The following is a 72,089-nucleotide window of genomic DNA, read 5'->3' as shown; positions in this document are numbered from 1 at the left end:
GTTGGAAGTCCTCGTCAGAGCAATCAGGCAAGAGAAAGAAATAAAAGGCATCCAAATTGGGAATGAAGAAGTTAAATTGTCACTCTTTGAAGATGACATGATGCTATATATAGAAAACCCTAAAGACTCCACCAAAAAGCTATTAGAAACAATCAACGAATACAGTAAAGTAGGCGGCTACAAAATCAACGCACAAAAGTCCATTGCCTTCCTATATACTAACAATGAAACCTCAGAAAAACAAATACAAAAAACAATTCCTTTTGCAATTGCAGCAAAAATAATAAAATACCTAGGAATACACTTAACCAAGGATGTGAAAGACCTATATGCTGAAAACTATAAGACATTTTTTAAAGAAATTGAAGAAGACACAAAGAAATGGAAAGACATTCCGTGCTCATGGATTGGAAGAATCAACATAGTTAAAATGGCCATATTACCCAAAGCAATATACAGATACAATGCAATCCCCATCAAAATCCCAATGGCATATTTTAAAGAAATAGAACAAAAAATCATCAGATTTGTTTGGAACCACAAAAGACCCCGAATAGCCAAAGCAATCTTAAGGAAAAAGAACAATAATGGAGGTATCACACTTCCTGACTTTGGCTTGTACTACAGGGCTACAATAATCAAAACAGCATGGTATTGGCAGAAAAACAGACACATAGACCAATGGAATAGAATTGAGAACCCAGAAATAAAACCACATAAATATGGACAGATAATTTTTGACAAAGAACCTAAAAATACACAGTGGAGCAAAGACAGCCTCTTCAATAATTGGTGCTGGGAGAACTAGATAGCCACATGCAAAAGAATGAAACTGGACTGCTATCTGTCACCATGTACCAAAATTAGTTGTAAATGAATCAAAGACTTAAGCATAAGACCTGAAACAATAAACTGCATAGAAGAAAACATAGGTACTAAACTTATTGATCTTGGGTTCAAAGAGCATTTCATGAATTTGACTCCAAAGGCAAGGGAAGTAAAAGCTAAAATAAATGAATGGGACTATATCAAACTTAAAAGCTTCTGCACAGCAAAAGAAACCATCGACAAAATAAAGAGGCAACCAACTGAATGGGAAATGAGTTTTGCAAACAGTGCCTCCGATAAAAGGCTAATATCTAAAATACGCAAGAAACTCATGCAACTCAACAATGACAAAAAAAAATCCCAGTTGAAAAATGGGCAAAGGACCTGAAGAGACATTTCTCCAAAGAGGACACACAAATGGCAAATAGACATATGAAAAAATGCTCAACATCACTAATCATCAGAGAAACGCAAATAAAAACCACAATGAGATATCACCTCACCCCAGTCAGAATGGCTATCATCAACAAGACAAATAGTAACAAGTGTTGGAGAGGCTGTGGAGAAAAAGGAACCCTCATTCATTGTTGGTGGGAATGCAGATTGGTGCAGCTGCTATGGAAGGCAGTGTGGAGGTTCCTCAAAAAATTACGAATAGAATTACTGCATGACCCGGCAATCCCTCTCCTGGGTATCTACCCAAAAAATCTGAAAACATTTATCTATGAAGACATATGTGCTCCAATGTTCATTGCAGCTTTATTTATAGTGGCCGAGACATGGGAAAAACCAAAATGTCCTTCGATAGATGAATGGATAAAGAATTTGTGGTATATATACACAATGGAATACTATTCAGCTGTAAGAAAAGATGAAATAGGACCATTTGTGACAACATGGATGGATCTTGAGATTATAATGCTAAGCGAAATAAGTCAGACAGAAAAAGCAGAGAACCACATGATTTCACTGATATGTGGTATATAAACCAAAAACAACAAAATAATGGGACGAACAAATAAGAAACAAAAACTCATAGACACAGACAATAATTTTGTGGTTACCAGAGGGTAAGTGGGGAGGGGGGTAAAAAGGATGAAATATATGGTGATGAAAGGAAAACTGACTCTGGGTGGTGAATGCACAATGTGATTTATAGATGATGTAATACAGAATTGTACACCTGAAATCTATGTAACTTTACTAGCAATTGTCACCCCAATAAACTTTAATTTTAAAAAAAAAGAAAAGAAACAATCAGCCCAAATGATTCACTTATTGATCTTTTTGGCGATCTGGTTGTTGGTCGAATTGTTGAAAAGGCACAAGAGCATGCTGTTAAAATTGAGCCTAAGCTATGGCAAAAACAATTCATTCAAGATTTAAGTGAAGAGAAGCTTTTGTTTAAAATAATTCCTCACCATGGAAAACAACCAATCAACATCAATCCAGATATTGTTGCAGAACACTTAGGAGTCATTTCTATAAAAACACAATCTCTTGAGAAAATGCAGATGGAGTGTTTAGCTAGAACTGGACATAGCATCGAAGAACTGAAAAAATTGTCAATAAGTGGGAAGAGTTATTCAACAGACTCGCCTGATTTAGGAAAGAGAAAGAAAGAAAGACGTGGCTCACTGGATAAGGCTGGACAACTGAATATAAAGATGTTAGAGGTAAGTGCAAAAGACAATGGTAAAAAGAAATGAGTAGTGAGACCTGGTTGTCCTGTGATTTCCTTCCTAAGGTTGGTCTGTGGGAATACATTTGTAAAATATGGTCAATTTTCTCTTACCCAGCCCAGTAGAATCAGACACTCTGATTCATGCAATACAGTTTTTCTGCTTTCCCTAGGACTCACTCCATCAGCAGTGTGGCTCAGTGTAAAGGTGGCAGGCTAGTTTCCATCACCCGGTCAAAGAGAACTGTCATTTCTTATAGAACAGGAATATATGGAACTACCCTTACCAGCAAACAGGACTGATTGGAATTGTAGCCCTCATTTGGAAACTCGGAAGAAATATAATCCCCACAGTTCTTTTTCATGAATATATATTATCATAGTATTATATGGATCCAAAAGGGCCAGTTGGAATATCAACTAAACCAGCCTCTATTGGCGATTGAAATCCTCAAACTTAAGGTTCCACAGTGTATTGTTTATATTTAGCAACCAACCTTGAAATGCTCATTGTTTTATTTAGCGACAGATATTAGACTGCAAGCTCTTTAGAGTTTGTTCATTTCTTACTTCACTTACACAACACTGTCCCAGTTACTCATACTCGTACAGCCTACTCAGACTCTTACATCCTAAAGATAGAACAAGTTTCTAAACCAAGTTGTCTTCATGTTGCCATTTTTATGAAATAGCTTCTCTGAAGTCCCACATTTGGAGTCCAAATATACTTAAATGATGGGGACTTGAAACGCCAAACACTGTCTTTAGTACAATGCAATTATTGAAAAAGTAGTTCTGTTTACTGATCTTAGGACATGAAGGCATAGGGATGGTCTTGCCAGGAGATGGAGTTACATTGATCCAGCCCCATGTTCTCATTTAATATCAAAGCCCCTCAGTATAAATGAGCCTCTTGCACTGATGGTGTACACTCACACTAGGAATGTAGCCTGTAGCTTAAAACTGACCAAAGTTCTATAGAATCAAACTACCTGAAGCATAAGCATAAGAACATGTTCTCCTTAACATTGTTTTCCAACCCATTGAACTAAGTCTCAGAGATGGTGAATACATTAGTTTTTAGATTTATTTAGTTTTTATTAAAATATGTTGGAGTGACAATGATCAACAAAACTACATAGGTTTCAAGTGTACAATTCCATAATACATCATCTATATATTGCAATATGTGTTCACCACCCAGACTCAGTTCTCCTTCCATCACCATATGTTTGATCCCCCTTACCCTCATCTCCCGCCCCCTCCCCTCTTACCCTCTGGTAACCACTAAACTATTGTCTGCGTCTATGAGTTTTTGTTTCTTTGTTTGTCTTCTTCCTTTGTTGCCTTCAATTTTATATCCCACATATGAGTGCAGTCATATGGTTCTCGACTTTTTCTGTCTGACTTATTTCACTTAGCATAATGAAATATGTGAAATAAACTGGTGAATACATTAATGGGTACATTTTTGTCTCAAATACTGAGATTGTCATAGTCATGGACTCTCCCTGGACTGTAGTTTCTTGACGAGATGAAGGTCCTTTGCAGTGCTAAATTGTCCTTTTCTTGCTAGGTTCTCAAAATTATTAAGTGTTTACTTAGTAGTCTTCATTTATATGTAAGTAATTCCTTGGGCACAAGATCTATGGGTCTAAACTGTTGGACATTACTCCCAAGTCATTATCTCTTAATCATCTGCCGAAATACTTATCAGTTCTTCTTGATACTTGCTTTCTTCTCTTACATGTTTTCTTTTTTAATAGTTTACTGGGATGAAAATTGTTAGTAAAATAACATAGATTTCAGGTATACAATTCTATAACACATCATCAATGTATCACATTGTGTGTTCATCAGTCAGTTCTCTTTCCATCACCATATATTTGATTCCTTTACCCTCATCTACCACCCACCTACCCTTTACAATCTGGTAACCATTAAACTATTGTGTCTATGAATTTTTGTTTCTTCATTTGTTTGTATTGTTCTTTTGTTTTCAGTTTCATATATCACGTACCAATGAAAACATATGGTTCTCTACTTCTACTGTCTGATTTTGCTTAATATAATAATCTCAAGATTCATCCATGTTGTCTCAAATGGTATTATTTAACCTTTTCTTATGGCAGAATAGTATTCCATTGTGTATATATACCACATCTTCTTTATCCAATCACCTATGGAAGGATACTTTTGTTGTTTCCATCTCTTGGCCACCATAAATAAAGCTGCAATGAAAATCGGAGCACACATATCTTTACGGATAAATGTTTTCAGATTTTATGGGTAGATACCCAGGAGAGGGATTGCTGGGCATATGGTAATTCTATTCTTAACTTTTTGAGGAACCTTCACAATGCTTTCCATAGTAGCTGCACCAGTCTGCATTCCCACTAACTGGGTATGAGGGTTCCTTTTTCTCCACCTCTCCAACCCTTGTTATTATTTATCTTGTTGATGATAGCCACTGGGGTGAGGTGATATCTCATTGTGGATTTTATTGGCATTTCTCTGATGATTGGTGATATTGAGCATTTTTTAATATGTCTATTGGCCATCTGTATGTCCTCTTTGGAGAAATGTCTAATCAGGTCCTCTGCCCGTTTTTTAAATAGATTGTCTTTTTTGTTGTTGAGTTCTATGAGTTCCTTATATATTCAGGATATTAGTGCCTTCTCAGAAGTGTTGTTTGCAAAAATCTTCCCCATTCAGTTGGTTGCCTCTTTATTTTATTGAGCTCTGTTTAGTGAAGAGGCTGTCTTTTCTCCATTGTATGTTTTTTGCTTCTTTGTCAAAAATTATCTGTCCATATTTATGTGGGTTTATTTCTGGGTTCTCAGATGTATTCCACTGGTCTGTGTGTCTGTTTTTCTACCATACCACACTGTTTTGATTGTTTGCCTGTAGTACAAGCTGAAGTCAGGGAGTGTGATACCGCCAGTATTGTTCTTTTTTTCTTAGGATTGCTTTGGCTATTCGGAGTCTGTTTTGGTTCCATACAAATCTGATGATTTTTTCTTCTATTTCTTTAAAACATGGCATTGGGATTTTGATGAGGGTTGCATTAAATCTGTATATTGCTTTGGGTAATATGACCATTTTAACTGTGTTGATTCTTCCAATCCATGAACATGCAATGTCTTTCCATTTCTTTATGTCTTCTTCAATTTGTTTTAAAAATGTCTTATAGTTTTCAGTATATAGATATTTCACATACTTGGTTAAGTTTACTCCTAGTTATTTTAATCTTTTTGTCACAATTGCAAAAGGAATTTTTTTAATTTCTTTTTCTGAGATTTCATTGTTAGTATATAGGAATGCGTGGACTTTTGTATGTTGATTTTGTAGCCGGCAACTTCACTGTATTCATTTATTGTTTCTAATAACTTTTTGGTGGAGTCTTTAGGGTTTTCTATATATAGCACATCATGTCATCTGCAAACAGGAACTTCTTTTACTTTGAATGAAGAAGTAATTTAACTTCTTCATTCCCAGATTGGATGCCTTTTATTTATTTCTCTTGCCTGATTGTTCTGGCTAGGACTTCTTATGCTATGTTGAAATTCAGTGGTGATAGGGGACATCATGTTCCTGAATGTAGATTAAAGGGCTTCAGCTTTTCACCGTTAATTATGATATTAGCTAAGGGTATGTCACATGTGGCCTTTAGTGTGTTAAGGTGTTTTCCTTCTATACCCATTTTATTCAGTGTTTTAATCATAAATGTATGTTGTCTGTTGTCAAATGCTTTTTCTACATCTATTGATACAATCATATACTTTTTGTCCTTTAGTTTGTTCCTTTGGTGTATCACATTGATCGATTTGCATGTGTTGAACCATTCTTGTGCCCGTGGGATGAACACCACTTGGTCATGATGAATAATCTTTTTAATGCATTGTTGCATTTGATTTGCTAGAATTTTGTTTAGGAGTTTTGCATCTGTATTCATCAGATATTGGTCTGTAATTTTCTTGTTTTGTGTTATCCTTACCAGGTTTTCATAGCAGGGTAATGTTGGCCTCATAACATAAATTAGGGAGTATTGTCTCTTCTTCAATTTTTTGGAAGCGTTTGAGCAGGATTGTATTAGATCCTCTTTGAATGTTTGGTAGAATTCACTAGTGAAGCCATCTGGTCCCGGGCTTTTGCTTTTGGGAAGGTTTTGGATGACTGATTCAATTTCGTTACTGGTGATCAGTCTACTTAGATTTTCCAGTTCTTCATGATTCAGCCTAGGAAGGCTATGTGTTTCTAAGAACTTGTCCATTTCTTCTAGGTTATTGAATTTGGTGGCATGTAATCCTTCACAGTATTCTTGGATGATATTTGTATTTCTGTGGCATCTATGGTAAATTCCCCTCTTTCATTTCGGATTTTTTTTATTAATTTCAGGTGCACAAGACAAAGCAATACTTAAACGTTTATCATTTATATCCCGCACACTGTGTGATCCCCCCTCCCCCCATCCACTATCTCTCTGACATCGCACAGAGCCATGCCATTTCCACTGTCTCTATTCCTAATGCTGTACTCCGCTTCCTGTAACCATATTCATTTATGATTTTGTTTATTAGTGTCTTTTCTCTTTTTGTCTTAGTCTAGCCAAGAGTTTGTCAATTTTGTTAATCTCTTCAAAGAACCAGCTCTTTGTCATATTAATTTTTTCTAATGTCTTTTTGTTCTCTATTTCATTTAGTTCTTCTCTGATTTTACTTTTATTTCCTTCCTCTTGCTGACTTTGGGTTTCAATTGTTCTTCTTTTTCTGGTTCTTGAAAGTGTAACGTGAGGTTCTTTATCTGGGATTTTCTTGAGATAGGCCTGTAATGATATAAATTTCCCTCTTAAAACTGCTTTCGCTGCATCCAAAAAATTTTGGTAGGATGTATATTTATTCTCATTTGTTTCTATATATCATTTGATCTCTCCTCTTATTTCTTCTTGACCCAGTCGTTCTTAAAAATATGTTGTTTAATTTGCACTTATTTGTGTTTTTTCCCACTTTGTTTTAGCTGTTGATATCCAATTTCACAACCTCATGATCAGAGAATATGCTTGGTATGACATCAATCTTCTTAAATTGCTGAAGCTAGTTTTATGTCCCAATATGTAGTCTATCCTTGAGAATGTTCCGTGTACACTAGAAAAGAATGTGTAGTCTGATGTTGTAGGATGAAGTGCTCTATAAATGTCAGTTGTGTCCATTTCGTCTAATGTGTCATTTGGAGCTGATATGTCTTTATTTATTTTCTTTTTGGATAATCTATCCATAGCTGCCAATGACGTCTTTAGGACCCCTAATATAATTGTGTTTTGGTCAACTTCTCCCTTTAGTTCTGTTAGTTGTTGCTTAGTGTATTTCAGTGCTCCCTGTTTGGGGGCATAAATATTGATGACTGTTGTTTCTTCTTGTTGTACAGTCCCCTTTACCATTATAAAATGTCCATCTTTGTCTCTTGTTACCTTTTTCATCCTGAAGGCTGTTTCATCTGATATCAGTATAGATACACCTGCTTTTCTCTCAATACCATTTGCTTAGAGTGTCTATTTCCACCCTTTCACTTTGAATCTATATATGTCCTTGTAGCTAAGATGTGTTTCTTGGCGGTAACATATGGTTGGGTTTAGTTTTTTGACCCAGTCTACTACTCTGTGCCTTTTTATTGGTGAGTTCAGTCCATTTACATTTAGGGTGATTCTTGATAATGTGAGGATTTCCTATCATTCTATCTCTGGTTTTCTGGTAGGATGGTATCTCCATTGTTTCTTTTCCTTCTTGTTGTTTTCTGTTATTTCGGTGTGGTGGTATTCTATGATTTTTCCCTCTGTTTCTTCTTTTCTATGTTACATATTTCCGCTCTGGATTTTTTTTTTTTTTAGTGGTTACCATTAAGTTTATGTAAAAGAAAGTTTCATATTTAGAGTAATCCATTTTCTTCAGCATGCTTCCTTTCTCCATTCCCTTGTGCCGATTCAGACCTTTATTCTCTCCTTTCATGTTTTTGTTGTCAGAAATTTTCCTATTTATGCCATGACTTGATTTCTGCACTGCAATAGTAACTTGTCTTTCTTCTTATATTTTTTTTATTTGAGTGTTTTTTCTCTTCTTCACCCTGTATGTTATGTTTAAGTGTATAGTGTCTTATTTGGTGTAGGGGGTTGCCATTCCTGCTTCTGTCTGTCTGTTCGTAATACTACTCATGATTTTGTATTCTTTTGCCTTTTTTATTTCAGGTTGAATAGCCTCCTTCAATATTTCTTGTAGTGCAGGTCATGTATTAGAGAATTCCCTCATCTTCTGTATGTCTGGAAAGGTTTTTATTCCTCCTTCATATGTAAAAGGTATCTTTGCTGGATATATTATTCTTGGCTCATAATTTCTCTTTCAATAGTTTGAATATCTGATTCCACTCCCTTCTGGCTTGTAGAATTTCTGCTGGAAAATCTAATGGGCTTTTTCTTTGTAGGTTACCATTTTCTTTTCCTTGGCTGCCTTGAGGATTCTTTCTTTGTTGTTAATTTTTGACAGCCTCAATACAATGTGCCTTGGAGAAGGCCTGTTGGAGTTGAAGTAATTAGGTGTTCTATTTGCTTCTTGGATTCGAGGATTCAGTTCTTTCCACAAGTTTGGGAAGTTCTCATCGACTATTTGTTTGAATATACTGTCTGTTCCCTTCTCTCTTTCTTCTCTTTCTGGTATGCCCATTATTCTTATATTGCTCTTTCGGATGGAGTCAGAAAGTTCTTGTAGACTTCTTTCATTTCTTTTAAGTCTCAAGTCTCTTTCTTCTTCAATTTGTGTCATTTCCAGGTTTCTATCTTCGATGACACTGATTCTTTCCTCCATCTGGTCAACTCTACTACCTAAGCTGGCTATTTCATTCTTCATTTCTTCTATTGAATTCTTAATCTCCAGAAATTCTGTTTGGTTCTTTTTTAAAATTTTAATCTCTTTGGTAAAATGTTCATTTTGTTCTTTGATTGTGTTTCTGAGTTCATTAAACTGCCTGTCTGTGTTTTCTTGCATCTTGTTGAGGTTTTTCAGAACTGCAATCTTGAATTCTCTGTCATTTAAGTCACATATTTCCATGTTCCCACGTTCATTTTCTGGAGACACTTCATTTTCTTTCTGAGCTGCCTTGTTATCTTGGTTATTCATGGCAATTAATGAATTATTATTGCTCTTCCTAGGCATCTGCAGGAGTGGGTTCTGCAACAGCTTGATAGGAAGTGGTCTTTCTTTTGCTTTCCAGTAGGTGTTTGTAGAATGTTTTATTTTCTCTCAACTGCAGGCCTTTATTCTCTCTCATGCTGTAGTGTTATATTTTCTCTGTACTGGTCCAGCTTCTCACACAATGCACGGGGGTGGGGGTTCCCTGAAAATTGGGCTTCTCCTCTGTGATCAGGTCACCTGGGTCTCAGGGTACTGCCTCCTTAAGAGTATGTGGAGAGCTTCTGAAGTTCCAAAGCTCTACCTGTACCAGTCTCACGCCCTGTGTGTTTCAGCAGCTGTATTTACTCCTACAGGGATCCGCCCAGATAAGTGGGGACAGGGGTGGGGTGGGTTGTGAGAGGTGGCCACAGCAATGGCTGTGACCACCTGTACAGCTAGTCCTGCACCCAAGACTCCTCCCCTTTGCCAGAACTAGTTGGGCTGAAAGTCCATGGCTGGGGGCCTCAGTTCTCAGAACTGCAAATATTCTGTTCTTTTGATCTGACTCTGCTACCATTCGGCTTCTAGCACTGAAAGGGTGGGGGTGGGGTGGGTAAGGAGGGGGTTGGCTAAGCTCAGTGCCTATGCCTTCCATCCTCTGCTTGGCAGTGAGGACTTAAACCGCCGTTTTCATCCTGTTTCCCTCAGTCTTTGCTCCGAGGTCTCCACCATGAGCGTTGGGTTCAGCGGTGTTATATGCTGATACCTCAGGTGGGACTGTGGGCCATAAGGGGAGCGCCAGCAGTCCGCATTCTTCCCTGTCCAGTGACTGTGGTAGCTCTGGAATGCAGGGAGCTCACAGCTCCAAGCTCGTTCTATGTTCTGTGGCCAGTGCAGCTGGCCTCTCCACCCTTCACCCTTCCCTCCTCCCCAACCCACCCAATTTGCCCACCTTTAGATGATTTCAATTGCTTGTCTCTTAGTCTTGCCTGTCTGTTGCATAGGGAGTCCTTTGTGGAATTATAGCTGTTCAATTTGTTGTAAATTCCAGGGGAGACTTCAAGAGAAATGTCACCTCTTGCTGCCTTTTATCATTACTTTAACTACCATATTTTGCTGTGTATAATGTGCTCCTGTGTATAATGCACACCCATGTTTTTGGCCCAAACTTTCAGGGGGAAGAAGTCTTTCATTTTAATTGTTTAATTCAAGTTTATATTTGTTTACATTTAAGTACTTGTTTTTTTGTATTATAATGGAATTTTAGCATTCATTTTTAAACATACAAATTTTTTTTATATTTTTTTATTGGGGAATAGTGTGTTTGTCCAGAACCCATTAGCTCCATGTCAAGTCATTATTTTCAATCTAGTTGTAGAGGGTGCAGGTCACTGGCCCATGTGGGAATCTAACCAGTGACCATGGTGTTATGAGCACTGCACTCTAACCACTGATCCAGCAGCTCAGCTCCAAGCTCAAGCCGTTGTTTCTCACTGGTCCATGTGAGAATCGAACTGATGACCTTGGTGTTGTGAGCACTGTGCTCTAACCACTGCACCAACCGGCTGTCCCTCAGTACAAAAATTTTTATGTAACAAATAATTACAAAACACAAGAACAGTTACAAGGTACAAGAAATTTTATGTACCAGTAAAAAATTTATGATATTTATGCATCATAGAAGGCCAAGTACTCTTCCTCATTGCAAGTTCACCATAAGTTCAACAAAACTAATTATTGTATTCCAGGGTATTATTTTGCTTATGGATATCATTATTGATTTCTAGACTTACACTTTTAACTCATAAACATAAATAAAAGAATTAAAAACATTTATATAGATATGGAATTAGTACTACCCAGGTATAATGTGCATCCTTGTTTTTCCCTCACAAATTTGAGCAAAAAAGTATCCATTATACATGGCAAAATACGGTATCTCTTTATAGGCTAAATGAAGTTGGAAGAGAATAGCTAATTCAAAACAACTACTTCTGCTACTTAAGAGTAGTAAAAACAGTCTTAAGGAAAGTAAACAGGCATAGATAGCTCAGCTAAGACCCATGCTTTGGGGGAATCTGAATAGCAGTGCCATCCATCCCCAGCATGGGGATGGGGGATGCAGAAAGAGCTGTAAATCAGTTTAGGGTACCCAGACAACTCCTTGGCTATTCCTCAGTCAGGAATCCACAACCAGGGCTTCATTTGCTATTCAAGATACCAAAACTTCCCAACACACCAGACTCATGCCTATTAAATGCTCATGCACTAACATACATATGCCAAAGCCATACAGAATGACTTTCAATTATTTTTGAACCACTGTTTCCCTCCATCAGCACAGATACTCAAAATTATTTTGTTTCCATTTCCTACAGAAGTTCTTCTTTCGTTGTGTTTTGCACAAAAGATACTACTTCAAGGCAACATTTATCTGAAAATCTGGTTTGCAGTGTTACAAAGATATCTAAGATTGATAAATTAATTTAAAGGTTCTGTGGCATCATCAAAGGCTACAGAAATGGGGAAAGTCATTTATGTAACTGTAACTGTCTTTTCCTTGATCTGTCTTTAACATTGCAAAATGGAAAGTGACATTTGACTAGGGAGGTGAGGAGAAATGAAGATTTACTCTCTGAAGCTCCCTTTGGAAAATATGTTCAAAGGATTAGGGTATTGAAGGGTAAGGTGTGAACATTCAAAGTCCTCCACAATTTTGGCTATTATTCATCATTTTTTAAAATCCAGGTAAAAAAATTTCCAGGTCGGCAATACCTTGTATTTTTTCATTAAAATATCTGTATTTAGATTGCTCTGTAATTAGTTCCCTACTAAGAAGTTTAGAAGAACATGGTATCATATCTAAATCTGTTATAAGACATTCAAGATAAATGATGAAAACAGAATTTAATTAAAGTATTTGTGTACTTTGTATTTTTTGGCAAGTGAAAAGTAAAATTTGAAGCAAGAGAAAACCTTAGTTAGATTCTCTTCTTTGAACTGGAGTGATATTATTCTTGAATACAAAAAAACATACCTAGAAATGAGCAAATATTATGATTTTTATTCTTTTAAATATATCAGTAATATATAAGTAAATGGCATTTGAAAGATAATTGTACTAAATTGAAACTTGAAACCATATGACAATTGCCTTATTACAATAGAACCATAGGAAAACTGTTTTTAATATTCATTGTCTCTTCAATTCCAGACTGCTAGTAGGAATTCATTTCAGAGTTTAACAAAGCCTGACATCAGCAAAGTGGAGCTTTTAAAAGATGTCCAACGCAAAAAAGACCTTATCATTCGGTTAGTAACTCATGATATTGATCGAGAAGTTTCAGAAAATAAAGAAGGGAGCTTAATTTCTGATGAAGATGAAGTTGTTTTACAAGAGGTTATAAAAGAAGAATTTCCAGAAGACCTATTTGAAGATCAAGTAAAAGAAGAGGTGCAGCCCATTGCAAGTGCAGTGGCTTTTCCCAAGCCACTGATGAGCAAGAGCCATCTGAAAAAATGTTTGTCACTCAGAAAATGTTATCATCCAAAATCCACTGTAACTACAACAAATATTGAAGCATCACCAACTCAATTATTCCTATGGCTAATGTGGCTACTTCAAAATCCTCAACTCTTCCTTTTGGGAGAGAAAGACACAACTAAGTGTAAGTGGAAAATGTAACTATCAGTTAGTGGGTTTCTACAGAAAGGGTAGAGTTTTACAAATTTGGTCCTAGTAATGTACATTGGGTAGGGAGAAAAGGGCATAAACTGGATTCAGGCAGTCTTTCCCAATCTGATGATATTTACAACAAAAGGGAAATGATTAACAGATAAAGCCAGGAGCCTCAATTGAAGAAAAACAGATTGTGGAGAGAATCCTGGGTTATTTAGAAGGACAAGTAAAACAGAAATGGAAACCAGTTAGGAGAAATGTAAGCTAATTATTTAAAATGATAGATTTTTTTTTTTTATTCTGACCTGTAAATACTCATTAGACGTTTTGTGCACAGAAACTCCACGCCTGTGAGCAGGACCAAAAGATGGGCTTTAGGGGAGTAAAATGATTCATGCAAATTCAGCCTATCTGGGTTTGATTTCTGTCTTTGCCTGTTAGTAGCAATGTGACCTTTGGGCAAGTTCTTTTTTTTTTTTTTTTTTAAATTTTAATTATTTTATTATAAAAATTTATATAAAATAAACCATAAACAAGAGTTAAAAATAAAACTTAGAATTAAGACAGTAGATAAAACATTTCAAATGAAAAATAACAAAAACCTTACGAGCTTGCTTGAAATTTGTCTTTTAGATATATACTTTATTTCCTAGACTTAAAATAGTTATTTCTACTACACTTAATTAGGCTATGAAATATTAAATATTATTTTAAAAAGACAGATTCTCAAACTCAAGGATTAACAAATACTGGCAAAGTGATCACCAAAACCTTTGTGTATTTGTTAACAAAATTATAATTCCAGAATACAAAATCTACCTGAAATAATCTAACCAAACACCAAGTTACTTAAATGAGACTAAGCTTTTGAGCTGGTATAAAGAGAAAATTTAAATCTTATTTCCACACAAGCTTGTATACACAAGTTGTCAATATGCTTTTAAAAACAAAACAAACCAGCCACCATTCCTGGAAACTCTTCCTACACTACGCTGGAATTTAAAAGGACTTTGAAAAACTTCAAGGCTACATAGAAATATAAGATTTTTATTGTTGAAATCACAAATAACTTTTCTTTTGAACTTACAGAAGTTTTCAGTGTTAAGTCCAAAGCTTCCAGAGAACAGTGCTCCAATATTAATGCTTTTTTTTCCCTTTCCCTCTGTTAAAAAGGGAAGAATTCTATTGGTGGCCAACACTTAATTATAAAGAATCCATTGTCCCCAAGAAGTGCCCCCCAGAACCCAGATATTGACTTTCATAAATGAGCTCTTCACACACTGTTTTTGAAGAAAAAGTTACGCCAGACTATTGCACTTACTCTCTTTACTCATTTAAAATCAGTTTTTGGTGTGATTCAGTGACAAACTATTATTATTTGGATATCTTTGTCCAAATATGTACTGACGTCACACAAAAGCATAAATAACTGCTAGTATCTGAACCTAATCTCAATTCATACAAGAAGGAATTTACATGACTATTGTCTAAGTTAACAATAGTGGTCGATTCAAGTGAGATGTTCCATCTTGATTGACACCATTACTCCACAAATAGTCACTTTTCTGTGTTCAAATTTCACATGGCCTACATTTCACAGTAAGAACCCAGACTTGGGTAATAGGTTCTAAAGCCTAGAATCAGTCAGGACAGACTGACTTTGACAAAAGATCCTCCCATTAAAAAAAAAGTTTAAAAAAAAAAGTATCACAAATGTGTACTATCTTCCCCCTTTCTGGACAAAAATTAGTCAGAAAACATTATAGGGTATGTATATTGCATAGAACAATTCCCTCATGTAAATCAGTTCCCCAGAAGTACAGGATGATGTGATTTTTTTTAAGAAATATATTTTGGAAGAAACTTCATTAAAAATTATCTAATCCATATCTGTATTTTTTTCAGAGCCTTCCTAATACAGACGTCACCATACAATTTCTATAAAGAGTTCTAAAAGATGAGCACAAAATTGTATGTATTATCATGCAGACACTTTCAGTTTCTTTTTCTTGGCCTTCAGCACAGGAGGGAGAGAAATCTTAAAGGCGGTCTCGCAAGTAGTGCAGATAGGGCTGAAATTGCAGAATATTGACAAGCACACAGAACAGACATAGCCAATTTCAATAAGATTGCGGTGACAGAAGCAAGCAGCTCGGTAGTCAACATGAATTGGGGGTGGAAGGATTAACTGAGATCTCTGATCTTGATCAGGAAGAAAAACCCACAGCAAATACTGCAGAAGGGAGGGTATCTGAGGCACCTTCAAGTACAGTCCCCCTGTGATGTCACAAGCCTGCTGGAGGAGTCCTGAATCGGAGTCTAAAACACAGGCATCGATCAAAATATTCTGTTTCTGTGCTGCAAAGATGACATTCATGAAATTCATGTACTGCAGTGCACTGTCTTCTGCAGCCTTGATCACCAAAATCCTTGACTTCATTTCCTGATTATCTTTAACCTCCTTGTTCATTCTATGAATGTAGCAAAGAGCTTTGGCCAGGGATCCTGCCAGCAGAGTTTCTGTATGTTGACCCTTTATGTCACTCTTGGTCATGAGGTCTTTAATCTCTTCAACAATGACTTCATTTGCTGCCGTTAACAACTCATATTTTCCGTCTTTACTTCCGGAGGGATTAAATTCAGAAGGAGGGTTTCCAGGGTCCCCAAAGAGGTCTCCAAGTCTGCCATTCTTTCCAGGATATAAGAATCGACTTTCTTGAATGTGACTCGCTATCACAGCAAGTTTGTTGGAACGATTCATGAATAAGTGAGAATTTCCCAGCACCATCACTGCATCTATGCATTTTGATAAAGTAAACTGAGATTGCTTTAATGCTTGCTTTCCCCACCAAATTGGGTTGGTATCAACGATGATAACTAGAAGATTCAACTCATCTTCGTCTGAGACCATGGCTGCCCGGGTTCCTCAGCGCAGGGACAGCAGCAATCAGAAGAGCCTGGGCAAGTTCTTAATGAACATTTTTCCTTAAAAATTACTTACCCAACTTGTTTAAACATAGTAAGTTATTCAAAATATGTTGAATATTTCTCCTGCAATTAGCTCATAAACTCCACTATTACATTGACACACAGCTCCTATTCATGGTTCTGTATCCTTCCAGTGATGGTCTAGGCCTCATTGATTTCTTGAGTTGGTGCTACCCAAAAAATTGTATCACATCATGTGTTTGGAAAATACATATGATTTAGGATTTCCTGATGCTAGAACTACCTGAATTATCCATTTGCAGTGATTTCCAGGTTAATCCAGAAGCAGCAATGAACCAGAGAAAACAAAATACAGATACAATTCCGGTCAGTTCAAGAGTTCACCAGGTCAATAGCCTTGACTCAAACTCTGATCTACTTATTGGGATCAATTTATTGGGAAGACATGTAAAATTTCATGACCAAATACAGTGTGTGCGCCTGGTCAGAAATACTGGCTAGATAGATAACTAAGGAAATGTTATAGTATATTTTACTTGATTTATTGCAAACGGTCCTTTGTGTAATATCTGACTTGGACTTTTCCAGAGAGAAGAAATGGAATCGAGTACTGAACTGACACATTACTTCATGCATAGAATTATGAGTACATCCTCATACAATGAAGTGGATCTGCCTTCATTTTCTAGGTATAGTCAATTAAAGCAGTATAAGTTAGCTAAGAAAATAGAAATCTGAAATGAACATTATGTTGATGGGAAGAATGGGCCCCTCAAGTAAACCTCTAAGGAAGCCAGTGTTTAACCTGTCAAGTTCCACTCATTCCCCTACTTCCCTTCTGTGGTTACCACTTGGGCCTCCCCTTCTCATCTTCTACCCTGTTCCTACTTATCTGATCTCTTCTTCCTTCTCTCCATTTTGGGACCCACTTTCTAGTATAGTGATCTAGTTAGATTAAGTCTTTTATGTGTTAAATTCTTGAACCTAGGAGGCAGGTGCTGGGTCAACAATCCCTGCACTAATGACCCACATCAAGGGGTTACTACTTAGTTTTCTTATGTTCCTAAATACTCAAAAGTGTGGCACTCTCAGAGGAATCCTAAGAATGGAGGGGGCGATATAAACTGGAGCATTCGGGGAAGAATTCTTAAAAGCAATGGAGTTTGAATTGAGCCTTAAAGAATGGGTAAGATTTAGATAAGACCTTCCAAGTTGTGAAGACTATAAGAAAAAGGCTGGATTATACACTATTTGTAGGAGACAAGGATGAACAAAGTACACTGTAGAGTTGAAGTCTGATTAACACTTTTTCTAGAATAGCCACAACATATCTAAAATTGTCCTTATGTTTATAATAATATTCACAAACTGGGAAGGGTAGCACTTTGTATCATGGGAGAAATAGGGTATAAGGAGAAAAATCTACCTGATTGTAACTATAGTCTATTCCACCGCGCACTATGAAATTGTTTTCTTTTTTATCTTATGCCAGTTTAGGACATCTACTCTTGGCCCTCCATTGACCCTATCTACCTTCATGATTGTCTTAACATAAATAATTAGTAATTCAGGAAACTCTCAATTATTCATATCATTGTAGAAGAGAAGGGGGCACAGAAAACCAAATAAAAGTCAATGTAGCATCATTTTCCTTTGATTTGAAAACTCAGAGGCATACCATTCCAGGTTTGCTTCTATATGAATAATGACTTTGACAGAGTGTTCTTTTATTTAACCAGCATTCATTCATATATTAAATACACAGAAAATGAAATGTCTTTTATCTTTTTTTAGTAATGATAATGATTGTCCCTCAACTCCGAGCGCAAAAATAACAGAAAGTTGGATTGATTTTTTTTGTTCTTTAATTTAAATTAGATAGTATTTAAAAGAAGACTTTGTTTGTTGTACTGATAAATTTTCCTGTTGTCAAACCTGATGTCTAGTACCCACCTGACACGGTACATAGTTATTACAATATTATTGACTATGTTTATCAAGGTGATCACTTCGTAAGTTATATAAATGTCTGATCACTATGTTGTACACCTGAAACTAATGTAATACTGTATGTCATCTGTAATTTAAAAATAAACTTTAAAAAAAAACCCTTGAAGTTAACACTAAGTTTTCCAGTAGGTTGATCTACTTTGGGACAGGACAGGGTCAGTTAACTAGTTAACACAAACCAACTATTCTGCTTTCTCTGAATCACTAATAAGATTTCATTAATAATTTTGGTGTAAAGTATGTGATATGATATGAGTTTACAGTTACCATGCTCCTATGGGAAATATCCAGGAAGTAAGGGTTTTTCACATCTGTATGTGGACTACAGCCTAAGCTACTAGTTTTTAATCCTCTTTAAGAGTGTATGTTTGTTTTCTATAACTAGCTTAACACTCATAAAATATATTTAAAAGCTTTTAAAGCTAAAAAGTAAACCTAAATTTATTTGCAAACATTAAAATCTGGTTAGGGTGGACCCCACTTTATTTTTTGTGTCTATTATAACTGACTCATTAAAATATTTATGAGTTGAGTTTTTGGTCCTCTATTCTTTCAAACCTCAAAGGATCCGTGTGGTTCTAACGATGACAGAACTGGCTTAGAGATAAAATTGTCATGTTTACTGCCCTTGAAACTCAAAACACAGGACTGGAGTTCACCTTGATTATATCAAGCCTGCCACCCACTCACTCAAGAAGTTACTCAAGAAAGCTATCCTCTCCACTTGGGAGTGGAAATAATATTCATTAAAAGATGAACCATAGAATAATGGTAAGTTTGCCAGAATTCCATGAACAGGTCATAGAAGATGATACATGACAGGTGTGCTTCCTGCAGTATGGAATCATCATAGGTTGTTAGGGCCAGAAAGAAGACATCTAGTATGACTTCCTTGTTTTGGAGATAAAGAGACTGAGGTTCAGGGTAGGGAAGTGACTTGTCCAAGGTCAAGTGAATCAGAGTATAGATCCCAAGTTTCCTAAACCTGAATCCAGTGTCACTGTTTTCTTCAATATGGCACCTGTCCAGTTCATTCATTCATTCACATTCCACAAAGATTCACCGAGCACTTTCTTTGTGTTGGACACTGTTCTAAATTCTGGAGATACAGCTGTAAATAGGAGAGACAGAGTCTTTACCCTCATTCTAACTTGGGAGTGAGGGAAGACATAAATACAATAGTTCTACATAGGAATAAATACTTCCCAACTTACCTAGGGTAAAAGCCAGAGTCCTTACAATACCTTAAAAGGCCCTAGGAAGTCTGGATACCACTCATCTTATCCATGACCTCTCTGACAACCTCTCCCTGTGATCCCTCTTAATCACTCCACTCCAACCACACTGACCCTCAAACATGACAGGCATTCTCCTTTCTCAGGGTTTGCACTTGCTGAGCTGCCTAAGACTTTCTTCTTGATATCTGCATAGCTCATGCCTCACCTTCTTCAGATCTTTGCTCAAATATCACCTTCTAAGTCAAGCCTTCCCTGAGCATCCTCTTTAAAATTGCAACCACACTGCCACCCCAGCACTCACTATCCTTCCCTGCATTAATTTTCTCCCTAGCACTTATACCATCTGAAAAACTGTATATTTTTGTTCATTGCCTGTCTCATTCCCCTAGAATATTAGTTCCATAAGGGCAGGGATTTTTATCTGTTCACTCTATCCCAACTTGCCTAGGAAAGAGGCACATAGTAGGTACTCAGTAAATATTTGTGGAATTCATGAATGAATCTGAAAACAAAAAGAAGAGCCAATGTGACAGAGAGTGGCTGGCTCTACATTATTTTGGTCTAAGAGGTCCAGAAACACCAGACCTTAATTACAAGAAGGAAGCAGCCACAATAAGATCTGGAAAGAGGAGGTACTAGGTACAGGGACTAGTAAGTGCAAAGATCTGAGGATGGGATGAGCATGGTATGCTACAGGGGAAACGTCCAGTATGTGGAGCCCAGTGAAAAGGAAAGTGGTATGAGATGAGGTTAGATCATGTCTAGGGGCCAGATCATGTTAGGGCCTGTTGTTGGCCATGGACAGGCATTTGTGTTACTTTTCTGATTGCAGTAGGAATCCTGTGGAGGGTGTTTTTCTTTAATTTATTGGGGTGACAATTGTTAGTAAAATTACATAGATTTCAGGTGTACAGTTATGTATTACATCATCTATAAATCCCATTGTGTGTTCATCACCCAGAGTCAGTTCTCCTTCCATCACCATATATTCGATCCCCCTTACCCTCATCTCCCACCCCCCACCCCCCACCCCCCTTACCCTCTGGCAACCACTAAAATATTGTCTGTGTCTATGAGTTTCTGTTTCTCATTTGTTTGTCTTGTTCTTTTGTTGTTTTTGGTTTATATACCACATATCAGTGAAATCATATTGTTCTCTGCTTTTTCTGTCTGACTTATTTCTCTTAGCATTATACTCTCAAGATCCATCCATGTTGTCACAAATGGTCCTATTTCATCTTTTCTTACTGCCAAATAGTATTCCATTGTGTATATATACCACAACTTCTTTATCCATTCATCTATAGAAGGACATTTTGGTTGTTTCCATGTCTTGGCCACCGTAAACAAAGCTGCAATGAACATTGGAGCACACGTGTCTTTATGTATAAACGTTTTCAGATTTTTTGGTGTAGATACCCAGGAGAGGGACTGCTGGGTCATATGGTAATTCTATTCGTAATTTATTGAGGAACCTCCACACTGCCTTCCATAAAGGCTGCACCAGTCTGCATTCCCACCAACAGTGTATGAGGGTTCCTTTTCTCCACAGCCTCTCCAACACTTGTTACTATTTGTCTTGTTGATGATAGCCATTCTGACTGGGGTGAGGTAATACCTCATTGTGGTTTTGATTTGCATTTCTCTGCTGATTAGTGATGTTGAGCATTTTTTCATATGTCTATTTGCCATTTGTATGTCCTCTTGGAGAAATGTCTCTTCAGGTCATCTGCCCATTTTTCAATTGGGTTGTTTGTTTTTTTGTTGTTGAATTTCATGAGTTCCTTGTATATTTTGGATATTAGCCCCTTATCAGAGGCACTGTTTGCAAAAATCTTCTCCCATTCAGTTGGTGGCCTCTTTACTTTGTCTATGGTTTCTTTTGCTGTGCAGAAGTTTTTAAGTTTCATATAGTCCCAGTCGTTTATTTTAGCTTTTACTTCCATTGCCTTTGGAGTCAAATTCGTAAAATGCTCTTTGAACCCAAGGTTCATAAGCTTAGTACCTATGTTTTCTTCTATGCAGTTTATTGTTTTAGGTGTTATGCTTAAGTCTTTGATCCATTTAGAATTAATTTTGGCACATGGTGACAGATAGCAGTCCAGTTTCATTCTTTTGCATGTGGCTATCCAATTCTCTGTGGAGGGTTTTTAAGCAGATAAGTGACATAATCTAATTTATGAGTTTTTAAAAATCCCTCTGGCCACTGTTTCGTGAATGAGCTGAATAGAGTAGGGTTAAAGCATGGAGAACAGTTAGGAGGCTATTACAGTAATTCAGCCAAGAAATGACTGTGGCTTGGACTAGGAAGGTAGCAGTGGAGGCGCTAAGAATTGAAGAGATTCAGAATATATTTGGAAGTTAAAGTCATCAGGACCTGCCAATGAACTGGATGTTGGGAGTGAGAAAAATAGAAAAATCAAGGATGATTCCTACAATTTTGGCTTGGGCAACCAAATGGCTCATGGGTCACTTGGTGAGACAAGGACAAGAACAAAGTTGGGGAGAGAGGGAACAAGAATTCTGTTTGGGCTGTGTGAGACTGAGAGGCCTTCAGACATTCAAGTGGAGAGATCACATAAGCAGTTGGATGGTTGAGTCTAGAATTTAGTGGGGTGATACAAATTCTTAGTTTCACAGAACAGACGACAAAAATCTCAATTTGAAAAAATGGCGGCGTGAGGTGAGCCTCTGTAAAGCTCCCCTGGAATTTACAACTAATCGAACAACAATAACTCCACAAAGGACTCCCTGCACAGCAGACAGGCAAGACGAAGAGGCCCACTACTGAATTCACCTAAAGGTGGACAAATCGTGCGAGCGGGGGAGGAGGGAAAGGAGAAGTGCGGAGACAGAGACGCGCCGGCACAGGACGGAGACCTAGCTTAGTGCTCCGAGCTCGCTGCATCCCAGAACTACCGCAGCTGCGGGAGAGGGAAGAACTCGGACTGCTAGGGCTCCGCTTATGGACCACAGGGCTGAGGGGGCAGCATATAACACAGCTGAGCCCAACGCTGATGGCAGAGACCTCGGAGAAAAAACTGAGGGAAAAAGGCTGAAAACGTTGGTTTAAGCCCTCACTGCCGAGCAGAGAACGGAGCCTTAGGCACTGAAACTAGCCGCCCCCTCCCTATCCTCCCAGAGCTCACCCGCCCCCACCTGCCCGGTGCTAGAAGCGGAACAGTAGCAGTGTCAGATCAAAAGAACAGAATATTTGCTGTTCTGAGAACTGTGGGCCACAGACACAAATTCGCAGCCCAACTAGTTCCGGCAAAGGGGAGGGAGCTGTAGAAGCAGGACCGGCTGTGGTGGTGGTCGCTGCCATTGCTCTCGGCCACCTCTCATAACTCACCCCGCTCCTGGCCCCACCTATCTGGGCGGATCCCTGCAGGAGTAAACAGAACTGCTGAAATATACGGGCTCTGAATCTGGTGCAGGAAGAGCTTTGGAACTTCAAAAGCTCTCCGCATACCCACACGGACACTGCGCCCTGTGACCCAGGCAAACTATTAACAGAGGAGAAGCCCGTCTCCCAGAGAATCCCCCCATTGTGTGAGAAGCTGGAATAGTGCAGAGAAAACATAGCACTACCGTGTGAGAGAGAAAAAAAAGCTGCAGTCGGAGAGAAAATAAAACATTCTACCAACAAGTACTGGAAAACAAAAAGACCGCTTCCTATCAACCTGTTGCAGAAGCCACTCCTGTAGATGTCTAGGAAGAGAAATACTAAATCAGTAATTGCCATGAATAACCAAGGCAACAAGACAGCTCAGAAAGAAAGTGAAAAGTCTCCAGAAAAGGAACTTAAAGATATGGAAATATGTGACTTAAAAATCTCAATTTGATTTTGATTATCTAGAACTCTCAAATACCTGGAACTTTTTTTGCCTCTTCATTAAAACGACTTCCTAGATATATCTAGAAGGGTTGCTCTGCATTTAGCCTAGTCATTTAAAAACTTATACTTGGAATGATGGCCCTGATAAACACAAATTTAAAAAAAATCAGTTCAAATATGTCCCGTCTACAAGAGTTCCTAAGGTAAGAAAGTACATTGAGATATTTTTGAACAACTAACAACCAGCAGTAAAATTGAGGGATGGAACAATCTGGTTAAACAATCAGATAATTCAACTAATGGGATCACCCTTTTACTATTTTTCTAGAACCCTTGGCCCAAAGAGTAAATCCAGATAGAGTCCTCTCATCTTGGTCCTTATAATTACACACATATAAAATGCATATCAAATGCATACACATCATTTCATTTGGTCCTCTTGTGAGAAAGTAGTCACGTCCCCATGATACATATGAGGAAAGAGAGTTTGAGAAGTTAGAAGTAACCTGCCTGTGTTCATTGAGCCCTGAGTAGTGAAGCTAAATCTCAAATGCAGTTTTTCTGATTCCAAACAAGTCCAGTGCTCTAGCTGCCCCTCTAGCTGTGGGTCTTTTGAAACTTCTCTCTCAGTGTAATTTCTACCTCCTTAAGCCAAATTTCAATCACTGATGTCTCCTGGAACTCAGGATAATGCCTCAGCATGCTCCTGATTTTTACAAGAAGTAACTGTTTTCTAAGACCAGCACCTTCTATTCTAGCATTCCCTTAGCTGGAAGCCTCGTTCAATTTTTTTTTTTTTTTAACTATCTACAACCAGAGAACTGTAGGGGTTCTTAGAAATCACCCATAGCCAAGTTTCTCATTTTACAGATGAGCAGAGAGGCCCATAGAGTGTAGTTTGAATGGTTGTGCGAGGATGTGTATAGCTAGTTGCAGAGTCAGCCTCTCCTGACGTTCTGGCCGGTGCTCCTTCCACCACAACACACTCCCTTTTCCCCAGTTTCTGAGTAAAGAGCCAAGACCCCAGAATTCTAGGGATCTCACTTCTTGCCGTTTTTTCTGTGTGCCTAATTTCTATGATTCTTTGATGAAATTAATGAGGTTATTTTTGTGCCAAAATGTATACATGTCTCAGAAATAACTGTTTTCCACTATTGTGTTTTGATCACAGATAGTTTTGAACTGGAGAGTACAAGCAATGTTAAGGTAAATGTTTTTCACTGGCCTCTCATTGTGAGCCAGTGAAGCCCTGATAGAAATAAGGGGACTGCCTGTGTGCTGTGCTTTGAGCTCTGGGAACGATTAGTCTCTGTATATATGAATACATATGCTCTCCAGTGTCAGACACAGAAAAAGAAACCTTCACGGTTTCTTTAGTGCCAAAGTCCTTACCATAGTCTACTGGGCCCTACATGAGCTCCCCACACTATCTTCCCAGTCCCCCGTTACCCCTCTGTCACTGTTAACCCTCTGTCCACTCACTCCAGCCACACTGGCCTCCTTACCGCTCCCCTAACATGCCAAGCACACTCTCACCTCAGATGCACTTTGCACTTGCTTTCCCTCTGCCAAGAATACTCTATCCCCAATGTGTCTCGCTCTCCCATCTCCTTCCAATTTTTGTTCAAGTCACCTTCTTAACGAGGCCTTCCCTGACCACCCCATGTAAAATAGAAACACACACACACACAATCCCCCTTATCCCGCTTTATTTTTCTTCAGAGCACTTAAGTCACCATTCATTCATTCAACAATTATTTATTGAGTGCCTACTATGTGCCAGGCACTGGAGATCCTGCCCTCACCTTCTGGTTGACTATATATTCACTTGAATATAAGCTTCATGATGGCAAGGGCTTTGTTCATAACTGTATGTCCAGGACCTAACACAGGACTGAAATATAGTAGATGCCCAACAAACGTTTGTTGAAAGAACACCCTTAGTTGTTAGGGCCAAATTTAGTCTCTGTATCAGGAGATCCCTGTGACGCTTATGTACAGCCACATTTGGGAACTACTACATAGAGCAGAGGTTCTTAACCCTGGCTACAGATTAAAGTCATCTGGCAAACTTTAAAAACAACTGATGATAAGGTCCCACCCTCAGAGATTCTGATTCACTTGGTCGGGGTTGCAACCTGGGTCTTGGAAGTCCTAAAAGCTGCCCAGGTGATTTTAATGGACAGCCAAAACTGAGAACCACTGACGTAACCTACTCATGTCAGGCCATTTGGTAGCATCTGCCCCTCCTGCTTCCTTCACATCAGGAATTCTCAGCCTGGCTGCACATTAGAGTCACCAGGGCAACTTAGAAAACAGACCAATACTTGCCCCACCCTCAGGGATGGATTCCTGTTCACTTGGGGTGGGGCCCAAGCATGCCTGTTTTTAATATTTCTCCCAATGATTCTATTGCACAGCCAGTGTTGAGAACAACTTTAATTGTTCATCCCTTTAAGTAAACTATTTTGCAGTGTCTTAATCTACAAGCTGCCTCAAATACTCTTAGAAGAATAAGAGTCAAACTTTGATGATAATACTTTGCTCTCCACACCATCAATACAAAACACATTTCTCACATCTCACACGCATGTACGTTTCCCCAAAAATACGACCTAACCGGAAAATAAGCCCTAGCATGATTTTTCAGGATGACATCCCCTGAATATAAGCCCTAATGCGTCTTTTGGAACAAACCTTAATATAAGACCCGGTCTTATTTTCAGGGAAGCACGGTAGGCCTTGCTTCACTGACTTGCCACTTCCTTTCACTGCCACCAGCATGGAGTGGCTACCTTGCAGGCCTTCCACCTCCCCCAGTCTATGTTTTGCCCTTGTAGCATCATGCTGCTTCTGCATTCCAGGTGGTGCTCAAGGTCCACAGAGCAAAGCTGGTATCTGAGCCACTATCCCTGCCCTGCCACTTCCATGCTCCTGCAATCTCACACCGCCACTTGCTTGCTCCAAACCTCACAATGGTTAAGAATTACTTAAAAGGAGACTGCGGTAGTAAAATGGACATCCCTTTTCTCCCCTTCTTAGACCTCCCCTATCATTTTATTCTCTCAGAGAAGGATCTAAGACATTTTATTTATTCCAAGCTCCAGAAGAGATGGGTCAGGCATGGCTAACATGTTTTGGTGACCAGGGGACCTGAGACCTTGAAATTATCCTACAGGGCAACCCACGTCCAAGTGTGGGGCCAATCCTGGGTGTCATCATTGGCAAGAATTATGAGAAGTCACGCCTAGGATGCCACAATGGTTATGCCTTTTAAGATTTCTAGGTATTTCTAGAGTTTGCTATCCAACAAAGGTCAGAGGCTTAAGCTAGTATTTCACCTTTGTCTTGGCAGTTTGTCACCCTCTATCAACGCAAAAGTGCTCTGGCCAGCCTGCATCCTCCAAATAATGGCATTTCAGGTACAACATATTTATCATTTTATGATAAAGCTCTCAAATGTGTCATTTTGAATATAGAAGTTTTGATTATTCTCTCCTTGCAGTGAGTGGCTCCTGCCTTGCAGAGCCCCCACCCATCACCACTATAGGGTTGAAATAACATTACTATGTATATAGACTGCAATTTGCAGGTTATTGTGCAGTTGTCTCACTTGAACCTCACAGCAAAGAGGCCTCAGGTACTGCAAGTAATATTTATTAGGTATCAGCTACGTAGCAGGCATTCTGCTAGGTGATTCTCTCATATCCATCCTGTGAAGCATCATCTCCATTGTACTGTTAAGGAAACAGTGTCACTGAAGCAGAGTAGCTTACCATGCTGTGCTTCCTCTTAAATCCTTAAAGTCCTATTTTACAGAAGAGACAATGGAGGTAAATGACCCTCCTGAGATTGCACAGCCAGCAAGTGGCAGAGCCAGGGCTCAATCCTCACAGGTCTTGTGGATTTCATCCCACATTCTTTCCTCCTGCTAGGCAGGTGCTACATCTAGTTGCCACTGCATCTCAGAATTGGGCAGTGACCAACAACAGCCTGGAGAGTTCACTGGCAAGTAAAACAAAGCCCATCTAGGGTTCCAGCTGCGTCCAATCAAATAGTTAAAATCACTTTCCTCTGCACCTTTACTTTGACAGGCACACCTCACAACACCTGCATTCTGCACATTACAGGAACTCACTGAGCAGCCGTTATAAATTCAAATAACATATTTTTGCTCTGTTAAGGGCTTTTGGAGGAAGAAATGCACAAATGGCCAAACTTGCACTAAGATACTCAAAGAGAAGGACTTCCAGAAAAATGGCGGCGTGAGGTGAGCCTCTGTAAAGCTCCCCTGGAATTTACAAAGAATCGAACAACAAAAACTCCACAAAGGATTCCCTGCACAGCACACAGGCAACACGAAGAGGCCCACTACCGACTGAAATCACCTACAGGTGGGAGATTCGCACGAGTGGAGGGAGGAGGAGGAAAGGGAGAAGTGCGCGGAGACGGAGACGCGCGGGCGCAGGACGCAGACCTAGCTCAGTGCTCCGAACTCGCTGCTTCCCGGAACTACCGCAGCTGCGGGAGAGGGAAGAACTCGGACTGCTAGGGCTCCGCCAGGGCTCCACAGGGCTGAGGGGACAGCATATAACACGGCTGAACCCAACGCTCACGGCAGAGACCTCGGAGAAAAGACTGAGGGAAAAAGGCTGAAAACGGTGGTTTAAGCCCGCACTGCCGAGCAGAGAACGGAGCCTTAGGCACTGAGACTAGCCGCCCCCTCCCTCCCCTCCCAGAGCTCGCCCCGCCCCCACCTGCCCGGGGCTAAAAGCGAAACAGTAGCAGTGTCAGATCAAAACAACAGAAAATTTGCTGTTTTGAGAACTGTGGACTGCAAACACAATTTCACAGCCCAACTAGTTCCAGCAAAGGGGAAGAGAGCTGTGGAAGCAGGACGGGCTGTGGTGGTGGTTGCCGCCATTGCTCTGGGCCACCTCTCACAACTCACCCCGTCTCTGACCCCACCTATCTGGGCGGATCCCTGCAGGAGTAAACAGAACTGCTGAAACCTACGGGGTCTGAATCAGGAGCTGGAAGAGCTTTGGAACATCAAAAGCTCTCCGCATACCTACCGGGACACTGCGCCCTGTGACCTAGACGAACTATTAACAGAGGAGAAGCCCGTCTCCCAGGGAATCCCCCCATTGTGTGAGAAGTTGGAATAGTGCAGAGAAAACATAGCACTACTGTGTGGGAGAAGGAAAATAAGTTGCAGTTGGAGAAATAATAAAACATTCTACCAACAAGTACTGGCAAACAAAAGAAAGACCGCTTTCTATCAACCTATTGCAGAAGCCACTCCTGTAGATGTCTAGGAAGAGAAATAGTAAACCAGTAATCGCCATGAATAACCAAGGCAACAAGATAACTCAGAAAGAAAGTGAAAAATCTCCAGAGAAGGCACTTAAAGATACAGAAATATGTGACTTAAATGACAGAGAATTCAAGATTGCAGTTCTGAAAAAACTCAACGAGATACAAGAAAACACAGATAGGCAGTTAAATGAACTCAGAAACTCAATCAAAGAACAGCATGAGCATTTTACGAAAGAGATTGAAATCTTAAAAAAGAACCAAATAGAATTTCTGGAGATTAAGAACTCAATAGAAGAAATTAAGAATGAAATAACGAGCTTAGGTAGTAGAGTTGACCAGATGGAGGAAAGAGTCAGTGACATCGAAGATAGAAACCTGGAAATGACACAGAGAGAAGAAGAAAGAGACTTGAGACTTAAAAGAAATGAAAGAACTCTACAAGAACTTTCTGACTCCATCAGAAAGAGCAATATAAGAATAATGGGCATACCAGAAGGAGAAGAAAGAGAGAAGGGAACAGAGAATATATTCAAACAAATTGTCGATGAGAACTTCCCAAATTTGTGGACAGAACTGGACCCTCGAATCCAAGAAGCAAATAGAACACCTAGTTACCTCAATCCCAACAGACCTTCTCCAAGGCACATTGTATTGAAGCTGTCTAAAATCAACGACAAAGAAAGAATCCTCAAGGCAGCCAGGGAAAAGAAGACGGTAACTTACAAAGGAAAGCCCATTAGATTATCATCAGATTTTTCAGCAGAAACTCTACAAGCCAGGAGGGAGTGGAACCAAATATTCAAACTATTAAAAGAGAGAAATCATGAGCCAAGAATAATATATCCAGCAAAGATATCCTTTAGATATGAAGGAGGAATAAAGACCTTTCCAGACATACAGAAGCTGAGGGAATTTTCTAATACACGACCTGCACTACAAGAAATACTAAAGGAGGCTATTCGACCACCATCAACAGGGACAATTTGTGGCAACCAAAACTCAAAAAGGGGGAGAGTAAAGGCCTGAACCGGAATATGGGAATGGAGAGAGTAAGCGTGCTGAAGATAATGGAATACTCTAAATATCAAACTTTCTTTTACATAAACTTAAGGGTAACCACTCAAAAAAAATCCAGAACTGGAATATATACTGAAATAAGAGAAGAAACAGAGGGAAACATCATAGAATACCACCACACAGAAATAATAGACAACAACAAAAAGGCAAAGAAACAATGGAGACACAGCCTTACCAGAAAACTAAAGATAGAATGACAGGAAATCCTCACATATCAATAATCACCCTAAATGTAAATGGACTGAACTCACCAATAAAAAGGCACAGAGTAGCAGATTGGATCAAAAAACTAAACCCAACCATATGCTGTCTCCAAGAGACACATCTCAGCTACAAGGACAAGCATAGACTCAAAATGAAAGGGTGGAAATTGACACTCCAAGCAAATGGTACCCAGAGAAAATCAGGTGTAGCCATAATGATATCAGATGAAACAGACTTCAAGGTGAAAAAGATAACAAGAGATAAAGATGGACATTTCATAATGGTGAAGGGGACTGTACAACAAGAAGACATAACAGTCATCAATATTTATGCCCCCAATCAGGGAGCACCGAAATACACCAAGCAACTACTAACAGAACTAAAGGGAGAAATTGACCAAAACACAATTATACTAGGGGACTTAAATACATCATTGACAGCTATGGATAGATCATCCAAACAGAAAATAAATAACGAAATAGTAGCCCTAAATGACACATTAGATGAAATGGACATAATTGACATTTATAGAGCACTTCATCCTAAAACATCAGACTATACATTCTTTTCTGGTGTACACGGAACATTCTCAAGGATAGACCATATATTGGGACATAAAATCAGTCTCAACAAATTTAAGAAGATTGAAATCATACCATGCATATTCTCTGATCACAAGGCTTTGAAATTGGATATCAACTGTAAAAAGAAAGCGGGAAAAAACACAAATACATGGAGATTAAACAACATATTTTTAAAGAAGGAATGGGTCAAAGAAGAAATTAGAGGAGAGATCAAAAGATACATAGAAACAAATGACAATGAAAATACATCCTACCAAAATTTCTGGGATGCAGCGAAAGCAGTTTTAAGAGGGAAATTTATCTCATTACAGGCCTATCTCAAGAAACAAGAAAACTCCCAAATAAATAACCTCATGTTACACCTTAAAGAACTAGAAAAAGAAGAACAAGTAAAACCCAAGGTCAGCAGAAGAAAGGAAATAATAAAAATTAAAGCAGAAATAAATGAAATAGAGAACAAAAAGACAATAGAAAAAATCAATGTGACAAAGAGCTGGTTCTTTGAAAAGATTAACAAAATTGAAAAACCCTTGGCTAGACTTACTAAGATAAAAAGAGAGAAGATACTGATTAACAAAATCAGAAACGTAAAAGGGGAAGTTATCACGGACACCACAGAAATACAAAGGATCATCCAAGAATACTATGAAGGACTATATGCCACCAAATTCAACAACCTAGAAGAAATGGACAAGTTCTTAGAAACATATAGCCTTCCAAGGCTGAACCATGAAGAACTGGAAAATCTAAACAGACCGATCACCAGTAACGAAATTGAATCAGTCATCCAAAACCTTCCCAAAAGCAAAAGTCCGGGACCAGATGGCTTCACTAGTGAATTCTACCAAACCTTCAAAGAGGATCTAATACCAATTCTGCACAAACTCTTCCAAAAAATTGAAGAAGAGACAGTACTCCCTAACTCATTTTATGAGGCCAACATTACCCTGATACCAAAACCTGGCAAGGACAGCACAAAAAAAGAAAACTACAGACCAATATCTCTAATGAATACCGATGCAAAAATCCTAAATAAAATTCTAGCAAATCAAATACAACAATGCATTAAAAAGATTATTCATCACGACCAAGTGGGGTTCATCCCCGGGGCACAAGGATGGTTCAACATCCGCAAATCCATCAATGTGATACATCACATAAACAAAATAAAGGACAAAAATCATATGATTATATCAATTGATGCAGAAAAAGCATTTGACAAGATACAACATCCATTTATGATTAAAACACTTAATAAAATGGGTATAGAAGGAAAATACCTTAACATAATAAAGGCCATATATGACAAGCCCTCTGCTAATCTCATAATTAATGGAGAAAAGCTGAAGCCGTTTGCTCTACGTTCAGGAACACGACAGGGATGTCCCCTATCACCTCTGCTTTTCAACACAGTGTTGGAAGTCCTTGCCAGAGCAATCAGGCAAGAGAAAGAAATAAAAGGCATCCAAATTGGGAATGAAGAAGTTAAATTATCACTCTTTGCAGATGACATGATGCTATATATAGAAAACCCTAAAGACTCCACCAAAAAGCTACTAGAAACAATCAACGAATACAGTAAAGTTGCCGGCTACAAAATCAACGCACAAAAGTCCATTGCCTTCCTATATACTAACAATGAAATCTCAGAAAAAGAAATACAAAAAACAATTCCTTTTGCAATTGCAGCAAAAAGAATAAAATACCTAGGAATAAACTTAACCAAGGATGTGAAAGACCTATATGCTGAAAACTATAAGACATTTTTGAAAGAAATTGAAGAAGACACAAAGAAATGGAAAGACATTCCATGCTCATGGATTGGAAGAATCAACATAGTTAAAATGGCCATATTACCCAAAGCAATATACAGATTCAATGCAATCCCCATCAAAATCCCAATGGCATATTTTAAAGAAATAGAACAAAAAATCATCAGATTTGTTTGGAACCACAAAAGACCCCGAATAGCCAAAGCAATCTTAAGAAAAAAGAACTATAATGGAGGTATCACACTTCCTGACTTTGGCCTGTACTACAGGGCCACAATAATCAAAACAGCATGGTATTGGCAGAAAAACAGACACATAGACCAATGGAATAGAATTGAGAACCCAGAAATAAAACCACATAAATATGGACAGATAATTTTTGACAAAGAAGCTAAAAACATACAATGGAGCAAAGATAGCCTCTTCAATAAATGGTGCTGGGAGAATTGGATAGCCACGTGCAAAAGAATGAAACTGGACTGCTATTTGTCACCATGTACCAAAGTCAATTCAAAATGGATCAAAGACTTAAGCATAAGACCTGACACAATAAACTGCATAGAAGAAAACATAGGTACTAAACTTATGGACCTTGGGTTCAAAGAGCATTTTATGAACTTGACTCCAAAGGCAATGGAAGTAAAAGCTAAAATAAACGAATGGGACTATATGAAACTTAAAAGCTTCTGCACAGCAAAAGAAACCATTGACAAAATAAAGAGGCCACCAACTGAATGGGAGAAGATTTTTGCAAACAGTGCCTCCGATAAGGGGCTAGTATCCAGAATATACAAGGAACTCATGCAACTCAACAACAAAAAAACAAACAACCCAATTGAAAAATGGGCAGAGGACTTGAAGAGACATTTCTCCAAAGAGGACATACAAATGGCAAATAAACATATGAAAAAATGCTCAACATCACTAATCATCAGAGAAATGCAAATCAAAACCACAATGAGATATCACCTCACCCCAGTCAGAATGGCTATCATCAACAAGACAAATAGTAACAAATGTTGGAGAGGTTGTGGAGAAAAAGGAACCCTCATACACTGTTGGTGGGAATGCAGACTGGTGCAGCCGTTATGGAAGGCAGTGTGGAGGTTCCTCAAAGAATTACGAATAGAATTGCCGTATGACCCAGCAATCCCTCTCCTGGGTATCTACCCAAAAAATCTGAAAACATTTAGAGATAAAGACACGTGTGCTCCAATGTTCATTGCAGCTTTGTTTACGGTGGCCAAGACATGGAAACAACCAAAATGTCCTTCGATAGATGAATGGATAAAGAAGTTGTGGTACATATACACAATGGAATACTATTCGGCAGTGAGAAAAGATGATATAGGAACATTTGTGACAACATGGATGGATCTTGAGAGAGTAATGCTGAGCGAAACAAGTCAGACAGAAAAAGCAGAGAACCATGTGATTTCACTGATATGTGGTATATAAACCAAAAACAACAAAAGAACAAGACAAACAAATGAGAAACAGAAACTCATAGACACGGACAATAGTTTAGTGGTTGCCAGAGGGTAAGGGGGGTGGGGGGGGGTGGGGGGGGAGGTGAGGGTAAGGGGGATCGAATATATGGTGATGGAAGAACTGACTCTGGGTGATGAACATACAATGGGATTTATAGATGATGTAATACAGAATTGTACACCTGAAATCTATGTAATTTTACTAACAATTGTCACCCCAATAAATTTAATTAAAAAAAAAAAAGATACTCAAAGAGTAAAAAGGCCCACAGAAGAGAATTTCCTAGAAATTACGATGCCTGTTTATGAAAACCCACAAGAAAAGGGGGACTTCTGGACCAATACATGCCCATTGCAGTTCATAGTATATTTTGCACAAATATGGTTTTACTGGGAATCTAAATCAGTTCATGGTGTGAAATGTTATTCTGTGGCATTTGGCATGCCTCATGGCCCATTTGCTTTGGCCATAAACACCCCAGGCACATCTCTCTCTTCAGTGACCAGTGCCAACCAGGTGAACCCCACTACTCTACCCATAAACTGATCAAAGTAGCATCAGGGTGTCTTGAAAAAAGTTGGTCTCACCAAGCTGGCTTCATTTTGACATGTCTGACAACCACTTCCAATATACCATGAATGCCACACCTACTGCTTGATTTCTCTTTTTCAACAGTTTTGCTTTGAAAGCAGTAAGAATTATTACCCTAAGGACTCATTGTGGCCTTAGGGATGAGCTTCCAATGTGCTGTTATTCTAGGCAGTGCCAATCTTGAACAATATGCAGAATCCACTAGTGACGGCAAGTTGGGGGCAGTATTTCAAAGTGTTGCTCAAGGACTGCTTGCATTGGACCAGCCAGGATGCTTAATAACAACACAGAATCCTGGCCCCTCCCCAGACCCGTCCATTTAGTGTCTCTGGGAAATGGTGTCCAGGCATCTGCATTATTAACAAAATTCTCAAATTGCAAACACATTGCTTCATTTTTCCCCCTCCAGGGAGATTTTCAGAACCTGGACCTGCAGCGCATGTCTCAATCCTCTAACTAAAGTCTCTGCCTCACTTTCTCAGACTGTAGATCATTCCATTCAAGACTTTGTTTTTGCCTCTGCAGACTTTGCTTTTTCGTTGTTAATTTCTGGATTGTTTTTGTTTTTTAAACTACCAGAACTTTCCAATACTGCATCATTAATTTGAAAAGATCAAGTTTTTCCCCTTTACTTGGGGGTAAATCTGTTATCTGCTTAGTTTCAATCATAGATTCTTGAGGTTCCCAAGGTTTTATTGCTGGAGAAAATAAAAATTAGGTAACTACAAGAGGAATAAAACTTTGTCTTTTACTGGAAATAAACTGTGTGCTTTATTGCCCTATGTCTTTTCATGACATCATGTCATGATGCATCAGCAACATAGATAAATGCTCATTCTGTCCTTTCAGATACAATAATCATTTTGTTAATATCAACTATGATATGTTTTAAGAGCCCTTTTCACAAAACAAGTGGTGCAGAAAAGTGGGTCCAAATGGAGACTCTTATTGGCCACACAAGTCCTTTATAGCTCACACGACAAACAGATCACTTGGGGTCAGTCAACTGAAAATTTACCCCAAGTGAGTGAGAAATGATGGCCTTTTTAATGCATCTGCTGCTTTTATCTAGACATTCTAAAATGGACTCCCACACTGTTGAGACTTGAGTTACCTTTTCATGTGGAATTAGTTCACAGTCCTCTTTGGACAGTGATCCGCTAGCATGAAGGACACAGGCACTGCTGAACTGGATCAGGAAGCATCAGGGTGCAGTGAATGCAGAGCTGACCTGCACATCAGGAAACCTGGGCCCTGGTGCCAACTTGGCTACTTCCTACTTATGTGACCTTAGATGAGGCATCTGACCTCACTGAATTTCTCCTGCTTCCTTCCCAGGTGTGTCAGAAGAAGCAAATAAAGACTCTGTGACAAAAACTCATAGACACAGACAATAGCTCAGTGGTTACCAGAGAAGAAGTGGGGAGAAGGTAGGTAGAAAAGGGTAAGGGGGATCAAATATATGGTGATGGAAGTAGAACTGACTCTGGGTGGTGAACACACAGTGTGATATATAGATGATGTATTATAGAAATGTACACTTGAAACCAATGCAATTTTACTAACCAATGTCACCCCAATAAATTTAATTTTAAAAGATTCTTTGTGAAAGCACTTTCAAAATCAAAAGTTATTATATAAATGTTTCCTTCTGAATCCTAAATTATCAATGCCCTAGCCTGACAGCCTCAATTGGAAAGCCCAATAAATGACCATTATTTTTTCATTTGGTTTGTTCACAGACACTGATAAGCCTAGTACTTCGAAACAGGGGTCTGAAATGATGAGGAAGGTATCATCAGCTCTGTCCAAAGCATTTTCAAGATCTAAAGAAAATGTTCCCAAATCTTCCTCACCCCCTCATCAGGACAGAAGCTGAGGCTGCTATACCTGACATCAATAAGCCTGCTGACCTTCCTCAAAAAATAAATGGTTTGTGAAGTATGATACTGTGTCCTAGATGCTGATCCTATAAATGCTGAAAATATGAGCAAAAATATTACAAAAACGCAGGTGGAAAAAAAGAGGGTTTGATAATGCTTTTGATAGGCATTTTGGCATGAGAAGAGGGGCTGTGCCTCACATGTATATATATGTACCAAGCAGTGTGGGATTTGAACCCTGCTCTTGATGGCCCCACAGCCTGAGAAAATAAGACTAACTTAGAAGGAAAAGTGTGACACCAATAAGACTATGTCATCATGTATTTTCAGTGTCCTAGGGGTTCAAAGAAGGGGGTCATTGCTGTGAGCTAGAGTGGTCAGAATAAGTTTCCTAGAAGAACTGGAATTGAGGCAATCCTCCCAGGACAGGTAGTATTAGGTAGGCCTGGAAAGCACCTGGGGGGCTTTCACTTCAGGTCACACAGCTGCCATACCTGAATGGTCTAGTTCAGTGCTGTCCGGCAGCAAAGATGGAAATACAGTAGTACCTCGGTTTTCAAATGTCTCCATTGACGAACATTTCAGTTTTCGAACACACTCCGGAAGTCAAACATGTCACGCGACTTCCGCTGAGTGCAAGATCCTGAGGCCTAGCTGTCGGCTGTTTTCCAACATTTCAGAACTCGAATGGTCTTCCAGAATGGATTACATTCAAAAATCGAGGTACCACTGTATATATGCTCATTCCAGTACAGCAGCCACTAGCCCCACATGGCTACTGAATCACTAGTATAATTGAGGAACTGAATTTTTTCATTTTGATTTATTTCAATTTAAATAGCAATGTGGGGCTAGTGGCTCCCTTATTAGACAGTGCAAGCTGACTTAGTACATGATCTCTCGGGCACTAACCAATTCAGATTAGGTTGACTGGTTCCCTGAAAGTTAATTTCCGAAGTCTATCTCCACTGCCTACACCAGTGCAGTGATCTGTCTCCTTAGAGCTTCAAAACATGTTTACAGAAGGGATGTCCTGTACCAGATAAAGATTATTTCCAATTTAGGATTCCATAAGTCCATAAACTGCCAAGACAGATACTTATTAGGTACATGCCCCAATAGGTTAGAGGAAGCAAAAAGAGACAGAGTGTTAATTAGGTCACATGAAAGAAATACTAATACGCCAAGAACTAAAAAATATTCTTAATGAGCACTTCAATGTGGCTGTTTAGCTTTGAGGTCACTGGGAATTTGTCACCAATTAATTCCTACTGTCTTCTGTGAAGTGAATGAGGAAAGAAACAAACATTCACTGTTCCCAAAGATCAACTAAAACCAATGGCTAGCTGGTTGTTTCAGGCTGGGCCTAGTGCAGCACATATATGCACCTCTCAGATCTCTGACTACAGGGAGCATAAGTCACAGCTGCCAAGCTCTGAAATCCAACACTGCTGCTGCAGAAATCCACCATCACTGCATTTTCACCAAGGCCACACTTCCCACAGGCTGCTCTCAGCCAATGACTGAATGTGGCAGAGATATTAAGACAGATCATTCCTACGAGACACAGGACACCCTTAACAGGCAACTTTGGGTGAGGGATGCTGTCAGGGAAACACGCCAAGCTCACACAAAATAGCAAGGAGTAGACCGGACACTACTTTCACAGGTGTAAAAAGTAGTGAGACTTAATGGATTAGAACAAAATGGCTTATTACAAAACAGCCAACAGCCTGAGTATCAGTGGTTTTGCCAGTTCCCGTGCCCCCAAGTTCCACAGGGCCATGCAACAGGCTCAGATAGGTAGTACCCATGCACTGGGTGGTATCACAGATGAGGAACCTGGGGTCAAGAGACTGAGATTTTGGAGCAATGAGCAAACAATCCAGTACCCCCGCCCTGGGAAGCAAGCAGTTAAATGTTGGGCACACTGGTCACCTTGCCCTACAGATATGGCTCAGTATCAGGAGATAGGTAAGCCTTGCTTTAAAGACCCCCATCAAGAGCGTGCAGGGAAATCACATGGTTCTCTGCTTTTTCTGTCTGACTTATTTCGCTCAGCATTACACTCTCAAGATCCATCCATGTTGTCACAAATGTTCCTATATCATCTTTTCTATGTGGTATATAAACCAAAAACAACAAAAGAACAAGACAAACAAATGAGAAACAGAAACTCATAGACACAGACAATAGTTTAGTGGTTACCAGAGGGTAAGGGGGGTGGGGGGTGGGGGGTGGGAGATGAGGGTAAGGGGGATCAAATATATGGTGATGGAAGGAGAACTGACTCTGGGTGATGAACACACAATGGGATTTATAGATGATGTAATACAGAATTGTACACCTGAAATCTATGTAATTTTACTAACAATTGTCACCCCAATAAATTTAATTAAAAAAATAAAAATAAAAAAATAAAAAAATAAAAAAGAGGCCCTTATTTCCTGCAGTGGAGCAGACATAGCTCAACGAGGACAAAGTAGAATTGCAGAACTCCAGGGAAATAATCAATGTTTAAAACGTGGCAGATCTGCTTTGCTGAAGTCAGGACCTCATGACTTCTAATTGGTTGGAAAATCCTGAGACCCTGAAACATGGGGTGAGAACATCTGACCAGACTTCCCTGACAGCGTTGGGCCTTTAGACACCCCTGCTCAGTTCTCGTCTGCAGGGGGCCACTACTCCCTAGGAAGAGCTAGCATTTGCCTTGTGCTGGTAGATGCTGCAGAGGCCATTCCTCCCACCATGCAACCAGTGTCCCATTCCAAGGAGCTGTGTCCAGCCCCTCTCCTTGTTACTAAGGTGCTAACGGGGGTTAAGTCCTATCATAATATGGCTGAGGAAGTGCTGGGCCTAATAAATGAGAAGAGGATATGCCAAAGAGCTACAACAATTAGCTGGCAGGTACTGACAGGAGCCAAGGAAGCACTGGGTTTGGATTTCAAGGGTGCTATGTATTAAAGAGGGCCAGAAAACAAGAATTCAGACTCGGGAGCACTTTCTCAGGATAGAGGATTTAACCCGCTGGCAAGGACCAAAGGGAATGAGAAGTCTCTACTAGGTTGGCTTTTCAAGGCCTGGAGAAAGTGATGGCCACCACTGAGCAAAGTGAAACACCTGAACTGTCCTGACAAACGGCAGAGAAAGGAATGAAAAAGCAGAGGGAAAGTGGGCATGCTGGAGTGACTAGATAATGTGAGGTCAAAAGCCCCACCAGAGGGCAGTGTTCCACAGGGGAACCCAGAGAACACCCTATTCACCAAGGCCATCAGGAAGGCACTGGTGAAAGGGGCACCAGCATCACTAAGTTCAGAGGTGGCCTCGTCTACAGGCCAGGAATGGCAGTAAGAGACCATCACATACCTGGGGCCCCAGAGTAATAGACACCAGGTAGAGGTGCTTACCCACCAGAAGCCAGGAGGCCACAAACACCAAAATAAACTATAATGTCTGAAAGGCAGCCAAGGGGGCTTTACCCACAGGGAGTTGTGCACAGGGGAATGGACCATGGTGTCCTTAGAGCAATACAGCCAGCCAACAAGGGTATTGCTCAAGCTCCACAAGCTGAAAAAGAGTGGAGGAATAGGGGGTTGAAGGAGGTTTCCCCAATAAAAAGTCCTAATTCCTCACTCAGTTTCCACACTTCAGCCCATTTTCAGATCTGGAAGAGGTATCTGGATACCTAGGTGTGGGGACAGAGCCACGAGCGCAGTTTCCAGGCTCTCGGCCTCACATGGAAAGGTGCTGGCTCAGGTAGTAAATGGCCATCAACTGATTGGATGGCCATCAGTTGTGGCTATTTGGCCATCAGTTGTAACCAGTGAGCCATTGGCCACTAATATAACTGCTGTGGCTACACTAGCAGAAAACCGGGGCTAGCAAGAAGATGGTGGCTGGCAAGTGTGGACTACAGTTAGGATGGCGGGTTGCGGACAGTGTGGCTGCTGCTTCCTGTGTCTCCAACCCAGCCGCCAGCGAGAATATAGTGGTGTGACTCTCCTGTCTATGGCTCCGTGGGTGTTACTTTTTGGCCTCACCATATCCTGCGTTATGTGGGGAGTGGTAGCTGAGACCCCGCCTGACACCCTGCATGACACTAGGAGGAAGGAAAATTGAGTTGGTGATTCCCCAAGAACTTCTTCCAAAGGAACCCACAGCCACTCGCTTGGCTATATGTACACTGGGGAAAGAACAGCCAAATATTTGAATATTTGAGGAATACTGGACTCAAGATCAAAGTTGATATTGATACCCAGACACCTGAAGCATCCCCACAGCCCTTGTCAGACTTGGGGGCTTTCGGGGCCAAGTAATAACTGAAGTCCTGGCTAAAATAGGACTCACAGTGGGCCTGCAGACCTACCCAGTGGTCAGTTCCCAGTCTTCAAGTGTGTAACTGGAATTGAGTTGGTGGCTGGGAGTAATCCCCACGTGATTCCTTGTAGGGCCGTCACAATGAGGAAAGCCAAGTGGAAACCCCTGAAACTGCCCCGCCCCCCATCACCATCAACAAGAGTAAAGTGTGATGGATACTTTTCTGTATCAACTTGGCTTAGGCCATAGCACTCCATTAGTCAAACACTAACACAGGTGTTGCTGTATTTTGAAGATGTGGTTAACATCTACAATGAGTTCACATTAAGTAAATTATCCTCAATGATTTGGGTCTGCCTCATCCAATCAGTTGAAAGCCTTAAGAGCAAAATTGAGATTTCCCTGAAGAAATTCCTCCTGTGGACTGCAGTGTCAGCTTCTGCCTAAGATTTTCCAGCTTGCCAGCCTGCCCTATACATTTCAGACTTGCGTAACCAGCCCCCACAACTGCATAAGACATGTATATTCCCTGCCATATATACATAACATCCCAGGGGAGATGGAGTAGATCAGTACCACCACTGAATACCTGAAAGATGCAGAGTGGTAGCCCCTATCATCTATTTGGGGGTTCCTGTATGACCAACTTAAGGAGAGACCAGCCTGAGTGTGGTTTACAGATGAGTCAGCTCAGTGTGTGGATGCAAAATGAAGATGGATGGTATGTGCATTACAGCCACATTCAGGGGTAGAGAAGGAAAATGTTTCCAATGGACGGAACCACAAGTAGTGCACTTAACTTGGTGTGGAAGTAGTGGCCTGAAGTGAGACTACTGAAGATACAGATTCGTGGGCAGTGGCCAATGGCCTTGCCATCTAGCTAGCTTGGAAGGGAAAGGGCTGGAGGATCAGAGACAAGGAGGTCTGGTGTAAAGGCTGTGGACTAACACATGGGAACAGGCAAAGTGTGATTTCTGCATTACATGGTAACAGCCTCTAGATAGCATCCACCAAGCAGATAAAATGACTCAGCCAGGTGAATGGCCCTTCATTTATGGCTACCACACAACTGGCATGAGGGACACACAAGCAGAGTGGTCACATGGCTGATGAAGGCCCAACAGCAAGGAAGCCTGGTCACCAAGGCCGATCTCTGGGACTCCTCTGACAGGCAACTTTGACTCAAGGACTCATCATTGGTCTTGCTGAAATGTCCTTAGAACTCTACAGCAGTCTTAAGATTTTTCCTACCCAACCTTCCTTCTTTCCTTCCCTCTCTTCTTGAGGTCAGACCTACATCAATCTGACAGCTTTTCCAGACTCCTCTGGCTCCTTCCCCATTTTCCCTCTTGGACACTCCCCCGCCACAAGAAAAGCTCTTGCACATCTAATCTAGGACTAACACACCAGGTAACCTAACTTAGTGCACTCACTAGTAAAGCTCTAGCCCTCTGTTTTGCAGTCAGAAATTCAATTTTAATAATTCAGCAGGGTTATTACGGTCCTGTGAACTAGTTCCTACCAAACTCATAAGTGACTGATTGCTAAAATAGAAAGACAGCACTCACAAAATGGGAAAGAACTGCCAAGTAGGCCAGATATGCAATGGACTGAGGAAAGTGTCTCCATCTCGGCAAGAGCAGCTACTCCAAAAGCAGACTAAACACAGAAGTAGCCCAGCATGTCTGGAAAATGGGAAGGCAGCTGGCTAGCCAACCCAAACGTCCATCCACTGAGGAACAGATAAACAAAATGTGGTGTATCCATACAATGGTGTATCATTTGGCCATAAAAAGTACTGATCAGTACTTCATTCCCTTTTATGGATGGACCTCGAAAACCTACTAAGTGAAAGACACCAGACAAAAAAGGCCACATATTGTATGATTCTACTTATATGAAATGTCCAGAATAGGTAAATCCATAGAAATGGAAAGCAAATTGGTAGTTGCCAGGGACAAGGAGGAGGGAATGGGGAATGACTGCTGAATGGGTACAGGGTTTCATTTGGGGGGTGATGAAAATATTTTGGAACTAGATAGGGGTGGTGATTTTACAACTCTGTGAATGTACCAAATGCCACTGGATTGTTCCCTTTAAAATGGTTAATTTTATGTTATGTGAATTTCACCTCAATAGATAAAAATATAAATAAATAAATAAATAAATAAATAAATAAATAAATAAATAAATAAATAAATAAATTTGTAAGGAAAAAAATACGGAGACATACAACTAAAACAAAAAAAAGCAAAAAAGTAAAGGATGTTTAAATTTTCAAAAACAGGAAGGGGTGGGGAGGTAGCAGGCTGATATTATCAATAATTATCACATTCACATCAAGCTGTCCAAACCTAGTTAAGCCACACTTCTCTACTCTATGGATCTAGCTCCCAACTGGAAAGGTCACTGCAAGGGTTCTAAACATCTAGCATGAAGACTAGAATTTTAGAATTACCTGGCATTTCCCCTTTCCTGGACATTTCATCATAAATTGGGGTCATAAATTCAAGGGCCATATATATGAACCCAATTTTAGGATACATACTTTGATAAATACCAAGCATATTCCCAGGGGCAATGGATTTTGCTCAAAACTCCAGGGCATTTAGCTGTTGAAACTACAGTTCTCTCAATGACTCTAACACCAAGGGATTCAAAAATTCAGCCTCAAAGATTTTACATACAGAAATAGTAAAAGCATAACTGAATTTAACTGCATTTCCAATTCTACCAAGCAGCTGCCAAGGCTGTGGCGTCAGTGATGATGCCTGCGATCACTGGGATTCGAGGGCTCCCGGTCCCAGGAGTGCCGGGCCCTTTTAGGCCTATGGGATTTATCTCGGCTCCTACTTCTACTTCTATGGCTATGCCCCTCAGAACGCCCCTCATATCGGCTAGAATGTTTGTCTGAGCTTCGACCTCTGTACCTATCCCTGTTCTTTTCTTCTCTTTCTTCCCTCCTGCTTGAGGACTTGTGCTCATGCTTGGGCTTCTCCTTCTTCGGCTCCCTCTCTCGGTCCTCTGAGCCCCTGAGGCAGGTCGTCCTGCTCTCAGGAGAGCTGGGGTAGTGCTTGCACTTCTCCCTGGACTCTGACTTCTGACCCCTGTCTGAGTTCTTGCTGCTGTGCTTTTTAGAGCCAGGGTCGTCCTTTTCCTTTATCGTCTTGCTTCTGGGAGATGAGGAGACTGGCTGCTCTGTTGGTACCTCCCGGTCATTCTTCTCTTTGTCTTTCTTTCTTTTCTTTTTTTCCTTTTTGTCTGGAGGGAAAAAGTGGTGCAATCAGTAAGAAAAGGGAGATGGGGGATATGCAAAAGGAAAGCATCCTTGGCACTAGTGCCAAACAGTCATAGTCTATATACTTCCAGAAAAGTATCTCTGAGAAACCAAGCTGGATCTGTCACCCTTGACATGTCAAGTTGCTGTATAAGGCAATTTTCACCCTTAATTACCTCTTTAAAGATCCTACCTCCAAAAAGAAAAGAAAAGAAAAGAAAAAAAATATATATATATATATATATATCAATCATACTTCCAAATACAGTCACTTTCTGCAGACTTCAACATACGAATGTTAGGGGACACAATTCAACCCATAACATTAGCCTTCCACTGATACCTCTCCTTTCCCAACTAAAGTAAGGTTTCCCACACCTCCCCCTGTTCCACAATGAAGAACTGATTATCAACTCTCAGTGAATGCCAGGAATTGCAAACACCAACACTACCCAGAATCTTCTTTTGGGTCTTAACGTTTTACCTTTTTTGTGTTTTTTGGTGGGTTTCTCATCTTCAGAACCCTCAGATGAATTCGGTGAGGGGGTGTGAGCCCCACAGCCCTTATCCTGGACCTCTCTGGTCACATCATCCATTTCTTCTGAGTCTTTTGGAGCCCGATAGTTAGACACATGATCCACTCGGATAGTTCTTCCTTTGATCTAAGAGAGATAAACAATATTTCAGCAAAGACAGCCCTCTTATAAAACTATTTGAATCCAGCTGGGCAGTGCCATGGTTTGAACTACACCCATTATCTCCCCTCTAATTCTGTTTCTGGGAAAATCCCTAAAACAGACCTGCCCAACTGGTGTGTCATAGCACATATACCTAGATATTAACTTGCTCAGCCCTCAGGGCAGCCAGGTGGGGCCTGGGGCAACTAGAGTCCCCAGGGCAGTTGTACTGGGCAGCCTCCTCAGCTTACCCAGTGTGCCATACAAATATCTTCATGTTCTACCTGTGCTATGAAGTGAAAAGGGCTGGGAAGTTCTGCCCACAAGCAGCAGGGAAAACTGTGATAATTTAGATGCACAGTGAATTACCCTCAATACGTAACATTAATTTACAGTGAAACACACTGACAAAGCCTGGCAGCTAGAAGGAATTCCTGAAATTGAGCTCAATGTTGCCTCCTTGACACAGCAATTAGGATGAGGCCAAGGCAGACCAATAGGTACAAGGGGGGAAGGAAACTAGAAAGACCGCTGTCTTGTTTTGTTTTGTTCTTTTCCTAGCTATATTCAATCACCGGGTTACTCCATCCAGTCCTGAAAAGACCACTGTCTTTTTTCTTAAGCCCTCACACCTCACTTTACGCCCCCCCCCCCCCCGCACCGAAACAACTGGCTCACAGTGATACTTTCACTGCAAATCACAACTCTCTAGGTGAGCAACAAAACATTTACCCCTCACTTAAAACAAAAACATTCAGGTAGATGCAAACTTATTATATAGGCAAAGCCATCTGAAATATGAAAAGTCTGGCTTTTATAGTTCTAGTGCAAGAGTAGATTTTTATTCTTACCTTTAAGCCTAAGCAGCTTCTGTCGTCTATCCTATTTCCCATTTCCAAGTATCTTTGAAAACCTTCCTTTTATGGTGACTCCCTTTGACTGCTGGCTCTCTTAAAAACCAAACCTAGAACCTTGTTCCACTCTGTCCTACAGTATCCAACTGTTCCATACTGATTCAATCAGTGACAAACTAAACAAGTCAAGAGTCACCCCTCAACCTGTGACAATGCTTTTCCTAAATGGGTGCAGGGACTATGTGGCGCACTGATAAACCTGACTTGCCCCCTCCCCTTTCCTCAGCCCAATGTCTCACTTACAAGGGTAGGGGTGAGAGGGAACAGAGTAAACTTCAGTATGATTTACTTTTGTAGAATTGGTCATCAGATTTTAACTAGAGAATTTCTAGGAACCAGTATTGCTAAGTCAGTGGAGACATATGACAGACATAGACAGCTATGTCCTTGGTCATGAAGCTATGACAGAGCCCCAAATCCCCTGACATAGGACAGCATGCTAGTTTCTTTGTTCTCCAATACACCAGAAATGAGAGTGGAGTGTGAGGAAAAAAAAAGTGAGATATAGAGGTCTGTTGGGGTGGGGGGTGAGGTGGGCATGGCACCTAGGCTCCTGGAGAGAGAGTTGTTAAGAGATGGAAAAAAAGAATAAGATGGGAGGGTCATGAGCCAATGGAATTATTGCCTGGGATCATTTGCTGGTCAGTATGTCCCCACACCTCTCCAATACTCACACCACACCCAGATGACCAGTGCTGTCCTTGAGCCTGTAGAGATCGGGTGGGGAATGAAACCAAACCCCTACATGATAAAAGTCCAGCCAAGTACTGCTTAGTAAACACACTCACCTTGATCCCATTAAAATTGTCAACGGCCAGAATTGTGCTCCTCTGGTCTTCATAGCAGAGAAAACAGAATCCTTTGGATTTTCCAGTTTTCTTGTCCCGTACCAGATTAATGTTAACAATCTCCCCATATCTATTTATTTTATAAAAGAATAAAGACATTACTGATTTAAAATGCAAAAACTTTCAGATTGGATAAAAAAACAAAATTCAAATAATACAAGCTGCACAGGAGACACATCTAGAACAAGATGACATAGAAAGGTTAAAAATAAAAAGTTAGACAAGGATATAGGAGGAACATTCAATTTAAAAATGAGTGGTAATATTAACACGTTGCATACGGATCACGAGAATCTTCACGAGGGATTTAAACCCCGCCATACGCAATGTGTTAAGATCAAAGATGAATTCAAGGTCCCACAAAAAAGGTCCTAATACATAACAAAGGTGTTAAACTTTATGCATAAATTAACAAATCAAAACAATTAATTAAAAACCTACTAAAATTATGAGAGATTTTAACCCACCACTTTAAATTTATAACACAAAGTTGACAAAAATAAGGTCAGAGGAATTACTATAATTGATATATAATTATGTAATATAAATACAAATAAACATAATTAATACTATAACAACTATACTGTTAATAATTAATGTCAGACTAGTAGATACAGAGATATAGCTGAATCTTATAAAAAGATGATAATTTCTTCTCAAGAATCCATGAAACATACATTAAAATCAACTACAGAACAGGTCTCAAAGTAAACTTCGATAACTTCCAAAAGTAGAACAGACCTGGTTCTCCAATCACAGTGTTGTAAAGCTGGAAATATATTTTAAACAAAAAACACCCTACTAACTAGAACTGGAAACCTGCTCTCATGAATAACAACTGAATGAAAGAGAAAATGAAATAAAGTCAATGGTAGACTATTTAGAAAATTACAGAAATGAGAATATATACCAAAACTTATGGGATGTGTCTAAAACTATACTCAGGAAAATCTGTAACCTTAAAGAATTTTACTGTTAAAAAAGGAAGAATGAACATAAAAGAAAGCAAATATAAGACAAGCAGATGAGTATTAATAAAGATAAAAACAGAAATTAAATAGAAAATAGAAAGAATTCTACATCACTCCTTATCTAAAGATAAATTCCACATAAGTTAGTGTCATACATTTCAAAATAAAATCATAAAAATAAAACTGCAATCGATAAATATATTATAACATAATCACATACATACACCTTGGCCCAAAATCTAGAATCTTACTTAACAGAAAATACTAGAGACAATTAAACTAAGATCAGGAACAATTTAACACTATTTAGTACTGTAGGTATTGGCCAATGCAATTAGGAGAAAACAAATACAAGAAATGAAAAAAGAAGTAAAACTATCTCTGTTTGAAGATCATAATGGTAGTATATATAGAAAACCCAAGAGAATCAATGATAAACAATGATAGAAACAAACAGTACAACAATTCAGTAAGATGACAGGACTTACAGTTAACCAAAATAAATCACCCTCTTACATACAAACAATAATCATTTAGAAGATATAATGAAAAGGAATCCCATTTATAATAGCAGAAAGATAAAACTTAGAAATAAACTTAACAAGTAATGTGTAAAACCTATATAAATAAAACTTTTTAAAACTCCTGAAAGACACAAACATAGATTTGAACAAATATAAAGACATCCCTTGGTTGTTGGATAGGATGATTCAACATCATAAAGCTATCAAAATCGTCCCCCAAGTTAATATTTAAATTTAATGTAATCTCAATTAAATATACAAGTTGTGTGGGTTCCCACCCCCTGGAGCTGGGTAAGTTGATTTTAAAGTTCTTGTGGAAAAATTAACAGAATAGCTAGGAAAACTTTTAAGAAGAACAATGGGGAGGAGTAATTCTCCCAGATATTAAACACACTGAAAAGCTTCTATGATTACTTAGTGCGGTACTGGCACATGAAGAGACAGATAGAACAATAAAACAGAATAGAAAGCCAAGAAAGGGACTTAAGTATATATGGAAAAATCAATATAGGATAAGGGTGACATCCCAATTTGCTGGGGAAAATATGAATTTTTTTGATAAGTGTTGTTGGGACAACTAGATAGCCATTTGGAAAAAAAAAACCATGAAATTGGATGTATATCTCACACTATACATGAGAATAACTCTAAATGGATCAGAGATGTCAATGCATAAAATTGAAACCATATAAGTACTAGAAGAGAACACAGATGGGTGGGTGGGAAGAAATATTTTCTAATTTTGACTCAAAATCTAGAAGCAATGAAAAAAAGACTGATAAATTTGAACACATAAAGTACTAGAGGGAGAGACTACGTATAAAGCAACAGCATGAGGGAGTTTTGAGGGTGATGGAATTGTTCTTCATCCTAATTGTGGGGGTGATTACACAAATCTATACATGTACTAAAACTCATAGGACCGTACACCCCCTAAGAAGTCCATTTTACCATAAGATAATTTGAACATATGAATACATGCATAAAAATTTAAAAAATAACTTTGCATAGCATAAAAATCACAATAAGCAAAGTCAAAAAACAAATGACAAACTAGGAGAAAGTAGTATTTGCAATTTACATCACAGATTAAGGATCAGAAAGCTATTTTTTTCCTTTTGCTCTAAAGGACATCACCAGGACAACTGGTGAAGTTGAATAAAGCCTATAGATTAGATAATAACATTGTATCAGTGTTGATTTCCTGAATTTGATCACTATACTGAGATTAAACAAGATAATGTCCTTGTTTTGGGGGGAAATACACATTGAAGAATTAAGGGATAAACAGGCATCATGTTTGCAACTAACTCTGACTCTCAAATGGTTCAGAAAAAAATAATATGTATACATGGAGAGAAATAATAAAGCAAAGGTGGCAAAATGTTAACATCTGGGGACTTTGAGTGAAATAAAGGTATTCTTTATACTCTTTTATAACTTTTCAGTTTTAGGCCTGAAATTATTTAAAAATAAGTTACCGAAAAAAAGAATATAGGAGATGGCTTGAAGGGATCCTGCAGACCAAATTGGAACAATTTGAACATCAAGAAATAATGATGATGGCAACATAGTATAACACATCAACTTTTAAAACAATAAGTCTATATAATACAATACATGACAGTGTTATAACAAAGAGTTAATATCCTTAATACATGAAGACCTCTTGTAAAATTAATCAGAAAATGAGGAACACACCAAATGAAAAAAAAAAAACAGGCAAAGGACATGAATAGACAAGTGACAAAGAAAAAGAAATAGTAATGGCCTGTAAATCTATGAAAAGATGTTCTACGTCACTGATGAGGAAATAAAGGCAAAGCAAAATAATAACAAGAAGCTATATGCCAAATATTTTTAAAACTAACCATTGCATTAGGATTCAGAAAAAATGGGCATTCTAGTGACAGTGGAAATTGATACAACCTTTTCAGACAGCAATTTCGCAATGTTTATAATAAAAAAAAATCTTAAAAATGCTAACATATTGATACAGTAATTTCACCAAGGAAACCATCAGGAATGCATACAAAGATGTAGATACCACAATGTACATCACAGTATAATTTATAACAGCAAAATATTGGAAATGCCCAACATTTTTTAAAAAGATGGTAAGTACACCAAACTGCTAAGTTTTTCCATGAAGTACATTCCACTGTCTTCTTTATACCTTTTCACCAAATGTTATCTAATGACTACATTACCTTGATAATCAGAAAACAAAATATTTTTGAAAGCCAGTTATCAGTGGCTAAGGCAATCTTCATGGAGAGCAATGTGTGTATCCACAGTAGAGAATTAGAATAAACACACACTAGCTGATCATCACTCAATGCAAATAAGACAAAAACAGCTCCTAGATGTCAGGCTGGAGCGAGCAGAGGTTCTATGAAGGGGTAGAAATTATAGGCTGCACCTGCTGTGAACTTCCCGAATACCAAAAGTTGGAGGAAGCAGCCTCTGTCCCTGGGAGGGCCCTCTACCAGTGTGGTCTGCCCAGGCCCTCCACCACGGCCCTCTGACATGTATTGCCCAATTTCTTTCCCAGGGCCTTCTGCCCTATATGCTGCCCAACAACTCAGCCAGGGCCCTCTGCCTATGGGATGACCCCAATCATCATCTGCCATGGCAATGCCTCTGCCAGGGTGTGCTGGCTGTGTTTGCTTGCTAAACCCTGTTTGCCATGGACCTCTGCCTGTACCTGCTCTCCAACTTCTCAGTAACAGTCCTCTGCCTGAGGGCTACACAACCCAGAGGCTACTGCCTTCTGCTCCTGTGCACTGCCAAGGTCCTCTGGCCCTATAGACTGTCTAACCACTTTGTGTAGCTCTGGGATTGTGCCCACCAGCTACCGCTACCAGTGTGAGCTGCCAAGACCCTCCCCCATCCAGTGTTGCTTGCATAATCTCATAGAATGAAGAATATAAGGTTCTCCTATTCATCCTTATTCCTCATCAGCCTGTGATTCTCACTCTCTGGGTAAAATGACTGGCTCTGTTCACCAACCTTATACTCTTCAGAAGCAAAGAAAGCAAACTTTTGTTTTTTTCACCAATTCCTTTGTGCTTTGCCCTAATTCTACAAGGCCACACAGGTGTGGGCTCAGAAAGGCCCTGTGTTCATGAGTTATCCCCAGCTTGTAGGAGTCTGAGAAGATGGGCCAACATACGAGCAGTACCTTCCTAGGAGTTCCAGTCTATGCCAGTGTAGGCAAACACTTAACAAGCCCCACTGAAAAAACAATAAAAATAGACCAGAATCCCCAAGACAGCTCCTAAATCATCCAACTTCTAGGATTGTTCACACTGGGAGCGTTCCAGAACCATGTCCTGGGAATGACCTAGACTATAGCAGGAGCTCCAGTCCTCCCCATGCAGGTAGGCCAGTCAGCCTAGAAATAAATCGTTTTGTGATGCCACAAAATGCATTATAGAAGCAAACTACTCTCATGACGCAGAAGGCAGAAAAGGAAAGCGGACTTACTGTGAGAACACACAGATGATGTCCCCTTCAGTCAGTTCATAAGGAAGACCTCCTAGAAGAGAAAAGCACATTTCAGTTCAACAAACATTTACCAAGTGTCTATTATATATCATGTGCTAAGTTAGGCACTGGGGGTGCAAAGAAGAGTATGCCACAGGGCCTGCCCTCAGAGAACTCACAGTCTGATGCAATGGCAGAAGCACATATACAGCAGTAATACAGAAAAAGGAGTGACTAACTTTGAGTGGAAAGGTCAGGATTACCACTAACCAAACTAATCAATCCCTCTCATATCTAAACTCTTATGGACAAAGCAGATTGTTTCCAGCACAAAACTCTGCTTCCACAAACATATCTTGAACTCATCTGCTCTTTACCCACAAATTCACAGCTAAGATCCAAAATTAGTTTAAATATGCAAATATTAACCCCACTCACACAGACTAAGGATTATAAAGACAACTGTTAAGTATTTCATAAGAAATAAATTCCCCTGCAAATGTTTCCTTCCTCACCTGTGAAATGGGGATATTATTACTAACCTCACAGAACTGCTATAAGAATTAAATAAAGCAATGACTATAAAGTGCTTAGCACGAAGTCTGATGCAATAACCTCTTTGAACTGTCAAATTACTAGATGTAACACAAAGTGAATATAGAGATGGTACTATGGCAATGGACAGAAAGCAGGAGCTAATCAGATGAGGAAAATGAATTCTGAAGGAAAGGGATTGGGATAGGGAGGAGTTAGCATTAATATGGGATAGTGGCTAAGACCATGAGTTCTAGAATCCCATAGTTCTGGCTGTTCTACTTGCTAGCTGTGTGACCTTAAGAAGTCCATTAATTTCTCAGTGCCTCAGTTTCCCCAGCTATATAATGGGGGAAAGAGAATAATAATGGTCTGAGACAGAGAAAGACAAATCCATATGATTTCATTTATATTTGGAATCAAAAAAAATAAATGGACAAATGAAACAGAAACAGACTCCTATACAGAGAACATTTTGATGGCTGCCAGATGTGGGGGGGCGATGGGTTAAAAAGTGTAAGGGATTAATATGTACAAATTGCCAGTTATAAAAACAGTCACAAAGATGTAAAATACAGCATATGGAATATAGACAATGTTGTAATAACTATGTATGGTGTCAGAGGGTACTAGACTTATCGGGGTGATCACTTCGTAAGTCCAATCACTACATTGTACACCTAAAACTAATATAATATTGTATGGCAACTGTAATTGAAAATTTTTAAAAACTATAAAATAACAATAGTCTGAGAAACAAAGTGGCAAGATCCTTAGTAATGTCAATGTCAGTAACTATCAAAGCACTGATTTGGCAGGGAGAGCAAACCAGACATGGAGGAGAAAAGAGATATGGAAAGCTGATTTATGGGCAGACAGCAGAAAGAAATAAAGTGGGTGATGAATGTCGGGAGGAATAAATGGCGGAAACGCTCAAATAATAGGAAGCAGGCCAGGAAAGAATGAGGAGCACTGCGGAAGAAAGATGTGAATCTCACCAAGGAAGATCCAGGCGCTGTCTTTGTACTCGGAGTGCCAGGACACGTTATCCGCCACACCAAGCTGGACCTCACGCTCATTCAGCTCATTGATCAGCTTCACTTTAGTTAAAGGGCTGCACAGGGGGCGGAAAAACGGACAAGTAAATGCGGCCTGGCCTGGGGTAAGAGAGAGCAAAACTAGGGGACTGGTTTTCTAGTCTCTGAGCCACTCCCGTACCTCCGCCGGGTAGACCACCCCAGCCCCAGTGGGACAACCGTGAGGGCCCGGCCCCAACCGTTCCCCCTCCTTGGAGAGAACCTGAGGCCTTACTTACTTCATCTCCACAGGTTCGCGCTCAGCACTGACGCAACGGACTTCCGGGCGAGGCTGCACTGCGCATGTACGGCGCCGGCGTTGTGCGCGCCCACTGGACTAGGCGGAGCTCAAGCCGCGCCGGAAGAGCTCGGCCGCACAGGGGCAAGGCGCCTGCGCACCAACTCCAGCAAAAGCGGTTTTATTCTTGAGTGGGTTCGCTTTTCCAGAGGCTCTTTCATTGGTACTTTGCTTCCTCCCTTTGTGAAATCGGGCAAGGGTGAGAGCCTGGTCAACTGCAAGACCCCCAGCTCCTGGACGACGCCTGGTATTGACTGGGTTAGCTATAAATGTTTACTGAATAAAGACTGAAAATGGTGCCTGATATGGCAACTTTAGCTCCAGCCTTAGCTCCCAGTGCAAACACCCACTCGGCCTTCACTCCCACACTCCCAGCCACTCGCGCGCGCTCGCTCGCGCTCGCGCCCTCTTGCTCTCTCGCTCTCTCGCTCTCGCTCTCTCGCGCACACACACACACAGCATCCCTGTTCAGGAGTTAATGGCAGAAAAGTGAAGAATACTTGTGAGAGGGTAAATCTTTTTTGTCCCTCAAATTCCAATGCATAGGCAACTGACCAGTCGGCCACCATGGGCTTAATGGCATACCCAGATTTGTGTGAAAGCTGCTACACTCACCCATTTCCATCATCTCTCTCCTTAGGCAGGAAGCAGAAATTAATATTGTTAAATAGATACCTAACAATTGAGCAGGTAATGCTAGGTTATGTGCTAAGCAATTTGCATGTATTGGCCCTCCATCCTCACAAAACCCCATAAAATCTATAGTTACCATCCCCATTTTATAGAGCGAGAAACTGAGGTTTAAAGGAGTTAATCAGCTTGAAAGGTTCTCTTCCTCTACCCATCAGATCTGGTTGATTTAATGAGCCTTACTGAGCATCTATTAGTCTGGTACAGCAAGTCTGTAGACAGGAGTGTAAGGTTGGGCTCTTTGCCCTCAAGGAGCTAATAATATCCTTGAAGAGACAAGATGCATTACCTTGATAGATGTTACCCCAGAAATAATCAGGAACGCATAGAAGAGACGGTGGCATATAATGTGCGCTTTAAGCCATATTGAAGATTTGAATCCATCTTGCATGTGTCCACATCAATATCTGGTCTCAGACCATGCATGGTCTAAAAATGAAGGTCCAGAGTAGTTCTCTGTGCAGACCTAGCTTTAGGCCCTTCATAAAAGCACTCTGATGATGGTGATGATGACAACTGTATCCTCAATGGCTCACCATGTACACAAGTCCTGCCAAGAAGCAGAACAGAGGCTGTCCACCCAAGGACAGTTTCTCTTCATTCATTCTCTGCCCCTCCTCCACTCTAACCCAGCTATTCATTAACTTTGTAGAATTATCTTGGCAATGAAAACTTAATAGTGACAGGTTGCATATGGGTTTTATCTGCTCCCAGGAATCTTAGGTTGCTTAGTTGTAGGGTTGAAGTAGCCACCGTGAAGTGGTAAACTAACATGCAGCATTATCTGGTTGGATTCTTCAGGCCACTGTGAAATGCCAAAATTGAGGCTACACCTGGGCCTTGACCATTAGAGTTCAAAAGGAAGCTGAAGCAAAAGAGGAGAGTAAGACCAATCAAAAGGAAGGAATATTTAGGTTGAGAACATGAGAAGGCTGCTACTATACAGATGGTGGGTTCAGCAGAGATTTTCTGAAGCTAGGAGAGCTGAAAACTGTCCCAATTTGGGACATCTCAATGGATAAACTTGTAATTGGTAGGAATTGATAGGTAAGATGATGCCTATAGATTTTCATAAATCTGAGTGGAAAGGGGATAGGGGTCCAGAGGGCCCTCTGAACTTAATGACTGAAAGGAGGACCAGTGTTTGCCATCCAAGGTGTCTATTAGTGATCACCAATATGCAGAGCTCGGGTTCTGCAGGCAATGCTAAGGAAGCCAAAGGCAATCCCCACATTCAAGGAAAGGCTGAACAACATATCTAGCCAAATCCATCTCTCCACTTCCCACCAGCACACCACATCCCAAAACAGCTTTCCCCCCTGACTTCCCTATTTCAGGCAATGTTATCACCATTTTCCTGGTTACCCAAGTTCAAAAACAGGGATGTCATATTTCAGTCTTTCCTAGTCCTCACCCAAAAATGTCTATCCAATCCCCAGGTCCTAATAATTATGCGATTGTGGTGTCTATACAATGCATCTTGTCCAGTCACAGTTCGGTTCTGAGACATTATCGCATGCCTCCTAGCTCTTTCCACTACTCCCCACCTTCAGCCAGACTACACTTCTATTCACTCCTTCGAGGGCCCCTTTCATTATTTAACCTAGACACCTGTGCTGAGAGAACCCCATACCGCTAGGCCACTCTCCTCTCTGAATGAAACCTGCCCAAGCTCCAAAATCCCATAAAGGCATCTCTCATGCAGTAAAACTTTTCTGACATCACCAGCCCTCAGTGATGGTTCCCACTTCTGAATTCTGCAGCATGTCACAACTCCTTTATTTTCTCCCCCAAGAAAGACTATGATATCCTAGATGGTAAAGGCTCTGCATTTTTAAGCCCTCAGAACTTCAGACTTCAAACATTTTCCTGCACACATAGCAATCAACCAATATACTTATTGGTTAATGAAATTGAAAATACACACACCTATGGTTACCTTTAGGGAAACAGATGAGTATAGGGGGAGAGAGGCTTTTCTTTTCCCTTTTTTTCCTTTCTATACTGTTAGAATTTTCTTACCTTTATCCAGATATCACTTACATTTTTATTGCCATATTATCTTGGTAGAGAAATCATGACCTTTATTTTCTCATTTTTTTCTTTTATGCATTCATTTAACAAATATCTATTGAGCAACTATTATATGCTATACACTGTTCTAGGTGCTGGGGTTGTAACAGTAAACAAGGCAAGCAGAGTTTCTGTCCTCATGGAGTTTACATTCTTGTTGGGGAAAAGAAAATAAACATGTAAACATATATCCAATGTTGATAAGTGCTGTGAAGGAGAAATAAAGCAGGGTAAGAGGACACAGAGTGGCAGAGTGTTGCTATTTTACAAAGGTTTATTGGGCAAAGAAGGCCTCCCTGATTAAGTAACATGGAGGCAGAGACCTGCAAGAAGATGGAAAGCAAGCTATGGGGTTATCTGGGAGAAGACTGTGCCAGACTGTGCAGAGGGAACAGTAAGTACAAAGGCCCTGTGAGACAGAGGTGTGTTTGAGAAGCAACAAGGAGGCCAGAGTGGCTGGAGAGGAGCAGGCAAGGGGGATAAGGACAGGAGATTTTTGTTTATTTAACAAAATCTGATTTAGTACCCACCATGTATCAGACACTGTTCTAGGTACTTTACACACATTAATTCATTTACTTCGCACAACAATTAGGTAGATATCTCCATTTTGCAGATGAGTAAACTGAGGTACACAGAGATTAATTCACTTGTCCTAAATCACACAGCTAGTAAATGGTAGAGCCAGGATTTGAATCCAGGTAGTGTGCCTCCAAAGTCTGCATCCTTAGGCACCATGCACAGGGCAAGTGGGGGTGATGGGAGCAGATCAGACAGGGCCATGTTGTGTAGTAACTTTGGATTTTACTCAATGTGAGGTGAGAAGCCACCAAAGGATTTTAGTCTGACTTACATTTTAGCAGGATCGCCTTGGCAGCAGATTGGGATGGGCAGGGGGAGAGTGGGCTGGGGGTGACTAGTGTAGAAGCAGGAAGTCTAGTTAGGAAGCTATGCAATAATTCAGGCAAGAGATGATGGTGGTTTGTCTCAGGGTGATAGCAAAGGAGGTGGTGTTCCATGCTAGGATTTTTTTAAGCTAAAAATATATTTAAAACATACGTAAGAACACACATGACACCAACATAAAGGCATATCTTGTGTTTGTGAGTGCTCAGGTACTGGGCTAGATGCTGGAGATACTGCAGTAAACACGACCATAATACTTAGTCCCTGCCATGGACCAGCTCACAATATTGCCAGATAGTTACATATATGAATAAATGTGACACAAAGGGATGTCATAATGAAGCTATGAGTGAAATACTATTGAAACCAGATGAAGAATTGTTTAATTCTGACTACTGTGGGTCAGAGAGATTGGGGGTAGAAAGCAGATTGTCAGGGAAAGCTACAGAGAGGCAGGTGACAGTTTATTTGGGTCTTGAAGGCAGTCACATGTAGATGAAAGACAGCGGATGGGTGCCATGCAGAGAGAACATTTCGAGCAGAGGAACCAGCAGAAGAACCTCCAGAGACAAGAGGAGCATTAAAATGTGAAAAGTGTATGGCATGACCAGGGGATAGGAGGGGTAGGGCACCCCATGAAGATGGAAGAGTTCAGGCCATTTTGTGAAGGGCTTTATAGATGAAGCAAAGAAGTTCAGATTCCAGCCTGTAGGCAATGAGAAGTGATCATATGGCTCAGTCATTCAGTCATTTGGCCAACCAACAAGGTGGCCAGTTTTGTTGAAGAACTGATATTTGCAGATACTGCAACAGGTACTGAGAATGCAAAGGTGAACATGCTTGATCTCAAAGGAAAACATATATGTGGGGGAAAAAAGACAATCTGAGTATGAGGCCAGACAATTAAGCTCGTGAACTCATCCTAGAAAAAGTGCTACATACCTCATTGCTTAATATCACTATGGTCACACAGCTAGTAAATTGTAGACCCAGGATTTAAAATACTCCCCTTGGGAAGCTATGGACTGACACCAGCGCCTCGTCCACCCTTCAAAGCAGTTTTGGAACTTTTTCTGGAACGGCCATCAGAGCTCTCATCATATTACCCTTGAAGTCCTGAATGTCATCAAAATGTCTTCCTTTCAATATTGCCTTTATCTTTGGGTAAAGAAAGAAGTCATCGGGAGATCAGGGGAGGAGGGAGGGTGTTCCAATACAGTGATTTGTTTACTGGCTAAAAACTCCCTCACAGACAGCGTCATGTGAGCTGGTGCATTGTCGTGATGCAAGAGCCATGAATTGCTGGTGAAAAGTTCAGGTCGTCTAACTTTTTCATGTAGCCTTTTCAGCACTTCCAAATAGCAAATTGGGTTAACTGTTTTTCCAGTTGGTACAAATTCATAATGAATAATCCCTCTGATGTTAAAAAAGGTTAGCAACACCATTGCAACAAGTTCATGAACTGAATTGTCATAACTCGTATGCTCCCTTGGCCCTGGGAAATGCAATGGTCATTTTATTTTAGATCACCTTGGAACCAGTATGAAGGATGGATTGAAGGCAAACAAGTCTTCATGTTGGGAGACCAGTTGGCTATGATGGGCAAGAACAAAGTCAACAGATTTCAGTGGCACATGTTGACTAAAGTAGATGTGGGTAATGAGGAAACATGCGGATGATGCTTAGGTTTCTGGTTTGAGAGACTAGTTAAGTAGTGACACTCTTTGCCAAGGTAAGAAAGGCAGGGAGGAAGACAGGTGTGGGAGAAAACTGACAAATTCAGTTGGAATACTGTTGAGTCAACGTGCCTGAGGAGCTAGCAAATGAGACCAAGGAGTATGACAGATGAAGATGAAGCTGCAAGAGAAAGTAGTATTCAAGAAGAGAGCGCAAGGTGATCAACATTCTCAAACATTGCAGAAATGTGCTCTTGGTAGAAGCAGCTTTAATTTTTCAGTGTTTTCACCCATTTATTTCAATTGATTCCAAACAATGTCATCATCAGAATAGTGGACTCAAGAGGACCCATAAATCTAATGAGTGTTCCATCCTGTACTTACCTGCCCCCACATTGGAGACTTACGAATAATGCTAAATGATGGAAGCAAAATGGAAGCTTAAAAGGGTGGATATGGACCACATATTCCTTGAGTTGAAGAAAGCTAATTAAATGTATGAGTATTTGTTAAAAAATCTGTTCCTTGATTGTAGGTTGCCTGGAGAAATAAAGGGAATAAGAAATGAGGATCTTATCCTCTCTTCCAAGGATATTAACCTGAATTCACAATGTGTATGTAAATGAACATGTACATTTTTTAGGACGTCCATGGCTTAATCAGATTCTAAAAAGGTTCCATGGTTCAGAAACAATAGTTAAGGACCACTGTCTTAGTGTACCTAAGTGTTATCTGTGATTACTGTCATCCACAGATAATTGAGAGCAATTTGCAAATCTTAGTAGGAAGATGTTGCAGGAGAACTGGCATGAGTTACATGAGTTAGATATTGATGAATTGGAAGCACGACCATACCCCCATAGGCTCCCTCCAGGCTTTGCACAGCTGCTTGCTCCCAGCAATCTGACATTTAGGTAGAATCTTGAGGAGCTAGACGAAGAATCCCAAACTGTTGAGGAGGAAGAGGCCAAGTTGCTTCCAGGAGTAAATATGCCTTCTAGAAGACACAAAACAGATATCTTCTTATGACCTGGCTGCCATTGTTCACCCTTCCTCCACTGCCCAGGCCAAAGCTGCAGCTTTCCATACGTTAAGCAGCACAAATTTCAGAAGCTGCCAAAGTTTTTGATAAGCTGAATTAAAAAGTAGAATCCAGTTCCAGGGAAGAAAGGGGCAGAATAGAGAAGAAATTTCTCAGAGTATATGGCTGGTCCAAGTGGAGTGGTCATCTCAAATCACATTTACTCTAAATTCATAATGTGAAGTCCCCGTTGGCATGCAGGCCTAAGGAGCATGTGTGCTGAACTGAACTGAATGGGAAAATCAGACCAAGTGTGATAAGGGGTTAGAGCTGGGCTGATCTAACTGGAGCTGAATGGAAAAGCATTTTTGAGGGATGATAGGAGAGCAGGAGTTCCTAGAGCAGGAGTTCCAACCTGGTCATCACAATTGCATCTAAGCAGGTAAATAGAGTAGGCATTCAGTAGACCAATGATTAGTGCCCCATCCCCTATTCTCCAAAAGATTCCTTGCATGTTCAGCTTTTACCCTCCTCTCAGTCATTTTTACTGTTCTGAATCAGACTTTTTCTGGGGTGTTCTGTTGCTGACACAGATCATAGGATGATATACTAAGACCAAGATGAAGAAGCCAGTTAGCAGTAGTGCCAGGTAAACATGGATCCAGGGAGTAGGAGACACTCTGCAGATTAGGGAAAGGAGTCGGTGGGCCATGGAGCAGAGAAGCCAGATAACTGAGACACATAGTAATTATAAAGACTAGAGCAAATGGATGATCCAAGAGACAGGCTGGGGGGCAAACAAAGTCCTCAGAGATGAAGCACAGGGCAAGCTTATCCTGGCTCGAGTCACAATGACGTTGCATGTTGGTTGTTGGCATTTTTCTTGTGCGTGGTGGGGGCTGGCATCCCTGTGATACTGGATACAGATTTCCAAAGCTGCAGGATGATGCCACACATCTTTCATTCTATCTCTGGTCAGCAACTTACCTTCTGGAGAGACTAGGTGGCAAGTTAGAAGAATATAGACTGAGGCTTGGGAAATCTGTTTTCAAATCCCAGTTCCACCATTTGCTAACTAAAACCTTGGGCAATTTAATTGGATTCAATTAACTTCTTTATGCATGGTTTATATCACCTTCCAGTGATGTTGTGAGGATTAAATGATACCGTGTATGTAAAGTTTCTGTGATAAAAGGTATTATTAATATTAACAATAATATTCTTCTCAAGTTCTAAATACCCCCAACAAGTGTTGCAACCCGCAAATCTCACCCCAAGTTCTGCAGGAAAAAGTTGGAAATGGTTGTCTGAGAGTTGGAAGACTGCAATATAAAATTCATGCTAGAATGACCCCTTGAGTGCAATATTTCTTGAATAATAGCCTTCAAGAAAAGCTTTCAATGAAAAGAGCAAAAAGTATTAACTGAATACATATTTTCTACCCCTACTCTACCCTATTCCACAAGCCATAGGAATGAACCAAAAATGTGTGTGCCTCATTACCTAACTCCTACTCTGCAGAGGAGGGAAGTATTTCAATGTATGAGCCCAAGAATATAAATAAATAAAAGGAGCAAGAAGGGTCTGAGCCCTGAGTGGCAAACAAACAGGTTTTCATACTCACCATGCTCCTCTGGCCAGCATGAAGGCACAGCTAAGATGCAACACAATCACAGCAACCCAGACATGCCTAGAAGGATCTTTCCTTTTAGAGGTCCTTCCTATTTACATAGCTAGACAGGAGAAGCCTTTCAAATGATTGTTTTCTCCCTGAAGAGTGCCTGTCCTCTGCAGAGCTTCTTGGTCATTGGCATTTTGGCACCTTGGGCCTTCAAGCTGCTCTTTCTTAGCTAAGTAGGAACCTTTGTAGTATTGCAACTAAATACCTCTTAGGCAGTAGACACTGCCAAGCATCAGTATAACCAGGACCCAGGTCTTGAACTGTCTCCTCATATTAAACCTTTAGCTCAGTATATAAATTTCCTATTACTGTTGTAACAAATTACCACAAACTCAGGGCTTAAACAATACAAACTCGGGTTGGTGGGAGGCAAGATGGTGGAGTAAACACTGTGTACCTCCTCCTATGACCACATTAAAATTACAATTAAATTATAGAACAATCAACCTGGAGAACCATTTGAAGACTAGCTGAACAGAAGTCCTATAACTAAGGATATAAAGAGGAAGCCACCTCGAGACTGGTAGAGGGGGTGGTGACATAAAACAGGCTGGCCCCACACCCACATGTGACAGGTGAGAATCAGGAGGAGTATCTTGACTGCAGAGGATCACCTGAGGAGCAAGGGGCCCCAGCCCCACACTGGGTTCCCTAGCTTGGAGCACCAGTGCTAGGAAGGGCAGTTCCTACAACATCTAGTTGTGAAAAACAGTGGGGATTCCATCCATCCAGATGAGACACAAAGCTGCTGGAAATCCAGGCATCCACTTAAAGGGCCTGCATGCAGACTCACTGGCTCACAGGCACTCACCCTGGATTCTGGCAGAATGACTGTGATTTGGAAGGCACCAGACAAATGCAGGAAGAGACTGATTTGTGTAGCTTCATAGTGAGGGATGGAGTGACAGACACCATTGTCCCTGTGTTGAGCCCTTCTCCTTTGCAGCCTGCTAATGGACATGCATGATTCTTGTGTCGAGCCCTCCCCCTACATGGCCAAATCTGAATCTTCATTGGTCTGGTGAACCCTGGTCACTCCACCCTGGTAACAACCTGGGACCATACCCCACCAAATTCACTCACCACTGGAGGCACTTTTGGCCATGGGCAACCAGCCCTACCTTGCACACCCCAGGAGGCTCCTTTAGCAGCTAGTAGCGGGCCTAGGTTCACACACTGCAAGAGGAACACGCAGCAACCAGGGATCAGCCCCAGCTCTTGCTGCAATCTTTCTTAGACAACTCTCAGGGATCCACAGGCCCCAGGAAGGCAGCAGCTGTCTTCAGTGTGCAATAAGCCTTTACCAGAGTGACCCCAGGCTAGGTGCAGGTGCCAAACCTGAATCTGCATTAACCTGGTGAACATCATTAGCCCCACCCTGGTGACTCCCTGAGATCCCACCTCACCCAACTCACATAATGCATGAGGTTCTTTCAGTGACTGAGCCTCACTGACAGGCAGCATCAAACCCTCAGGTGCCCTGTGGCTTTAGGTGAGCTGTCCCAGGTCCGGTACAGGTGGCAGCTAGCCTCAGTTCAGAGCATGGCCTCTCCCATGTGCCTCCAGGTCCAGCACAGGCATTGACCAACTGCAGATACCTTTATAGCACAAATCAGGTAGCCCCAGGCAAGTCACAGGCAGCAGTTGCCCTTGGTCTCCAAAAGGTCCTAGAATGAACACGTCGGGAGGCCAACTTCAAACCACAATAGAGTACCACCTGATTATCCCTACAGGTAACACACCCAAAGGGTAGTCTCAGCAGGCACCAGAACCCTCTGAGGCAACTCAGCACTCCACAGGGGTCAGCACCCCAATAGCAGCTCATATGCTGCCAGTGTGGTCAATCCTCATAGCCAGTCAGCCTGAGGGTCAATCCCACCCACTGCCAACAGCAATCAAGGCTCAACTACAACAGGATGGCACACACAACCCACACAAGGGACACTCTTGGAGCACAAGGCGAAGGTGATCAGGGAGACTGTGCCACTGGGCTGCATAGGACAACTACTACATAAGCCCACCCAGCCAAGACTGAGAGACATGGTATATCCACCTAATGCATAGAAACAAAAACAGAGAAACAGCCAAAATGAGGAAACAAAGAAACATGCCCCAAATGAAAGAACAGGAGAATGTTCCAGAAAAAGAACTAAACTAAATGGAAGCAAGCAACCTAACAGATACAGAGTTCAAAATGTTTGTTATAAGGATGCTCGAGGAACATAGTGAAATCTTCAACAAAGAAATAGTAAGTATAAAAACGGACATGGAAACCACAAAACAAAGCAGTCAGAAACGAAGAATACAATAACTAAAACGAAGAACGCAGTAGAAGTAATCAACAGCAGATTAGATAAAGCAAAGAATCAAATCAGTGATTTGGAGGACAGGGTAGCAGAAACACCCAATCAAAAAAGAAAAAAGAAAAAAAATGAGGATGGTTTAAGGGACCTTGGAAAAACATCAAGCATAACAACATTTGCATTATAGGGTTACCAGAAGTAGAAGCAAGGGAATGAGAACCTATTTCAAATAATAATGACTGAAAACTTCCCTAACCTGGTGAAGGAAGTCCAGGAAGTACAAGTCCAGGAAGTACAGAGTGTCCCAAACAATATGAACCCACAGAGGCCCACACCAAGACACATCATAATTAAAATGGCAAAGATTAAAGACAAAGAAAGAATTCTAAAATCAGCACGAGAAAGGCAGCTAGTTACTTACAAGGGAAGTCCCATAAGACTGTCAGTTTATTTCTCAGCAGAAAGTTTGCAGGCCAGAAGGGATTTGATACAACATATTCAAAATGATGAAAAGCAAGGATCTACAACCAAGACGACTCTACCTAGCAAGGTTATCATTTAAAATCGAAAGACAGATGACGAGCATCCCAGACAAGAAACAGCTAAAGGAGTTTATCACCACCAAACCAGTATTACAAGAAATGTTAGAGGGAATACTTTCAGATGAAAAAGAGAGAGATCAAAAATATGAATAATATGAGGTGTGATCAAACAATATGGTGAATGTGTAAATAAAAAAATATTACAGTAAAAGACACATTGCCATTAATTCCCCTCCAAATCCTCCCCCTCACTTCAAACACACTTATGCCATCATTCTTGCCACTTTCTGAAGCAGTTCTGTAAGTCCTCTTTTGTGAGTATCTTTAGTTGCATTGTCATAGCTCCCTCAATGTCCTGAATCATTTTGACTTTGTGGAAGAGCCAGAAGTTGCATGGTGCCAGATCTGGTGAATAAGGAGGATGAAGATACACACTGTAATATTTTTATTTGATAGAAATTGTCATATACCAGAAGCAATGTGTGACATGGAGCATTGTCATAATGGAGGATGATTTATGGCACACTTTAAAACACACCTTCTTTCAACTGTAGCTCACACCCTACTGATTACACCGAACAAGTTACTTGTCACATACTGTTACTAGGGTTCCATGTGCCACTTCCAGTATTGAAGATCCCTGCCTTTCCATTGGATGGCACTCAGCAGCAGCATTCACTATATTTTGTGAATGGAAATGCTCCGCGTCACACATCACTTCTGGTCAGGCAATTTCTGTCAAATAAAAACATTACAGTGTGTTCTCATCCATGTTATTAACTGGATCTGGCAATGTGTGCCTTCTGGCTCTTCCCCAAATTCAAAATTACCATGAAAGGTAAAGGTTTTGAATTGATTCAGCACATAGAGGTAGCCACAATAGTGCAACCAAAGATACTCATGAAAGACGACTTCCAGAATGCTTCAGAAAGTGGCAAGAATGATGGGATAAGTGAGTTCGAAGCGAGGGGGAGTATTTTGAAAGGGATTAATGACAATGTGTCTTTTACTGTAATAACTTTTTTATTTACACATTCACTGTATTGTTTGATCACACCTCATAAAATGGCAATAACTACATATATATCAACAATTATTTTAAATGTAAATGTTCCAGTCAAAAGACATAGGATAGCTGAATGGATAAGAAAATAAGACCCATGCATATTCTGTCTACAAGAGACCAACGTCAGATCAAAAACACACACAGATTAAAAGTAAAGGGATGGAAAAAGATATTTCATGCGAATGGAAATTTAAAAAAAAAAACTGGAGTAGCAATACTTATACCAGACAAAATAGACTTTAAGAAGGACATAACATAATGATAAAGGAATCAGTCCAAAAGGAGGATGTAATCCTTGCAAACATTTATGCACCTAACATAGGGACATCTAAATTTATAAAGCAAATATTGACCAATGTAAAGGGAGCGATCGACAGTAAAACAGTCAAAGTAGGGGACTTTCACACCCTATTGACACCAATGGACAGATCTTCCAGACAGAAAATCACAAGGAAACAGGGTCCTTAAATGACACACTAGACCAGATAGATTTAATTGATATATTTAGAGGACATCAACCTAAAGCAGCAGAATATACATTCTTTTCAAGTGCACATGGAACATTTTCCAAGATAGACCACATGTTAGACCACAAAACAAGTCTCAATGAATTTGACACGACTAAAATCATATCAAGCATCATTTCTGACCACAATGGTATGAAACTAGAAATCAATCACACACACAAAATCAAACAACAACAAAAAAAAAAAAAAAAAAAAAAACACTGGAAAACACACAAACACATGGAGGTTAAATAACATGGTACTAAACAATGAATGGGTTAACAATGAGATCAAAGAAGAAATCAAAATCTGCCTTGAGAAAAATCAAAATGAAAACAAACTGACCCAAAATCTATGGCACACAGTGATAGCAGTCTGAAGAGGAAAATCCATAGCAGTACAGGCCTACCTCAAGAAAAAAGAAAATTCTCAAATAATCTAACACTACACGTAAAGGAACTAGGAAAAGAACAGCAAACAAACCCTAAGTGAGTAGCAGGAAGGAAATAATATAGATCAGAGCAGACATAAACAAAATCATCTTAAAAAAATACTAAAAATCAATGAAACCAAGAACTGCTTCGTTGAAAAGATAAACAAAATTAATATAAACCTTTAACCAGAGTCATCAGGAAAAAAAGAGAGAGGACCCAGATCAATAAAATCTGAATGAAAAGAGAATTTAAAACTGACACCACAAAAATACAAAGGATTATAAGAAAATACTACAAATAATTATACGCCAACAAATTGGACAATGAAATAGTGCCATTTGTGAAACATGGATGGATCTTGAGATTATTATGCTGAGCGAAATAAGTCAGACAAGAAAAGTTGAGAACCACATTATTTAACTGATATGTAGGATATAAAACTGAAAACAACAAAAGAACAAGACAAATAAAGAAACAAAAACTTATAGACACAGACAATAGTTCAGTGGTTACCAGAGGGTAAGTGGGTAGGGAGTGGTAGATGAGGGTAAGAGGGATCAAATATATGGTGGTGGAAGGAGAACTGACTCTGGGTGGTGAACATACAATATGATATATAGATGATGTGTTACAGAATTGTACACCTGAAACTTATGTAACTTTACTAACCATTGTCACCCCAATAAACTTTAATTTAAAAAAACTTGGACAATGTGAAAGAAATGGATAAATTCCTAGAAACATGCAAACTTCCAAGACAGAATCAAGGAGAAACAGAGAATATTAACAGACTAATTACTACAAATGAAATTGAATCAGTAATCAAAAAAACTCCCAACAAATAAAAGCCGTGGACCAAATGGCTTCACAAGTGAATCTTACCATTCAAAGAAGAATTAACACCTAGCCTTCAAAAATTATTCCAAAACCCTCAAGAGAAAGGAAAGCTCTCAAGCTCATTTTACAAGGCCACGATTACCTTGATTCAAAAACCAGACAAAAGCATTACAAAGAAAGAAAATTATATACCGATATCCGTGATGAACATATATGCTAAAATCTTCAACAAAATATTAGCAAACCAAATGTAACGATACATTAAAAAGATTATACATCATGATCAAGTGGGATTTATTCCTGGTATACAAGGTTGGTTCAATATCCACAAATCAATTAATGTTATACACCACATAAACAAAATGAAAGATAAAAATCATATGAGCATACTAATAGATGCAGAAAAAGCATCTGACAAAATATAGCATCCATTTATGATTTTTAAAAAACCCTCAGTAAAGGGGGAATAAAGGTTTCTCAACAAAATAAAGGCCAGATATGATAAACACACAGCTAACATCAGACTCAATTGGGAAAAGCTAAAAGCAGTCGCCTTAAGATCAGGAAAAAGACAAGGGTGTCCACTTTCACTACTTTTAGTCAACATAGTATTAGAAGTCTCATCAACAGCAATCAGACAAGAGAAATAAACAAATTTGAAAGGAAGAAGTAAAACTGTAATTATTGGCAGATGACATAATACTATATATACGGAACCCTAACAATTCCACCAAAAAAATATTAGAACTGATAAATGAATTCAGTAATGTAGCAGTATACAAAACTAATATTCAGAAATCAGTTATGTTTTTATACACCAATAATTAATTATCAGAAAGAGAATTTAAGGAAACAGTCCCATTTACAATTGAATCAAAAAATAAAATACTTTGGAATAAATTTAACCAAGGAGGTAAAGAACCTCTACTTAGAAAACTAAAAGACATTGAAGAAAGAAACAGAAGAAGATACAAATAAATGGAAGCATATACCATGCTCATGGATAAGATGAATTAACATTGTTAAAATGTCCATGCTACCCAAAGCAATCTATAGATTCAATGGAAACCCTATGAAAATACCAATGGCATTTTTCACAGAACTAGAATAGATAATCTTAAATTTTATACGGAAGCACAAAAGACCACAAAAAACCACAGCAATACTGAGAAAGAACAAATTTGGAGGTATCACAGTACCTGATATCAAACTATACTACAAGGCTATAGTACTAAAAACAAAAAAACAAAAAACAAAAAAACATGATACTGGCATAAAAAACAGACACATATAACAACAGAACGGAATAGAAAGCCCACAAATAAACCCACACTTATATAGTCATTTAATCTATGACAAAGGAAGAAAGAATATACAGTGAGGTATAGACAGTTATTCAATAAACAGCTGGGAAAACTGGATAGATACATAGAAAAAAATGAAACTGGACCACCTTCTTATACCATATACAAGAATAAACTCAAATGGATTAAAGCCTTAAATGTAAGACCCAAATCCATAAAACTCCTAGAATAAAATATAGACAGGAAACTCTGTCAATGCTCCTAGTAACATTTTTTTTTTATGATCTATGTCCTCAGCAAGGGACACAAAAGAAAAAAAATAAACAAACGGGACTACATCAAACTACAAAGTTTTTGTACAGCAAAGAAAACCACCAACAAAATGAAAAGATAACTTACTAAATGGGAGAAGGTATTTACCAATTATATATCTAATAAGTGGTTAATGTCCAAAATTTACAAACTCAACATACAACTCAACACACAAAAAAAACCAACCAAACAAAAAAAAACAAACAATCAAATTGAAAAATGGGCAGAGGATGTGAATAGAAATTTCTCCAAAAAGGACACATAGATGGTCATTAGACATATGAAAAGATTCTCGTCACTAATCATCAGAGAAATGCAAATTAAAACCACAATGTGATATCACCTCACACCTGTCAGAATGGCTATTATCAATAAATCAACAAAAAAAACAGTGTTGGCAAGGATATAGAGAAAAAGGAACCCTCGTGCCCTTTTGGTAGGATTGCAAATTGGTGCAGCAACGGTAGAAAACAGTTTGGAGGTTCCTCAAAAAATTAAAAGTAGAACTACCTTATGACCCAGCAATTCCAGTTCTGGGTATTTATCAGAAGAAATCCAAGACACTAATTTGAAAACATACATGCACCCCTATGTTCATTGCAACACCATATGCAATAGCCAAGATATGGAAGCAACCTAAGTGTCCATTAATAGAAGATTGCATAAAGATGTGGTACATGTGTACAATGGAATATTACTCGGTCATAAAGAAACTCACTATTTGTAACAACATGGATGGACGTAGAGGATATTATGTTAAGTGAAATAAGTCACAGAGAAAGTCAAATACCATATGATCTCATATGTGAAATCTAAAGAACAAAATAAACAAGTACAAAAGAGAAACAGACTCATAGATACAGAGAACAAACTGATGGTTGTCAGATGGGAGAGCAGTTGTGGGGCTGGGTGAAAAAGGTGAAGGAATTTAAGAAGTACAAAATGGTAATTATAATATAATCACAAGGATATAAAGTAAAGCATAGAGAATATAGTCAATAATATTGTAATAACAATGTACAGTGCCAGGTGGGTACTACAATAATCAGGGGGATCACTTTTTAAATTATATAAATGTCTAACCACTATACTGTACACTGTACACTTGAAAGTAATATAAAATAATATTGGATGTCAACTGTAATTGAAAAAATTTTTTAAATCATTAAAAAACAAATTTATCTTACAGTTCTCAAGATCAGAAATCTGAACTTAGTTTCTCTGAGCTAACATTAAAGTGTCAGCAGGCCTGATTTCTTCTGGAGGCTTTAGGGGAGAATCAGTTTTCTTGCCTTTTCCAGCTTCTAGAGGCTGCCTGCAATCTTTGGCTTGTGACCCCTTCTTTGTATTACTCCAATCTATTGCTTCTGTCGTCATCGTCATATTCCTTAATACTGCTCACTCTGATCTCCCGCCTTCCTCTTATAAGGACCCTTGTGGGTGTATCATTGTGCTCACCCAGAATATCAAGGATTATCTCCCCATCTCAAGAGCCTTAACTTAATCACATCTGCAAAGTCCCTTTTGCCATGTGAGGAAACGTGTTCACAGGTTCCAGGGATTAGAACGTGGATATCCTTGAGGGCTATTATTCAGTTTACCACACCCAGGCTTCTGTAACATGGAGTATCCAAAAGACCATTGGACCAGGAGTGAGGAGATTCCAATCCCAGCTCTGCCAGTCCTTCCTAGTTGGGTAGCGTTGGCCAGGTTCTTTCGCCTCTTCAAGTCTCAGCTTCTTCACTTTTAAATTGGGGATAATAATAACATCTGGCTTTTAACGTAGTATTTAAATATATGAGGAGCTCTTTCTTGCTGCATCCCACAACTACTGCAGCTGCGGGAGAGGGAAGAACTCAGACTGCTAAGGCTCTGCTTATGGCCCACAGGGCTGAGGGGACAGCATATAACACGGCTGAACCCAACGCTCACAGCAGAGACCTCGGAGAAAAGACTGAGGGAAGAAGGCTGAAAACAGTGGTTTAAGCGCTCACTGCTGAGCACACAATGGAAGACTTAGGCACTGAGACTAGCCACCCCCTCCCTACCTGACCAGAGCTCGCGCTGCCACCACCTACCTAGTGCTAGAAGTGAAACATTAGCAGTGTCAGATCAAAAGATCAGAACATTTTCAGTTCGGAGAACTGTGGTCCAAAGACACTGACTCACAGGCCAACTAGTTCTGGCAAACAGGATGGAGCTGTGGAAGCACGACTGGCTATAGTGGTGGTCACCGCCGCCATGGCTCTGCGCCACCTCTCACAACCCACCCTGACCCTGTCTTTACCTATCTGGGTAGATCCCTGGAGAAAAAAGAGCTGCAGGAACACATGGGCTCTGAATCTGGTGCAGGAAGAGCTTTGGAACTTCACAAGCTCTCCATATCCTCCCGAGAAGGCAGCGCCCTATCAGCCAGGCGAACTGTTCACAGAGCAGAAGCCACCTTCCGGGCAATCCCCCCCATCGTGTGAGAAGCTGGAATAATGTAGAGAAAACATAACACTACAGTGTGAGAGAGAATAAAAGGCTGCAGTCAGAGAAAAAATGAAACATTCTACAGACACCTACTGGAAAACAAAAGAAAGACCACTTTCTATCAACCTGTTGCAGAACGCACTTCTGTAGATGTCTAGGAAGAGAAATAATAAATGATTAATTGCCATGAATACCAAGGCAACTAGACAGCTCAGAAAGAAAATGAAAAGTCACCAAAAAATGAACTTAAAGATATGGCAATGTGTGACTTAAATGACAGAGAATTCAAGATTGGAGTTCTTAAAAAATTCAATGAGATGCAAGAAAACACAGACAGGCAGTTTCATGAACTCAGATACACAATCAAACAACAAAATCAACATTACACCAAAGAGATTGAAATTTTAAAAAGAACCAAATAGAATTTCTGAAGATTAAGACCTCAATAAAAGAAATGAAGAATGAAATAGCTAGCTTAGTTACTAGAGTTGACCAGATGGAGGAAAGAATCAGAGACATCGAAGAAAGAAACCTGGAAATGACACAGATGGAAGAAGAAAGAAACCTGAGACTTAAAAGAACTGAAAGAACTCTACAAGAAATTTCTGACTCCATTACAAAAAGCAATATAAGAATAATGCGCATACCAGAAGGAGAAGAAAGAGAGAAGTGAACCAACAGTATATTCAAACAAATAGTCTATGAGAACTTCCCAAACTTGTGGAAAGAACTGGATCCTCGAATCCAAGAAGCAAATAGAACACCAAATTACCTCAACCCCAACAGGCCTTCTCCAAGGCACATTGTATTGAAGCTGTGAAAATAAACAACAAAGAAAGAACCCTCAAGGCAGCCAGGGAAATAAAGATGGTAACCTACAATGGAAAGCCCCTTAGATTATCATCAGATTTTTCAGCAGAAACTCTACAAGCCAGGAGGGAGTGGAACCAAATAATCAAAATAGTGAAAAAGAGAAATTGTGAGCCAAGAATAATATATCCAGCAAAGATATCCTTCAGATATGAAGGAGGAATAAA

General features: G+C 39.9%; 2 protein-coding genes across 2 annotated transcripts; both read right to left on the bottom strand.

The window, feature by feature from the left end:
* Positions 1-14,026: 14,026 nt before the first annotated feature.
* Positions 14,027-20,465, bottom strand: LOC141569616 (general transcription factor IIH subunit 3). Its single transcript, XM_088794817.1, has one exon. It carries the CDS (start codon positions 16,254-16,256, stop codon positions 15,327-15,329), a length of 930 nt encoding a protein of 309 aa, XP_088650943.1. The 5' UTR covers positions 16,257-20,465; the 3' UTR covers positions 14,027-15,326.
* Positions 20,466-35,799: 15,334 nt separating this feature from the next.
* On the bottom strand, positions 35,800-53,322 carry RBMX2 (RNA binding motif protein X-linked 2). The gene is made up of 6 exons (XM_019717014.3): positions 53,168-53,322; positions 52,851-52,966; positions 51,319-51,370; positions 46,275-46,404; positions 44,380-44,557; positions 35,800-43,879 (listed from the first exon to the last, which is right to left on the bottom strand). Exons 1-6 carry the CDS (start codon positions 53,170-53,172, stop codon positions 43,377-43,379), a joined length of 984 nt encoding a protein of 327 aa, XP_019572573.3. The 5' UTR covers positions 53,173-53,322; the 3' UTR covers positions 35,800-43,376.
* Between the last annotated feature and the right edge of the window lie 18,767 nt (positions 53,323-72,089).

Source organism: Rhinolophus sinicus, chromosome 18 (genome assembly GCF_057876585.1).
Source record: "Rhinolophus sinicus isolate RSI-liver-muscle chromosome 18, RSI-T2T, whole genome shotgun sequence".
Classification (NCBI taxonomy): domain Eukaryota; kingdom Metazoa; phylum Chordata; class Mammalia; order Chiroptera; family Rhinolophidae; genus Rhinolophus; species Rhinolophus sinicus.
Note: the sequence above shows the minus strand (reverse complement) of the source record. Positions and strands in the feature narration are given on the sequence as shown.

Bases quoted from the DNA above. Each gene is read 5' to 3' on its own strand.
- LOC141569616 (XM_088794817.1), bottom strand. From the start codon at position 16,256: ATGGTCTCAGACGAAGATGAGTTGAATCTTCTAGTTATCATCGTTGAT.
- RBMX2 (XM_019717014.3), bottom strand. The intron at 44,558-46,274 runs GTGAGTGTGTTT...TATCTCTCTTAG, and splicing joins ACAATTTTAATGGGATCAAG to ATCAAAGGAAGAACTATCCG. The intron at 43,880-44,379 runs GTAAAACGTTAA...TTTTCCCTCCAG, and splicing joins CACCAAAAAACACAAAAAAG to ACAAAAAGGAAAAAAAGAAA.